This window comes from Calliphora vicina, chromosome 1 (assembly GCF_958450345.1).
Source record: "Calliphora vicina chromosome 1, idCalVici1.1, whole genome shotgun sequence".
NCBI lineage: Eukaryota > Metazoa > Arthropoda > Insecta > Diptera > Calliphoridae > Calliphora > Calliphora vicina.
Genome location: NC_088780.1, coordinates 46599111 through 46671199, shown reverse-complemented (window position 1 = coordinate 46671199; position 72089 = coordinate 46599111). Strand labels below are relative to the sequence as shown.

At 31.2% G+C, this 72089-nt stretch overlaps 1 protein-coding gene across 1 annotated transcript; it reads right to left on the bottom strand.

Moving 5' to 3' along the window:
• Positions 1-51185: 51185 nt before the first annotated feature.
• On the bottom strand, positions 51186-53171 carry LOC135963976 (uncharacterized). Its single transcript, XM_065516009.1, has one exon. It carries the CDS (start codon positions 53169-53171, stop codon positions 51186-51188), a length of 1986 nt encoding a protein of 661 aa, XP_065372081.1.
• Positions 53172-72089: the final 18918 nt, after the last annotated feature.

The window sequence follows — 72089 nt, the reverse complement described above, 5'->3', positions numbered from 1 at the left end:
TATGCATAGTGGTAGAAGTAGGTGATTTCAAATTACTTTTTATCCCATGTTTATTTGAAAAATTTAAATTATGTAATTTTTATATTTTTATAATTTTTTATATAACTTTACTGAACTATTTAGTGTTTCAATTCCAAAATTCATTACGTATACGTATTCGGGATGTTAATTTAATATTTATCATACGCCACACGGAACTACTAACAATCGTATACATATTAGATATAAATCATACGCACTGTGGTATTTATAAGCAAATAAAAAATCGGGAAAATTTTATATTTATTCAAAATTTTGTTTAAATATCTCAAAAACTAACTGATAAGATTTTTTGAAATTCGGCAAGATGAAAATACACAAGGGGGCTAACAAAATGGCGTATAAGTCATGCAGACAAAATCATTCTTGAAAAAGTCGTTAATTCTTCCGTGAGCCTTGTGCGATAAATTTTTACAAAAAGTTTGTACCTTTTGCTTTAACGAAGAAAATTCTTGTTTTGAAACATTATTTAAATCAATTTCACTGATAATAAAATTGTAAACAGCATCAGTTTTTTTCTTTTTATTTTTTCCAAAGATTATAAAGTTCGCTATAAAAAGTTCGCTGAAAAAAAATTATATAAAACCGAAAAATAACCAAAAATAAATTCAGAATTCTTTATTAACACTTATCATCAATGAAAAATACGGCACACTGTGGCTCATATCTCAATTTCATCGGCCAAAATTCCAACTTTTTGTTAACTCCGATTTCAAAAATTTTAATGCCACTCAATAGCAAATACATTGAACTAAGGTAGCCAAAAAATTAGATAAAAAAATTTATAAAAAATGAGATTTTTGTAAATTTGATCTGAAGTAAATTATCATTACTCGCAAACTATTATTGATAATTGGATGATTTTCTTTTTGTTATGTTGGTGAGATAATAGTCTTTAAGAACTGGTATGACTTGTCACTGCGCCTGTCACTTATACCTGATGTGTTATTAATTTTTTCTGAGGTACTATAATTTAGTCAAATTTTAATTACAGTGGAATAAAAGTGCTTAGGGTCAAAAGGGGTTAAACAAACTTTACTACCATTAGAAAGGCCAAAGTGTCCCCTTTTAGCCCATATATACTTGTTGACCTGCTTTGACCTGTTTGTTGAACACTTTTTTCATTTGAATGAAATTATTCCCAAATTTTTTTCTATTTTTATTTTACATGTTCATATGACTGGCGCAAAGTACAAGTCTCAATTTTGAAGATATTGTGATAGAATTTGGTACATAAATTTTTTTTTGCCCGAGAACGAAGCTTATTGAAACTGACTGAAATCGGTCCATTATTTCACATAACACCCATACAAATTTTCTCCCGAAATTATACTTTATCGGTCGTAAATGGCTAATTTATATAGGTATCTACACAAATTTTGTATAAACTTAAAAATACAGGTGTAAACATAATATTCAACATAAATAAACTTCATATGGACATAGATCACACAGCCTATCGGTCGGTCGGATCGGTCCATAATAAGTCATAGCTCCCATATAAGGAACGTATCCGAAAATCACTTTAACGAGCATAAATCTCTTAATAATGTTGGTATAAACATAAAATTCAACATAAATAACATTCATATAGACATAAATCACACGACGTAATTTCATGGTAATCGGTCAATAATTAGTCATAGCTCCCATATAATGCCCTCATCCGAAAATCTCTTTAACGAGCATAAATCTCTTAATAATGTTGGTATAAACCCAAAATTCAACAGAAATAACTTCCATACAGACATAAATAACACGACCTAATTTCACGGCGATAGGTCCATAATTAGTCATAGCTCCTATATAATGCCCTCTTCCGAAAATCATTCACGAAAATAAATTATAGTGTAGGGTATTATATGGTCGAGCTTGGCCGAACATACTTCCTTACTTGTTTTTATCTGCTGATAACTTTTTTAATAAGTATAGCTGTTTCAAAAAACAAAAAATTTGCATTTTCATACTAAATGCTACACAAAAATTAAAAGTTCAACTTTAACCCTAAATTGCTCAACAACTGCTGAACCGATTGTAATGAAATTAAAACTGTCAAACATCAAAAATTTCTAAAATACAGAGTTTTGGCCGATGGAAAACGATAATGGGCCACTGTGCGGCAGTCCACGCCAACATTATCAAGAGCTTCTGCGAAGTTTATATTTATGGAAAAAGCCACAAATTTGGGGATAAGTTAGAATTACATTTTGTTAACAAAAGCAATAACGTCCACCAAAATATTTTGGGTTTCTTTAATTACTTCCCCGTATTATGCAAGATTTCCTTCCATTTGTTTAATAACTGATAAAAAAACTTTATTTTTGGCCAAGATATCGGGTCAAATTACCTACTGTGAACCATGGTGGGAATTACCAAACACGTAGACTATTGAAACTGGCAAAAAATCGGCCCATTATTTAATAAATCGTTAATTTATTTATTGTAGATATCCACACAAATTTCTTCACAAATAAGTTCTCTATACAAATAAATCACACCAAAAAATTTGGAGTGGAGCGATTCATAGCTCCTATATAAAGAACACTTCCGAGAATTACACTAACGATAAAAAAATAAAAAAATATCCATAAATTGTGGTTAGCCGATGACAGCTGAAGAATTCATCTCCTCGGATTGCATCCATAAGGTTTATTTACGAATAATTAGTCGTTAGCCGACCGAGAGCCGATGCATTTATCTCGTCGGATTGTATTCATTCATGTAGTTAGCCGATTTATCTACTCGGATTGCATCCATAAGCTGTATTTACGAAGTTGTTGTTAGCCGACGAGAGCTGAAGAATTTATCTTCTCGGTTTGCTTCCATATACAGTATTTACAAATAATAAGCCGTTATCCGACCGGGAGCCCAAGCGTTTATCTCGTCGAAATCTCTATTAGAAGCTTCGCCCATTAACAAACATATTCCAAAGATCCAAGACAGCTCTGTGGTAAAGATTTCAGTTCTTTGAAGAACCTGGACAGACAAAACATACCCCGGCTGGAAACAAAAACTGCATCACAAACTATTTCCGAAAATCGCTCACGAAAATAATTTATTGAAATTTTAATTCATATACTCAGTGTATGTGTTCGGCCTTGACCGACTATACTTTCTTAATAGTTTTGTTTTTTGGAAAACCATCTTCACAAACATTGTCTATAATTGTTATGCCAACAAAAAAAATTGTCGCATATCTATTTTTATGTTTTCCTGGGAAAAGCTATCCTAAAATCTAATAAAATTATTAAAATTTATTGGCATTGCAGCTACTAAATAACTTACATTTATATACATACATATGTAGGTATGTATTCATATTTATACATTGATGCATTTATATTTAGTGCATTAATTTGTATTTAAAATCACATTTTGCTCAAGTTTTAGTAATAATAAAAAAATGTTAAGTATTAATTTTTTTTATTAAATAGACACTACTTAGTGCGTACATTAAACTAGTTTTTCATTTGCAAATTAAACTATTTTACGCTTTTGCATTTTACATCATACGAGATACGAAAACTGCGTATGCAAAGTTGTATGCTGTAGAGAGGGTGCATCCAAATGTTGTGTTTTATTTATCATTTAAACTGAAGGACCTGGATTATATTTTCAGCCATCCAAAAAAATGCTTTTATCCTCCATACATCATCTCCTTGATCTCTCCTCTTTTTGATTTTTAAAGAAAGTAGAACAACCCAGCAGTTCTAGGAGACTGTCACGAACTAGTGATTTTCATTAAGGGTGACAACTAGTTACATAACTGGCTACATAGCTAGATATTTTAACACATAAATGTCTGATAGCTGGCCCAAAGTAATCAACGCACTGGTCCAAAGTAATCAACGCACTGGCCCAAAGTAATCAACGCACTGCATAGTTAGTTACTTTACTAACTACCAAACTAATTACGGGTGATAATTGACCTCAAATAGCCAGTTAAAAAAGCATAACATAGACAGTCCAATGACCGATTGCTTGCAAACAAACCATCCTCCGAAAACACTGCAATAGATTACTTCTGATGGGTAAAATAACTAAGCGCAGTACAAAATAAACGTTTAAAGTAACTACACCGTAGGTTACTTAGAGACACTAAAGTGACAATTGACTTCACGCTAGGTTACATGGGATGTCAGTATACTTAAGTAAAAAGAAAAGAATTATATCAACACAATTGGTATAAAATCAGTTTGTACGATTTACTCACCAAAAAAGAGCAGTACAAAATAAAAGTTTGAAGTGACTACACTCCAGATTACTTAGAGACAAGTAATCTGCATTACAAAAAGCACATACGTGTCAAACGATCCAAAATATATCAATTGAATTCAGCCAAGTGATCAGAAATTACTGACAATTACTATCTATATGGGATACATATATTAATTGCTTAACTTCTGGAAATTTATTATAATGTCACCTAAAATGAAAAAGGCCAATCAACACATTTTTAAATTTGGCAGGAGAGACAAAAAACATAATAAAATTTAAAGTGTTGGGGTTATAAATATGATTTTCTTTCTTCAATAAAGTCATTATTTTTACAAATAGAAAGCTAAAAATTTGGTTGTTACGCCCTTATGCATTTCAGGTGACGATAAGTACTTGATATATGTATTTGTTTGAGTATTAATTCTCTTTAAAAAAAATTCCGAAAATCCTCTCATTTGATAGAACCCTATTTGTTGCAGTATTATGCGTGCTGTATTACTTCATATTTATAGCCCAGGTAATACTTGTTTGATTACGCTGTCTTTGGTGCTACTGTTGCCACTTAATACAGCTACACTTCCATTACCATAATGCGTTTATGTGAGTGAGTTTTAGCCAGGCATCTATTGATCTGGTTTTTCAAACTCACTCTCACAGTCATAATAAATAATATGCTTACATACATTTGAATTTGTTGTTATTGTTTTTTATGATATTTTTGACCTTGATCTAGAATTGTAATTTTTTCCTCCACTTAAATACTTGAGTACGAATGTGTGTGTGTATGAATGCGTGTGTTGTTTTATTTGAATGTATTTGTTTTGGAGTGACAATCAGGCCTGCCAGTATGCAAAATGTTGTTACATAAAATGTTTTGCGTGTTTTAATTGATAATATTTCAATGCGTTGACATTATTCATTTATAAACCGATCAATAAACAGAACTTTAAATATGATAATCGTTGGATAGAATGAATAGATTAGGCTCTGATTATCTATAGGTAAGGTTAGATTGTAACGACGCACAGTGGCGCCATTTGAGTTTTTCCATTGCAAAAATCATAACTTTTGAACCAAATGAGATAATCAAATCAACCTATGAAATGAGTGTTTAAAAAGGGTTATACGCCTTTAACGTGCCTACTTATAGTTTAGCAAAGTTGAAATTTGTGGAAAAATTAATTTTATGATAAATAAAATAAAATATTTTTCTAAAATTTTTGATTTTTTATGTTTGTTTTTAAAGACTTTTATGATTTGAAAATATTCCAGAAAAGATTTTTTTTGAAACCAACAGCTGATCATTTGTTGCATATACAATTTTTCGCATGATAAAACCATAATTTTTAGCAAATATGAACAGAGTACTAGGCTTTATAATATAAAGTTTATGCCATAAATTGACCAAAAATGTATGCAACACATTTTAGGAACCATATCTTTTTTCAAAATTGTACCTCTAACAAAAAATGGGACAAGGACGGGCATCTGGTAATTTTTTCATAACTTATTTTGAAAATATGGAAAATATAGAAATTTATATTTTTTTTTTTATTTTCCATCAAAGTGACAAAAAGGGATAGTTGCTAAATATCGATTTACATGGACAAATTATTATTTTCTTAATAAATAGGTCTATCAATTGAATCAAAATGAATGTCGACCCGTCATATAGTTTTAGATATACTGTATCTGAAAGCGGACCAAATTACCTAAAAATGAAAATCAGTCTACTTTGAAGAACTATATTTTCTTAACCAAAACTCTGATAGTAATAATAGTAGCATATTTGAAATCGTTAGACAATTTCCTACAAAATAGGTTTATTCAGTATTTTTTAGGGTCACAAATTTTTGATTTTTCAAAACTCACTTGTTCTACAGAAAGCCGGCACAATTAGCTTAATAATGGAGTTCCCTTGCAATATTTACCTTTACTATAGACCTACCATTGAAGCCAAAATTTAATTATATGAGAACCTACGATTGAAGCTAAAATTTAAATGTATGAAGACCTACGATTGAAGCTAAACTATAACTATATAAAGACCTGCGATTGATACTAAAATTTAACAATAAAAAGACTACATTAAGGTCAGCGATTGAAACTTTCGATTGAAAATAAAATTAAAATTATTCAAAATAAAATTAAATCAAATAAATTTTTAAATATTTCACTTTTTTCAGTGCGTCGCACAGTGAGAGACAACCTTATTTAGTGGAATTAAATTCGTATCTTCTAAACGCTTAGCCAAATTAATTTCATTTATATAGAGATATTGCATGCAAGGAGGTAAGCTAATAAAGTAATGCAAAATTGGTACTGCTACTTCAGTAGAATTAGCGGGAGAGGCTGCTAAACTACACTACATCGGAAGAAATTCTATACTATTTTCAATTGTGAGAAATTATTTTAATATATCTTTCAAAAAATTTTAATTTTATAAGTAATTTTATTTATAGCAAGTAAATATTTAAATCTGTAGATTTTGGACATTTACCCTATTGCATAGGTCGAAATATTCATATAAAATTAAACTTTTAGTTTTTTTTAGTTTTATTAATAAGTTTATTTTTAAAAAGGAATAACAATTATTAGATATGAAATGATTTTATTTAGTTATTATAAATAATTTAGTTATAATTAAACAATGAAATAAAGAGTAATTAAGCTAACTAACACATGTTACAATTTTTATTATGAGCTTTTTAAAATTTATTTAAACAAGTAAGAAAGTATGGTTGGTCAAGCCCGACCATATAATACCCTACACTAAGTAAAATAGCAAAAACATTTTTCTTTTAAAATTTCAATATTTTATATTTTTGAGTGATTTTCCGAAGTGGGCCTTATATGGGAGCTATGACCAATTGTGGACCGATCACCATGAAATTAGGTCGTGTTTTTTATGTCTATATGAAAGTTAGCTATATTGAATTTCGTATGTATACCAACATTTTTAAGCGATTTATGCACGTTAAAGTGATTTTCGGAAGCGGGTCTATATGGGAGCTATGACTAATTATGGGCCGATCGTGACAAAATTTGGTGACATGAATTTTGTATATATAAAACTTATTTGGAGCGGAATTTGTGGAGATACATATATAAATTAAACATTTATTACCGATAATGTCCAAATTCGGAAGGACATTTGTATGGGGGGCTAGGTGAAATAATGGACCGATTTCAGCTAGTTTCAATAGGCTTGGTCCTTGGGCCGAAAAAATAATATGTACCAAATTTGATAGAATTATCTTCAAAATTGCGACCTGCACTCTGCGCCCAAGGTTTACATGGACAGCCAGCCAGACGGACAGACGGACATCGTTTAAACGACTCAGAAATTGATTCTAAATCGATCGGTATACTTTAAGGTTTGTGTTAGACTAATATTTTTGGGCGTAATGGATCCAACAAAAGTTGCCTCTATTTCGATAACGGTTCCACTTTTTATAGCTTGCAGATGAAGTTCTGGACAGTGTGGATATAACAGGATCCGATGTAATTAGTAATCGGATAAAGAGGTCACGCATAGTTTTTTCTCTTGACATAAAACGCTTTGCAAATGTCATAGTTTTAATCTAAATAAAGCACTAGAGTATTTAAAAGGACTCATAATTTTATGTCAAATTTGATATATTTGTTTTTAGCAACTTGTAAGTATGTAGTTAGATTTACATAAATTTCATTTTTATATAATGTAATTACCAATAACACTTCTAATATACAATCTTAAAAAAAATAAAGAAAAATTTAGTACGAGATTTTACATCGTCCAAACGATAATAATTTCTTAAAAAAATTATATAAATTCACCTCACACTTTTTCGCAGCTAAATTTTTCACCATATGTAGTCTATAATGAAACTTTGAAATTTGTAAAACAATTAGGACTGCATCTCACAGCATTAGTAACCGGCAACCTTCCGAAAATTCAAAAAGTAAAAAAAAAATTCTATAAGAATATGGCCTTTGGTTATCACAAATAGCGGAAAATATATATTTATTTTTTCTGATTTACCAAGCCTCATATTTCATCTACATAATAAAAAGTTAAAACGCAACTTAAAGAAAACCTTATACTATCCTGCTTAATAACAACTTTGATAACAATTCTTCATAAAAAAATGTCTGAAAATTTTTTTACATTGAAATAGTTGTCAATACCAAACCACTGAAGTTATTAATAAATGTTAAATATTTTTAAGTACAGCAACAACTATAGATTGAAACTACATCACAATAAATCAAATATGCGAAAGTTTTTTATTTTTTATTTTGCGCCACTAAATTGTTTATTTCTCCCACAGTGCGTCGGCCTATTATACATATTTTGATTCCGATAAAATTAGAAAGGTGAAATACATAATGAACCACAATTGAAGCTCAAATTGAACTATATACTTAAAAATCTACTATTGAAGATACACAAAGACCTACGACTGAAGCTAGGTAGATCCAATATCTTTGAATTCGCACCTACCAAGCCCTGTCAACACAACCAGCAGAAACAGAAACTTCGTTGTCGTACATGTAGCCATAGTAGAAGCTATAGTATAAGCAGACCCATAATGTTTCCGTTATATATACGATTAATAGGATGGAAGCGTAACTACAACTAACCAGTCTGTTTTTTTTGTCTTGGATATGAGATATTGTTTTAGCTATTTCATTCATAACCTTATTCCCATTACTATTCACCCGATATTCATGAATCAAGATGTAGTGTAGACACTAGGTTTTATTGCAGACTTAGTAAAGACACATTCTCACCGTATAACCTGTAGTACCTCAATGATCCGAGTTCATTCCGCACCGGAATGACACGAGTTCATTCGGCCGGAACTCAGCAATCACTGCTGCTACAAAAACAACAACAACCATACAATAGTATAGTCTTGATTACCCTATAGCCATTTTGCTTTCCTCTAGTTAATATTATTGGTCCTTCCTATGACATTCTTCATTAATATACAGTGGTTGACAAAACAATGAAAACTTTTCCAAATATTTCATTTTAACATTTTTGTACTTTTTTATTTGTATACTTGTATTAACTTAATTTAACAAAAAACAAAGGACATAATTAATTAAATTCTAAAAATGAGAAAACAAAATTAAAAGATTTCTTTATTACGGCATTGACAAAACAATGGAAACTTAGGTATTATTTTAACAAATATGGTCTAAACTTTGCAATAACTCAATATTTTGTTGGGTATCCCTTATTTTTTATAACTGTACACATCGACGATGCATTGAACCAATTAAAAAGTCAATGGTCTCCTTTGAAATATTTTGCCCTTCCCTTATAACCGCCTCCGATAAATCTTCCTTCCTCGTGTAATTTTGGGTCCTTATTTTACGATCTACAATTTCCCATAGATTTTCTATGGGATTGAGATCTGGCGATTGGGCAGGATTGTAACCACTCGGTTACAACCCTAGAGGTGTGTATTGTATTTGGATTCGTCGGAAAAGAGGACAGTATTACATTTCTGTATCGAGCAGTTCAAATGATCCCTGGCAAATTGTAGACGAGCAGAACGGTTCTTTTTAGAAATGAGTGTTTTTTCACAGGACGATAGCAACCAAGACCAGCCTCATTTGCCCTGCGACTAACTGTTTTGGTACTTATTTCTCTCGATGAGTTATTTTTGGGAATTTCTTGAACTCTCTCGCTATTAAATTATCTTGTCTAGGAGTAGTCTTACGAGGTCTACCACCTAAATGTTGAGTTTTTACAGAACCGGTCTCACGAAATTTCTTTGCTGATTTATTTATTGAATATTTGTCACAGATACTTTTTTGTTTTAAACCAGCTTTAAAATCGTTAAGTATTTTATTTTTTAAGTCTTCACAAATCTTAACTTTAGCCATTTTCGTTAACTTTGAAAAAAGCAATTATGAGGAAAACTTAGAAAAATAAAAATTGTGAAAAATTACCAGAATTTAAAAATAAAATAAAATAACTGTAAACAGGATGCTTTTTATATCGTTCTTTTAAATATTATTTTCGTTTTACACTTCTTTCTTGCAGAAGTTTAAAAGTTTCCAATGTTTTGTCAGTAGCGAAATAGTGAATATTTTTAATTTTGTTCCCTTTTTTCAGAATATAATTAATTATGTTGTTTGTTTTTCAGTTAATTTATATAAATAAAACTATACAAGTAAAATACTAAAAAAAAAATTTTTATTTTAAAAAAATATTTTAAATTTTGGGCTACATATGGAATATTTGGAAAAGTTTCCATTGTTTTTTCAACCACTGTATGTATAGGTTTGACGATCGCTTGTTGATCAGCATTACAATATAATTTGGACTGTCTGAACAGATTCATACCAAGACAATAAAAATTAGAAAGCTATATTCAGATTTTAAATACCCTACTCCTCTATATAGGAAAATGTATACATTCCAATTAATTTGAAAATTATTTGCATACAAATTTAATTGAGGTTATATGACATTTTGTCTTTTCTTTTTTTCTATAAAACCAATTTGTCTGATCTTTAATACTAAACATCCTAAGACAGTTACAATTATTCTAAGTAAATCTAATTAATTTCAGTTGCATAATTTGGACGTGAGTGTGTTTTACACACACACACATCATTTCTCTTTTGTATTTATTAAAAAAAAATCATTTTATTTTAGTATTTATGTAATAAGTCAATGAATTCCTTTAAAGTTCATTAAATTTTTATATAGAAAATAGTTGAAATGGCAGTCATATCTGTAAGTGTTATATATGTAAATTAGATTTTTAATTGTAAAACATTTGTTATGAAAATTTTCTTACAGAAATATTCAAAACACATGTATGTCTGTAAGTATGTGAAAAAAAAAACTTAAATTAAATTGAATTAATAAATAAATAAAATGTTGCATGCAGTCATTGTAAATTGTTGATTTATTTCATTTATTTTTAAGTTGTGGTCAGCGTTTTCAATTTAAACACCAATTGGGACAATTTATGTCTGGAATTTATTCAACTTGAAGTAGTGGCCACAACTATGCGATCATTTTGGAAACGTAATTGAGAGTTTACAAAATAAAAATTGTTTAATGAATTTCAGTTTGAATGTGATTTAGAATTAACAAATCCTACCATATAAACACTTCTTTAGCAATAATCCACTATATAATTACATTTATTAGCAGTATGCCAGCATATATTGTGAATACTATTTACCGTTTACAATACCTATTATTTTATTTACAGCACATGTACATCATACAATCCCGATTTAACAAATCAGAGGTCATCAACATAATTCTTACAAATCTCTTTAATCTGTATGCTGCATGTCACTTTTTCGTTTAACATGGATCATTATTTGATGGTCAAAGTTTAACAAAATATCGGCAGAGCAAAAAAAAAACACATCACGTTAACATTTACAATTGACACCACGTATCAATGATAGTTAGTTAACACACGAAAATAGAAAAAAAAACATACTCTTACTCATGTGCCACAAAAACATTTTTTTCCCACACTAAGTGGAAGCAAATCGCATCGACTAAAATTCTAAACTAAGAGTTTATGGAGAAGAACTAAAACAAAAGAATACATTTGTGTGCCAAGCATAAATACTACAAGTACTAAATATTTATAGCCAATACTTACAAACATGTGTTTGAATTATAACCGTTAATAAACAAAATTATATGACCAATTATCATATGAAATTGGTGGAAGCCAATAAAACATTTAAGGTTGTGGTACACCCTACACTTCACTACAGATCAGGCCACGATCGCTTATATTACGATCCTTTGCATTGGATACGCCTTCTGCAATATTGAAAATTTAATTTTATATTCGTATTCTGCGATCAAAAATGCAATAGATTTATTTACTGAATGTAACATTAAGTGATAAATAACAAAACCTTTGACTCCTCTTTATATCGTTTTTTTAATTTTTACAATTTTGTTTCAGGACTAAAATCAGCAGTATGTGTGATAAAATGCTTTAACCCTATGACGGTAGGGTTCAATAGATTTATTTACTGAATATTACATTAAGTGATAAATAACAAAACCTTTGACTCCTCTTTATATCGTTTTTTTAAATTTTACAATTTTGTTTCAGAACTAAAATCAGCAGTATGTGTGATAATATGCTTTAACCCTATGACGGTAGGGTTCAAAGTAAAATGGTTGAATATTTGTTCTTATTTGTAAAAAAAAAATATACGAATTTTTTTTGTATTTATTGTCCCAATGAATTCCCTTAATTCTATTCATCGGTCACTGAATAGTCGAACAGGAACTTTTGAATCTTGCAACAAGCATTTCAGTATATTTGATAAAAAGTGTTTAAGCCCAGGCAGTTGGCAACCATTGGTCTCATAAACTGTTCATGACTCAATAGTCCCCTGAGATCCGATTTCTTAACCGTCAGCTTCTGGGATCCAGGTTATTCAGTTGGTACCTATAGTCCAGTCTTATTTGCAAAAGCGCAATTTTCCGACATTAAGGGTGAAGAACTGCTTGTCGATCCAAGTACCTATAAGGCTTGCTGGAGTAAATCAGTAAAAGCCCCTGTTTCTAAGTGAAGTTGTATTCTTTCCTGTCAAAGGAGGTGAGGAAATTAAACCATAAAGGATCTGCTTATGATCATCCCATTTGGTTTTTCTAATGTTTAGAAAAGGTGTTCCCTTTTCAACTTCTAATTCTATTAGGAATGTCAAATACCTATGATCCGAGAGAGAGTAATCATCTGAAACCTTCCACTTCCTAATAAGTTGCGAATGGCTTGCAATAACAAACGTAATGTGCAGAATCTCCTGCCTATTTGCAACCACGAAAGTATGTTCTGAACCTCGATTGACAATTACCAGATTAAAGTCTAATATGAAGTCTAGAATGTACTCACCTCGTTCGTTGACATCTGAGCTTCCCCAGATTGAGTGTTGAGCATTTGCATCAGCTCCGATTATCACCGGTTATCTGGTCTGATTCGTAGCACCCATCATATTTGATACCAGGTTGTTTGGTGGAGGTTCAAGCAGCTACCGTATCTTCATCGCTATAGTCATGTAAATATAACCTGTTCGTGACTTATTAATCTTCAGAGATCCGAGATCCCAAGTTGTTTGCTGCTGGGGTCCATGTTAGTATTATTTGCAAGCTACTAGAGCAATGTAAACAAATGAAACTCGCAATTTGCCAAACTCAGTTGTTTGATTGATTTCAATACAAAGCCAGTTACCAAACCAGCAGATGGTGATGTACTATTTAATGTCGATCAAAGTACATTCCGCCCTCGATGGCGTAAAAAGAGCAGAAGCCTTTGTGTCGGAGCAACAGTAGTGTACTTTCAACGTGACCCTGCCAGTACAAATATATGACGGGCAATAAATTCTGTGACAAAACAATACGCCGCGGCCTTTCGGAAGAACTTTTATTGAGACCAAGTTCTAATGTTTTTTAGAGCAATAACCTCAGAGTGGCACACGTTGGTCATGCAGGACCGGAGAGTGACTGAGGAGGTGCTTCAATGTCGCATCCGCTCCTTCGCCGATTAGGAGATTAAATGATTCGCCGACAGTCATATTTAGACCATATGGCACTTGTTGTCGGACAAGTAGTTTTCGCGCAATTATAGAGTCTACCATGGACTCATCATTTGACCGATGATAACGATATACCAACCAATTTCATCATGCAAGAATCCACAATGAAATACCCAGGGATATTTTTTGGTATCCTGGTATCCAGAAGAGTCAATCTTAAGGACAGGAGTTGGAATTTCAGTACGGCCTAATTGTCAATGTAAATCCGAATAAAATCAGTCAGTTCGCGGTAATACTCATGGCTTTTTAAACACACCACTGGTTAGTTACTTTTGAAGACAAACTCTTATCAGTCTGTGCTATATAAAATCCAACTAGCCATCACTGAAGATCTCAAATGTGTTCTCCTGGGGTGATTGTGTCCTTCTTTCCATGATCGACACATTAAAGACCCTATGGATTAAGGGTGGGAGTGCATTATTAATATTGTACGAGATCCCTACAGACATACCAATATGGTTACATGGCCGAAATTCATTCGGTTCCATACGCCAGTAATATCAAGTCTCATTGTAGCATTGCCCCATAGTTCAAAGTATCACTTTTTCCGTGCGAAATTAATAACTATTAAAGTATTCTACTGTTTGATACCAAAATTGGACCATAGGTAGAAATACTTATATTTTCAACAAATTTAAGAAAAGATTAACCCTTTGTCGACCATTAACCCATTAACAGGAGTAAAATGAAGTAAATTCGTTGCTTTTGATTAGAAAAACTTTATTTCTTATTACTTTTCAGTCAAATTAGTTGAATCAGTAATTAATTTTGTAACCACATTTGATTCAAAATATTAATTGAAGTCTCAGAAATTTGACATGCGCAAAGAAGAAGTTGTAGAGTTTAAGTCTTGAATTTTGACCGCATGGGTCCACCAGGGGTGTGGCCATGGGCCCCCATAGTAGGATACCTTGGGTATGTTCAATTTTTAAAACGATCCTATTTTTTCGTCTGTGTTTTCTATCACCTGCTTCGAATGTATTAATACCTTGTGTACTGTGGATGTATTGGTAACCAAAAATAGAAATCTGAAAGCATATATCACCATTAAGCCATATAGTGTTTTCATTTCGAAAATTTTTTTACTTTAAGTAATTGTAGACAAAATGGCGGACTTTTTCATCCAATAATTTCTTACAGTCCTTAGGAATAACAGGAGCACTAATTTTATCCACAATATATTTAATAATAGCATCATACTCTGTGTCTTTTCGGCGATCTTTTAGCCAAATTTCAAAAAGTTCATTTTTTTATAACACAGTAACCTAGAAAAAATTAAATTACTCAGAAAGCGCAAAAATGCGCAGTATGAAATAAAGTGAAATGAATTCACAACATTTCAATATATTTATTTATTTTTATTTCAAGTTTAACAAACGTTAACATTTTTTTAAAAGCTTCTATAAATTAAAGTTTTGTAATCAAAAGAAATTACTTTAAGGTTATGTTTAAAAATTTAAATTTTTAATATAAAGGGAAATAGTTTCCAAATATTTAGGAAAGACAAATTAAGTACTAAGACGTCTCGTTGTTTTCCATTTTAAAAATTATTTAAATTATTTACACACTTTCCACAATTAACGGTTAAAAGTAACAATATAATATTGATACTATTCACAAATTTTTAAAAATGTATCGAAACTTTGACTTTGAAGGCGTGCTGTCAAGCAGTATTTTGTATTTTAAAAAAACCAATTGCGAATTTGATTGAATTGGAGTTTTAATAACAGGTTGACAACAAAAAATAATGAATAATAACAACTTCGAAATTTTAATTTCGCACGGAAAAAGTGATACTTTGAACTATAGTGCATTGTAAGCAACGCGTTCTGCTATAAGGTCAATAGGAAGCCAATTAAAAAGTTATGTATAATCCATTTAAAGGATCTTCGGTAAGAGGATTTTCCAAGATCACTTCTCTGGTGGGAACCTTATATGTTTTAACAAACATGTCGAAAAGTCATTATGTATTTCTGGGTCTGACGCCTCAGGTTCTTCCTTTAGCCTTCCTTGACAATAAACATGTCTTAGATATTTTTTCGAATAAGTTTTCTGATTCCAGGATAGTTTTGAATCAAAAATACATCCCTGATGTATTTCGCTCTCTGATAGAGGAAATTTTGAGAAGAGTACAAGAATATATTTACACTATGTATGTGCCAATTCCATTCTTCGCATGATAGTGTCCTGATATATTCTAGACATCATCTGCAGCAGTCCTGTGACAATGATAAGTTTTGGCGGTATTCACAATAAGTCCACTCTTGTTGCTCCAGGAACAAAGTATCTGGAATGTTAATTCCATTATGTGTGTTCCAGTGTCCAGACACTGACGTGGAGACATCACTCACATACGCAACAATCTTGTTGCCCATCGACCTCCATGGAGTCTCGCCTAAAATAGTCCCACAATGTATTAATTATGATTAAAATTACGTTATTGAGAATGACTTTTCATACGCAAAAATCCTGTAACCCATCGACTCCCATAGGAGTCCCTCAATGTGTTAGGTTAGGTTATAAAGGCAGCCAGTATTAACCAGCTCACTTGGGTCTATGAATTGGTCCCTTTTTGATACCCTAAGGATCATGCTGAGGTCCTCAACAGGTCTTTCACATGTCAGAAATGGTTCAGTGCCGAACCAACCTGATGCATGAATGAACGAATCCATCCTCCTGACATCCAGAGTAGATAGATCCCCTAAGTCGTGCAAAAATGGACTACCTATTGTCGCATTCCGAGCCCCTGATAGAGCAGGGCAAAGACAGAGGAGATGTTCAACCGTTTCCTCCACGTCTTCATCACGTCTTCTATAGCAGTGTTCAGTCTCCTAGTATGCGCACCAACCAAGCAATGCCCAGCAATCACTGATATCAGAGCCCTCAATATGTTAATTATGATTAAAATTATGTTATTGAGAGTATTAAAATCTTCATTGAGAACAAACATTTAAGGTTTGTTCTCTCTTAAATTAAAAAGTTACCTTTGAATATTGATTTTGTTTGGTCAGGTTTTTTGTATTCTTATAAATTGATGCGATTCTAATATTTTGAATTAATGTAGAGCGCACTATTATCGGACACGTCCAACTATAACTCTCTAATTTTTTCCATTGTTTATTACTGTTTGTTGTTTATTTACAAGACTTAAATAAGCGTTAAGCATTTGATCATGCGAATATTAATTGGCATTAGTACGAGATACACTCAAACACACATACGCATTAGGGTATCCCAATGAACAGCGTCATTGCCAGCCAAATATTCAAAATCAAAATTTCGGCAAATTTTGTCCAAATAAATGGTGCATTCATTAATGCCAATTTTAATATCCAAAAGAAAAATCAGCATTTCATGATATCATTCAATATGTTCCAAAGAAAATTCCCCCATATTGAGATAAATTATTTGAACTGGAAATCATGTTTAAGTAAAATAAGAAAGTATTTAAAAAATCAAAGTTTATTCTAAATTGCTCTAAAATAATGATTTTAAAACTCTAATAGGGAACTAGAGATTCGATGAAAGCATTTCTAATTTTACTGATCGTAGGATAGGTATCTTTACCTACAAAGAATATTTCCAACGGGACACTCTAACGCACATGTTAGTGCGTACATTGATGCGAATGTATGCAAGTGTTAGAGTATCTATGTATTTAAGTTTAAATAAATGCACATGATGGTAAAATACTTGTACGCGTAGCTTTGTTTTTCCTTGAGATGACGATGAGGATGATGGTGCTGATGAGTTTGATTGTGATGCATTTGCGCCGTGTCTAGTATATTACGCTGGTTCATTCAATCGATGTTAAAGAGGATGGATGCCAGTGTTTAACTTCTTAAGATTTTTTTCTTCTTCAGTTATTCGCTTGCTATTGCTATTTATCAGTATGAGCATGATGTATGTTTGATGTTTGATTTTTCTTCGTTATTTTTTGTAATTTTCTATGTGCATTTTGCTCCTCTAGTAACACACAGCTGCGTGTTTTTATTAAATGTTTTTACATGCGTGTAAAAATGATTAAGAAAATGTAGAAGATGAAAAAGTTGAAAAAAAATTAAAGAATAGCTAACTTAAGTACATAAGTATTTCAGCATGAGTATGTATATTACGCATGCTAAGACAATCATTGAAGCTTTGTGATAATGTTGCTGCTGTCGAAGCCGATGTTGTTAGCCGTTCATCCTTTTATTTACTTTTAATAAAAACGTGTTAGCATTAGGCATTCAGTAAAAAAAGTCTAAACAACAGCAATAATAACAATATGTATAAAGGAAAATCATCAATACAACGGCTTAAAGCAGATAATGGCGGTTTTTTCTTGTTTATGTTTCGCCAACTGACAATAGAAACAGAAAAAGTGTGTGAGTGATTACAAGAGTGTTGCCGTTTAGTTCCTTGTAGATTAAGAGGAGCAGGCTACCTAAAATTATATTGGGACATTAAAATTTAATCAGATTTTTGACTTGCTTTAAATTTATTAGATAACACCCTGTAACAATTTTAATATTTTTTCCATATCCACTGAGAAAAAATATTGTTTTGCATGTTTACCACAACCATTTCAATATTTTTAAACGTTTTTAACAATACTATGGTCACTGTAATTATTTGTATGATTGCGGCAACCATAATATATTTAAGTTACCATTCACAAAGAAGAAAATAGTCATTTTAAATAGATAGTTTTAAAAATTGATATAACATAAATATATTGGCACCGAAATGAATATCAAATAAAAACTAAGAAGTTCAGCAGTTTAATAAAGTTATTCGTTTTCTGCCAGCATCAAAAATACGGATAATTTTTTTTATTTTGTTTAAAAAACACTCAAAAATTATAATTTCATAAAAGTTTTTAAAAATAATTTTTCGTAATTATATTTGAATCAAGTGGAAAACATATAACTTTATTAGAGTCCTGACCGGCGCTACGAACTGGTTCATTTATTTGGACATTAATTTCATTTTCAGAATTAGGAACTTATATCATAATGATTTAACTCACTAATCTATCTCTCTCTTTCTGGCCGAAAAGGTTTTCTGAACATATTTCAAAACATATCTGTAGTGAAATAAATCTTTACTGGGCGAGGCCGGTTTTTGATACACCTCAGAGGAGAAAAACTTTGCGCACAGCCAAAGATCGGCAATGTCAGAAGTATTTACTGAACGAAGCCGGGTTTTATACAACAAACAATTTAAAAATTAGGAACATAGTTAATTTTTGATTCGTTGGGATTTTATTTCATTTAGAGCATTTGGGGTTTTAATTCATAATGAGTTAAGTCCACAACTTACGGGTTTAAATTCATTTTCAAATTTGGGACCTAGTTCGTAGCGCCCTCCTAATTTTCCTAGATTTTGTTTAATACTCTGTTTGCTATCAAATATCTTAAACGAGGGTGCCTCTTTGAATGAAATACAGGTTTTTGAGCAAAAAATTATTATAGTTTTCAACATTGAGCTCTATGTACTTTGACCAACGTTTCTCCATTTTGTTTATACCTTCCAAAAGGTAAAAATAGGTATTTTTTGTGAGATAATTTCATCGTTGGAGTCAAATCTATTTCCGCCGAGACATTTCTTCAGGTTTGGAAACAAGATACAGACACTCATTGATAAATCCGAAGAATAGTATAAGGCGGGAAAGGAGCATTTAGTAGCCAAATTCATGGATTTTTGCCATGGAAACTGCACAAGTACCCTTGCATTGTCCATTTTCTTAGCCAAATGCAGTCGTTTATTTCAAAGCCATTGATTGTTTTACTCTTTTGAAGGTAGTATATGTGGATTATATCACGTGCATCCCAAAAAATGGCCGCTTCGACTTTATTGGCTGACAAAACAACCTTGGCCTTCTTTAGCTCCGATTTACCCACAAACCCACAGTTTTGACAGCTATTTGGTATCTGATGTGTTGCAGTGGATCCACGTTTCTTCCGCGGTTACGAAACGGAGCAAAAACTCGACCATATTGCGGTTGAAGAACACCAACCACTCCTGCGGAGTTGTCACACGATTGCGTTTGTGATCTATTATGAGCCAACGCGGCACCCATCTTTCGGAAAGCTTTCTCATACCCTAGTGATCATTTAAAATTTAAACCATTAAGCCATGTGTGATGTCTATGGCTTCCACAATCTCTCCCACTTTCAATCTCCTATCGGCCATGTGGCATATGTTCAAGAATAACACCGGACAAAAAACAAACAAAATTCCCCAAGAAGATTCTTGTGTTGCAAGCAGAGACCGAAAATGGTAAATTCTCATTCGCAGCCATTTAAAAATAATTTTTTGTGATACATCACTGAGAGAGTGATTTATTCCACAACATTTTAGGTTTGGGGTTGAGAGAAATAGAAAATAAACAAACCCAAATAATCTGGATGAGTGATTTATAATTTATTTTTTCGTAAAGGTCAGCTTGCGACTTTTATTTGCGAACATGATGCAAATCAACGCTTAAATATATAAAATTTATCAAAAGATTAATAACAAATTAAAAAAAAATATAATTACTGTTTCTTTACTTCATATTTATCATATTCTTTCCATAATTTGTTAAAAATTACTAACAATATGTTATTGTATGTAAATAAAATTTATTAAGAACAAGAAAAAATTAATTGTTTATCTCACACCAAACCATTAAAAAAACAACAAAAACTAATAAATCCTTTTATAACTGTTATTTTCAGTGATTTATGTTTATCACAAAAATATAAATCACAATTTGGGTTTTTTGGTATGTGGACGAGTTATTTTCGATCTCTGGTTGCAAGCCATTTGCAGTTGTTGCAAAAGAAGTCAATCTTTTTTGAGTGTCTATAAAAACGGCTTTACATCTCTTATTTGGCATCATGTCACTATGGAAAAAAGTCCCTTGAGTGGTATTCAAACAATAATATCAATTTTGTACCACGGGAGACAAATTCACCCAAACGCCCAGAACTTCGGCCTGTGGAAAAGTATTGCTCCAACAATGCCTATTAGGCGCTGGAGCAACACAAATTGTAATGAATTATTTGAAAAAATAAATTTAATAATAAATAAAAAAAAAAAATGGGAGGTTTTCCGGAACAACCGGATAAATTTATAAATACCGATTAATATTCCAATATTTTAATATTTAATGAATGTGTATAAATATGCATAATATGCATAAATTTACGTACTTTTGAGAATTTTTAAGTTAAATTTTTTTTTAACTTAAAGAAGTATACGTTTCGTTGGCTCACTCTTTATTTGTTACATTTATTTTATATAATTTTTTGGAAAATAGTTTATCCTTGCAAAATTTTAAGTTCATTTAAAAAGACACCTGACCCGATAAAGAAAAACTGAGTATGCAGTGTTACTACTTATGGCTTCTGCTTTCACTGATGTATCGTCATGTCTATGAGTGAAAATGACCGTAGCAAGGTGTAATCAAAAGACCAGGGGTCGATTCTGGTTCTGTGAAACGGTGAAATGAAAAGTTAAAGTTAAGTAAATAAAGTTTCTGATTCTCGTTTAGTGAAAAAATTATAAATAAATTCAAATGTTTTCATATGAAAAGAACAAGTGGAATAAAAATAATTGAAGAACGCGAATCGCAATTTGTGTAATTGTGAAATGATAATATGAAAAGTTCTTATGAAAACTAAAATGAAATATTTTTTTTCATTTCACAGTTTCACAGAACCACAATCGACCCACAGAAGTCTAGTTTCATTCGTAAGTCATATTTGGATTTGCAGGAGATGTTTCGTCTTAACTTGTTTAATAAAAGTTTAAAATTTATTTTAAATTACTTTTACTATTTCCAGAAGATACTGAAGGTCAAAGGTCACGACTATTTTTGGCATATACCACACTTGATATAAGACTCATGTGTATGCTTAGAAGAAATTCTAAACATTTATAAACAACTATTTTATACTTTAGAAAGTAATGGTTTTAAATGCAAGATCCGTCAAGGATCTGGCAACACTGGCTAACATACGGCAATACCCATATTTATACATGTTTGTGTATTTCCACCACATTAAACCAGTGAAATACACCGGCTGTCATACATGTGTGTGAACAAACAGTTATAAAATGTCGAAATGTTAAATGTACTTGTAAATATGTAATTTGTAATAAATACGCACACTTTTACAACTGTTTTTATTGTTAAATTACAGTTTTTCTTGCCGCTTAGGCTCTTTAGTTTGAAATTTTTCTCCGACATCAATTTATGAAATTTAATGATCGACACATTTTCTATCAATTTACTGGTTAACATACATTAAATGGTAATAAATAGATAATATGGCTATTGTTTTATATTTACATACATTTATTAGGTGTTATGAAACAAGCATTTTCTTTTTAAAGATCTAATAAAATGTACAAAATTTATTTTTATTTAGAGAGTTTTGAACAGTAATTTTAAGTTTATCGTCTCCATACTCCATATAGTGAATGATACTATGGGTCAAACTACCCACTATAGGGTGCCAACCGGACTAAACAAAATTGTTTTTAATCACCTCTACTGTGGAAGCATGCAATAAATTTAATCCTATGTCTTTTATCCATTCAAATGATGTCTCCATGGCTGTGTCAGGAAAATATCTGGACACTATCTCGCAAAGAATGAAGACTACAGTTTGGGCAGTCTATGGTTGGAGTATAATCAGTGGGTTTACTGTGAATACCGCGAAAACTGATCTTGAACTATTCTTCAAGATCTACATTTAAAGTAACTCTAGATTGGAAGTTGTCTTGGAATCAGAAGCAGATATTTATGGGTTTTCGACATACGAATGTATACTACTATTACTTTGGTTGATGATTCTCGGCATATATACCCACCGTGAATCCTTTGAAAGGATTCTGCCCTCTTTGACATTCTCCATTGGATTCCTGTTGACCTTATGGCCAGGATCGTTCCTCTCAATGCTATCATACGACTTGATTCTATTGCGAATGGAACCGGAGGAACAATGACTACTACTGTCAAGGTTAGGTCGTCTGTCTGACATTACCATAGTTATGGGTCCCTGCGCATAGCGACTACTATGGCAATGAACAGGAAGACGAGTTAACCAGAATGGGATCTACTTTGGATATTTCCATTGTTGTTTCAGAAGCCATTCCGCTGATGACTATTTAAAGTATTATCTTCAGACACTGTCTTACAAACGCTGCGAATAGATGGCGCACTTAGATACATGTAGGTTGTCGATGATGATAACCCATAATATAATGGTTATATCAAGGTGACTGGCTGTCTCCTTGGACTCCCCTTCAAAAAGAGTAAACGATTTTACACGTTGTCGGCGAATGTCTAGCCCTGAGTGTCAAGAGGCACAGATTCCTATGCAGTTTGGTAAGGTATCTGGGTCTAGACTTAATTAACTATTGAGATAAATCACGACTACAGGTTAGGTCTAATAACTTCAATATTTCAGCATACAGTAAATGACACTACATCTGACGATTGGTCATTAATTTTTTGAATGAGTTTACGGAAGTGGGTCTTCCATCAGCCGTTTTCTCTAGGCTTCATCATTGGGTCAAAAAAAATGTATGTGCCAAAATGGATCGAAATATCTTCCAAATTGACCTGTACTTTGCGCACAAGGTTTATATAGACAGCCAGCCAGCCAGACGGACGGATATCGTTTAATCGACCTGTAAATTCCCGGTGATCGAAAAAGTCTGGGATATTAGGAAACCTAATGTAGATGGAGGCTTTAATATTGTGCAGACATCAACGCGTGTATCTTTTAGACTACCAAACCAATGCAGTGTTGTTCAGATTAGAATTTTAGTCGTGGGTAAGGCTACGGATATTCGGATTTAAGCTGACAGTCAGGCTACCTTGACTGTCCACAAGACGCCGAGTTTGATTTTAAAATGACGGGTATCTCTAAACGAGATTATGAGTTGGATAATTATGGGTATTGCGACACCAAAATGTCAATGGAACTACATTGCGGAATTATTAGCCAAAATGTGAGGCTTCTTCTAAGATAGTTTGGGTTGCGTGAATGAATGAATCTCCAATATAATGACTTATGTCAGACAAAGACAGAATATTAACTCAATATTAGAAGATCTGGACACTCATAAATAATACATAAAACACTGATAATAAAAAAGTATCTACATAATACCTCAGTCCATTGAAATAATGAGATCACCTCCAAATTGCAGAAACATATGCTAGGAACATATAATAAAGTGATATTACTATATTCATTGATATTCGGCTCCAGTAAAACCACTTGGTAATAAAATTATTATATCGAGGATAATCAGCCGTTGCGCAGATAGCTACACAGAGAAAACAGATTCGTGATAGCAAGCGAATTTGTTGCCAATCGAATGATTCGGTTGCACACATAGAATTTTTCAGTTCTAATAACAGAAAGTCAGTTGATAAAGAAGAATTTCAGTTGAGGCAACCAAACTTTAGTTACGCCTTACAATGATTCGGTTGCACACATAGAATTTTTCAGTTCTAATAACAGAAAGTCAGTTGATAAAGAAGAAATTCAGTTGAATCTGTTTTCTATGTGTAGCTCTATACACAGAGAAAACAGATTCGTGATAGCAACCGAATTTGTAGCCAATCGAATGATTCTATCTTAGTGACTGAATTTTACAGTTGTGGCTACAATATTTTGTAAGGCGTAACTAACGTTTGTTTGCCTCAACTGAAATTCTTCTTTATCAACTGACTTTCTGTTATTAGAACTGAAAAATTCTATGTGTGCAACCGAATCATTCGATTGGCAACAAATTCGCTTGCTATCACGAATCTGTTTTCTCTGTGTAGCTATCTGCGCAACGGCTGATTATCCTCGATATAATAATTTTATTACCAAGTGGTTTTGCTGGAGCCGAATATCAATGAATATAGTAATATCACTTTATTATATGTTCCTAGCATATGTTTCTGCAATTTGGAGGTGATCTCATTATTTCAATGGACTGAGGTATTATGTAGATACATTTTTATTATCAGTGTTTTATGTATTATTTATGAGTGTCCAGATCTTCTAATATTGAATCATTCGATTGGCAACAAATTCGGTTGCTATTACGAATCTGTTTTCTCTGTGTAGAAGTTCTCAACGATAAGGATAATGGTCTTGTGAAAAACACACATTACCTGTCTGACCTCTCATAGTTATGGATCGTTTGTTAAGTATCGGTATAATTATGACTGCTCCAAAAGTATTCCGGGGAGACATTTGTATGGGGCTAGGTGAAATCATGGGCCAATATTGCCCATTATAAATTTCAAATAAACCTTATCAACAGAGAGTATTTGTGGATTCGTTTGGGCCCAATCGTGTATTCAAAAGACAGCAGGACGGACATACATAACTAGATCGTCTTAGAATCTTATGAGGACCCAGGATATATACACTTTATGGTCCTACGACCAATCGATATGTTACAAACGGAATGACAAAATCAATATACCTGCAACTTTTTTGATGGTGGGTTTAAAAAAAATATGCCAGAAAATAGGGAAAAATTAGAGTTATTTCTGAAATTTATCCTAAGTATTTTGTATGGAAAATTTTTGGGAAATTTTTCGTTATTAGGATTTTTTTCTTTGAACTATTTTGCGGGCATCCGATGTTTTATTGAAAATTTATGAGCCAATTGTAATTTTTTTTATTTGGGCAATTTTTTATTGGTCATGCAGCTGCGAATAATGTTCTTTTCATATTTGTTTATTTACTAAATCTACGAAATTTTTAATTAAAAAAAAAATCTACCAATTCTAGCAAATTGCATATATGTTTATTATTAATTAATTTTCTTACATAAAGAAGCAACTTAATCAAATGATTACAACACAATGCTGTTGGCAGGGCTGGTTATTTATTTGATTTTTCTGCAGCCATAAAAGTTTCGTCGAAAAAAACCCCAAAGGAATACTTGCCACTAATTAGTAACGTCTTTGTTGTGGCTTGTTGCATTTTTTCCTTTTAGCACTTCGCACAATTTTCCCACCAAATAACCGTTTTTGTAAAAATTAATTACCTGTTTGCCATTTGAAGAGCTGAAATATTTTGAATATTCACACTTTATAAACTGATGCAACACGAATATAAAAATATATTTTATTTTATTTTTTTTCTCTTCATGTCGAACGACAAATACATTCATTGTTGATGTGTTATTGTTGCTGCTGCTGCTGTTGCGCTTCTAACACGATTCATATAAAAAAGCCCAAATAAATAAGAAACTACACCAAAGGCTGCTCTTGTCAGCGAACGAACACTGTAAGTTTTAAGACCACAAACACTTACATACATCCATCCATAGATAATCACAGACAGACACACAAGATGGTCATTGCAACAAGCTCCCTTTTTGAGATGAAATGGACAAAACTAGAAACATGAAAATGTAAGGAAAAAAACTAACATATTTAAACACCAAAGACAACCAAAGTTACAGCAGCTAAAGCAAAATATTTCAAATATTTACAAACTACAACAGCAACAAACAAGACTAATAACAATAACAACAACAACACCAAACAGCAGCATCTGATAGAAAATTAAAAAAAAAATTAAGCGTAGTAGCATTAGCGCCTTTTAAGCTATACATGCTTACGGACTGACTGACTGACATCACTTGTCTTGGTCTTGGTCTGGTGTCTTGTCTTGAATCGATTCGATTTTATAAGAATTAACTTGACAATTGGGTTGGCTCATGTCGTTATCGTTATTTTTGCTGCTGTAATTTTAGTTGTTGTTGCTGTTGTTAGTATGTTTAGCTGCTTGTTTGTTGGTTTGATTGATCAATGAGCGATTGATCAACAAACCAACTTCAACTTAATGAAGATGATTAAAACACAAATATGTAGGTGCACACAAAATATTTTTGGAATTTTTATTTTAACGAGTTAAAGTAAACATTTAGAAGCTTTCAGCTTTGCGGTGGTCGAATCTTGAGCGCTTTATAGAAAAACTAGTTTTCGTACAAAAGAAATAAATAAAAATAGTCGCATTATTGGTCCATACATTTACAGTCAAAACCTAAGTCAATATCCTCACAGGCGTTGCGTATATTTAAATCTGGTCTTACAGTCGTCTGACATTTCCTCTGTAGCAATATGTATATATATAACTTTCAGGATCCATACCCAGTATATAGAAAACATGAATGTTTTTTTAATTCCTTATCGGAAATAGTAATTATTTATCCATTTATAGGCCAGGTCTCTCAAATTTTGTTTTTTATACCCTTTTTGAATGGCAAGGGTATATATAAGTTTGTCATTCCGTTTATAATTTCTACATTTTTTATTTGTGACCCCACAAAGTGTATTATATATTTTGGATCGTTATTGATAGCGGAGTCGATATATCCGTCTGTATGTTGAAATCAACTTTCCGTAGAATAAAAACATAACGGTACTTGTTAGCATATTCATTCAACTTGACAATAAAGTTGAAATTTGAGCAGTTTGGAAGACGGTCGCACAGTGGTATAGAAAAAAAATAGAGGAATATAAATCTGTAACTTCTAAACTCTTAGATCAATTTTAATGAAATTTGGCATGCGCAAATAGGAAATATTGTGAAGTTCAAGTTTTGAGCTTGAACCCAGGGGATCTCAAAGTAGGTCACCTCGGGTATGTTAAATTATTAAAACGATTATATTTCTTCGTTTGGGTTCCAATTTCATAAAAAGTTACACATAAAGAATCTCCTCGTCAAGCACTATCAAAAACCTTATCGTATCTATCAATTATCTCTTATAGGAGATATTCATATTTGAAAATTAAATTTTAAAAATTTTTATCCACCTTGCTCCAATTTTTTGATATCATAGGGTCCAAATATTTTTCGACTTTCTCCATTTTTATTTTATTAGACCAGTATGCCAGTAGAGCATAATGGTCTTCACTTGGTATCGAAAAGTGTGCAAAGATGATTGCTTAGGCTTTGTGTTTTGGACCATTCCACAAATTCAATCCCTAATTGCAATTATAAAATGCTATAAATAAGCAAATAAATGTGTACTTTCATCTAAATTTAATAATATTCTGATGTTTTATTCATTTTATAATTTCGAATCACCCATCAAGAACAGTGATTGGGATTATATGTCCCACGAAAAATGCTTATTGGGATTATATGTCTCAGGATAAAAGGATGATTACAGGATTTCTGAGGAATTTTTCAAAATCTTTCAAAATATGCAAAAATGTCTTTATGGGCAATCACACATCAAACCTCACCATATTTAGAAAGCAGCCTTCTATTTAAAGTAAAGTTCATTCAAAAAAGCTCATGTACTAAGCCCTAGGCATATTTCTATCATGAGCCAAAGAGAACTTGTCAAACAGTTAAATTAAGATATATTTTTAGAGGACAAATTTGGACAAGAGGGAGTTATATCTACAGTCTTGTGAAAATCTGTTCTATTCCTTCTCAATAGGAATGGTATCAGATAGTCACATATAGTGATGGTGTCCAGCTCCTTATTAAATTAAAATTGCTTCCAACGAAAATTGTGGAATCAGCTTCTGGTATACTACCATAAGCTAAAGAGAACAGTCCATTCGGCGATGACAAAGCTAATACTTTCAGAATTTAGAGCACCCGGTTATATGTTATTACTATGGAACATTCAAAAGAAACAAGAAAATAACATGGCGTAAGTTTTGTCTTAAACTCTCGTGAAAACCAACAGCCACCGTTTGCTATGGCTGTATTGTAGAGATATTGATAAAAGATGTAACTTATCTTCTACGGATATGCTCTGTTTGGATATATGATAGATCCACACTTTTAGAACCCGTTTTGGAAATTTTCTCTGATGACATTGGGCTACTGGAATCTTTCAGAAAAGCCAGCACCCGCAATGTTTTTCAATCGTAAATCCATTGATGCAGCAGTGAAGCGAATCCCCGAGCCTTATCGGAAGATAATGACAATTTTTATCTACGTAAAAAGTCTTGCACAGTCAATCTCAGTTCGTATCTCGTGAGGTGAATATGTTTACTCCATTTCAATTTAATATAGGTTTCATGACATGAAGGCATTCGTAGGAATTAAATGTTTCAGAAATGAACCAGACATCTCATTTAATGTATTATGAAGTAGGATTAATAAATGAGAGAGACAGCTAACAGCTGGCCTTCGGTTAAGTGTTGTATATCCAAAATAGGCTGCTCCTTATTGCTTCCAAAAAAGAACTATAATACATAATAGCTTCAGCAGAAGTTATTCGGACAGTTCTTTTCTGTTACCAAACCTTTATACTGAAATTCAAACTGGGAAAACATTTCATAAGCTTTTCTTATGGTCTGTACTGACTCAGTGATGTTTCGCTGACGAATTTAGTCAGATTTATCAATGATTCGATTTATCAATGATTCGTTTTTAGAGGAGCCACAGGTATCGTGACTTCGTTTAGTCTAGGGTAGTTAACTTTTTTTTTCCTATTTTTCAAGACAAATATAATTTTTGTATATATGTATCAAAGGATATTACAATGTACAATGACTAGCCTGGATACTTAACCTTGTTAGAAATATAATAATAAAAGAAAAATTGACATATATGGAACAAAGAAAATCTAAAGGATGTTCACCAGATGACAATACATCCACAAAAAGTTACTTTCTTGTATGGATCATTGGTTTTCTTCGAAAACAAGATTGTTGAGGACATCACCATCAACCTCAGATCACCATCACGAGGAGACTAAGGTTCTACCAGTCAAGGAATACAATGCCATTTTGACGCAATAGGGCTGACACCAGAGAAGTCATCCAAACTTTCACATCACACAGTTGGAGTCTTTCCCGACGCATGTTCGAGGAGAGCATACAAAGGAATGTGCAGGGTCCATTTGATAGCATTGATAGAGACGCCATAAACTCCGCGGTAGCAAGACATCGCGAAGATTCTGCCAAGTCGCTCTGCCACAACTAAGATCAGGTAGCAGCAAAATGGAGTCATAATGTCTTTTGGTCCCGTGTAGATCATGCAGTCCTCAACTTATGTCGTACTTCACTTTAACCAGATGATTTATGGAGTCATTCCGCCGAAGTAGTATAATTCCTTGGAATTAATCTATATGCAGAACCCCCCGATTAAATATTGAAAAATTGTTTATGTTGCAACAAAACAACCGATAGGGATCAATGTTAATGTTTTTGTTTCGAATTTAACGATATGGATACGGGTGACATATAGTTCCACGTGGCACCACAATGGACATTCTGCATAGACGATTTGTGAACAATGTGTGATTCCAACCCACTATAATTTTTCTTATGGGGTTATCTAAAGTCGCAAGTATATGACAGTAAGCTGCAAACGACATATTCTTTCAATTTGAAAATTTTAACATGGAATAAAACAAGAAAACTCTTTATTTGTATTAATAAAGTCACTGTAATTCACTTATTGGAAAAACCTTGGTATAATTTTTGCCAAAATTCTTAAAATATTAATAAAAATGTTTAAAATTTATTACAATAACTGATTTTTTCCAATCAATAAATATGCAAGTTTGATTGGTTTTATATTACTATTTAATACTTCACAATGTAATAATACATTTTTACTTATTGTCATAAATAAACACTTCAAAGTCTACAATTTATTAAAAATCTTTTACCATATCACCCAGTTTTGTAATTTTCTTGCACTTCATTTATATTCACCAGAGTCAATAGCGGCTAGTTTCATGTTGAAATTAGATGCGTTGGAATTAAACGTTATTAAATGTTTTATTTTTCTTTAGTTTTCCTAAACCAAAGCAGTTTCTTTGGCAGTTTATTTTCTATTAATGCATTTATGTGATTAAGTATTTGTTTTATTTTGCTACATAAATCGAACAAAACTAGGTATTTTACGCTGTGCGTATGTAAGTACAAGTTATTACATACATTACAACTTGTACATATTCATACTTACGTATCATTATAAATTATAACTCGATGTTTTTATCGCTAGCCTTTTTTTGCACAAGAAAAAACAAAACTCTGCAATGATTTATGGTTGGTGTAAATTAAGAAATTAAAACAGTTTTATGGTTGTTGCATACATATTGCAGCAGCATGCAACAAACCACATTAATATTGTTTAACTTGGTTTATTTACTGCAATAAAAATGCTTTTTAAGGTTAAATTTTCATTTAATTAGTTAAAATGCGTAAAAATTATGCATATTTAATAGTATGAGTGATATGGTATAATTAAATAATTAAAATTGTATTTAATTAAATGTTGTGGTTAATTTACATTATTAATTCGTTAAAAGATGCGTGGAAATCTTTTAACAATTTAAATTGTATAAATTGCTTTCAGTAAGCTTTTTCACAGCTGGACATCACACATAAAATCTTAAATTAAGTAATTAATTTTAAGATGTAATAAAATTTAGTTTAATTTATACAAATTTTATTCATAATATGTTGATGTTTTTTTTAAAATTTATCAAGATATGATTTAAATGTAATTAAAATTGATAAAACAAATTTACATATTTTCAAGTTTGTTGCTTAAGACTTTTGTTTTAATGTAAATTTTTTTAGACCCTTTCATGAAAAAAAGTTGAACAGGTTATGAATGAAATAAAAATGTCATTTCTAATATATTTGAGTTAAAACTAACTAATCCAAAGGACCAACGTTTATTTTTTAGTAGATTTAGATTTGCACTAGTTCCATGAAATAGTATTGAATATTCAACACTGTTACAACTAGGTATATTGATAAAAGCGTTAATTCATTGGATTTGAGTGAGTTTAATTGAATAAAATTTGGTATGTTTTTGTTGTTCTAGCTTTAACTATAATATTTGTAGTTTGGAATTTTAGTTATAAAGCTCAAGACCCAGTCCATAAATCCTCTGAACTTAATGAAGTAAAGTTGAATGGAAGTCATGGTTGGAAACGGCATAATCTAAAAGATAATCAAATTAGCATTCCCCTGTAGGCTATTCTCGTATTCACTTACTTTTTGTTTAGTTTATCCATAAAAACAAATAGTATTGATTGGTACAATTGGTTAAAACACTTGTTTCTCAAACGTTGTTCAGATAGGAATCCTTCCCTGTCATTTGTGTTATTACTTATTATTTTTTCAGTTGATATGTTGAGGTTTTTTACTGTTTTTAAATGGACCAAATCGCATAGAATTTCAAAATCATAAATAATTTTAATTTTCAGCTCTCCATCTTAATTTTACTGATGGTTTTCATAAAAAACTTGCCGCACTACAGATCCCAAATGTTCTCCATAGCATTAAGATCTGGTGAAGTGTGGCAAATGTGGCAATATAGTTATGATGTCTAGAAAATTGTTAATTATTTTCCTAAGAATAATTAGCCATAGGTTAAGAAAGGCATTTTTTTTTGCAATTTGCATATGAAATTTATAACAAAACAAGTAAGAAAGTATGGTCGGTCAAGCCCGACCATATAATACCCTACACTAAGTAAAAGAGCAAAAACATTTTTCTTTTAAAATTTCAATAATTTATATTTTTGAGTGATTTTCGGAAGTGGGCCTTATATGGGGGCTATGACCAATTATGGACCGATCACCATGAAATTAGGTCGTGTGATTTATGTCTATATGAAAGTTTACTATGTTGAATTTTGTGAGTATACCATAATTTGTAAGCGATTTATGCACGTTAAAGTGATTTTCGGAAGCGGGTCTATATGGGAGCTATGACTAATTATGGACCGATGATATCAAAATTTGGTAACACGAATTTTGTACATATACAACTTATTTGGAGCGCAATTTGTGGAGATACATTTATAAATTAAACATTTATGACCGATAAAGTCCAATATCTGATACAGGAAAATATAAGGGTGGTTGACCTTACTAGACTGGGTACTATCATACGTGTACCATCAGTTTGATATAGATCGGTAGGAATTAATAAGTAGTTAACAAATATAAGATTTCGTATCATAAATAGTTATAGGATAGCAAGAAAACTGTACACTACGGGAAAAACTGCAACTTAAAAACAAGAACGCGTCATATTAATTCAATAAAGTTAATTATAATAGAATACGATAAATCAATAATTTTCAAATTTAAATTAATATTTTTCCATATTGAAATAAAAAATTTCAACATAACTAGACTTTCGTTAATGTTTCTTAGTGATTCAATATGGTTTTTATTGATTTCAAGTTGTTTTTTCTCTGGGTGTACTAAACCTCAGATGACTTGAAGAAATAGCTGGATTCAACCATATAATGGATGTACTGCAACCATAACTTGATCATACCACCTAACATGTTTTTACATAACCATATTTTGGTTGATCTGAAAAAAATATGGTTGCAAGTTGACACATAATATTATTACTCATGATTATATTATGATTATCATTCGACAACATCCCTGAAATACAATCATAGCATAATGTTCGTTTATGGTCACCACAACCAAACTTTTTCTTTGCGTGTTACCTATGAGGCAATGAGATAGAGGGTATTATGAGTCTTATTGATTTTATTTGATTGATTTTAAACAATAAATTTTCTTTAAATAAATATAAACATTATCATTATTACATATTTTTAAAATCATGTTACAAACTTCAACTATTTGCTAACACAACTGCATACAAATTAATTTGCTTTTGCTGAAATAAGATGTTGATAATAAAAATTTAACCAAAGGAAAAATTGCTTTATTCCACTGTGTTGTTTGTGGTCAATTCCCTATTGAAACAAAATTCTAACAAGACCCCTCGAGATATTTTTTTCGCCTTTTGTCTTTATTGTTTTTATTTATTTATTTTTTTTTTCATAACATAAATCTAATTATTTAAAATTAGAGGAAAAAAAATTATACGAAAAAAACACCAGTTAAATGAAATAATAAAATATTACAAACAAAAAAATGGTTTGTTAACAACCTGTGGCGTAATTATTCAAAATGTCTTACGAAATCTACATGTTATTTTCATTTTATCTTTTGATTTCATAACAAATTTGCCAAAATACAATAAAAAAAAACAGAAATAAATAAATAAAAAAGAATGTGGCCACAATAACAGCAACAAGAAGTAAAATAAACCGAAATAAATTTTAACAATAAACAACTTTTTATTTATGTACATTTCCTTCTTTTACAGTTTAATGTAAACGTACCAGTACTTTAAGTGACAGCGTACTAAAAAAAAAGCACCAAATATTGTATATATATGAAAATAAAAACAACAAGTACAAAAGTTTAACATAATATCACCACCAACAAAGAGAGTGAATGAATGAATGAGTTAGAAAGAAAAAGCTATGGAGCGGGAGGAATGGATGGCGGCTGGTAGGGAGACGTGAAACAAAAACGTCATTTGAGTGATACATACAATGCCGGATGATTTATTGTTCATGGCAATCATGTATGGAAAATGTAACAAAAATCCTTATAAAGTTTACCAAAGACGGTACCGTATATAAACAAATTAAGGCATGACAACACAGTATGTATTCGAATACTCGTAATATAATACAAAAACTTATGTATGTACTTAAAAGAAAGAGCTGTAATGGAATTGATTCATTTATTTTAAACAATAACAATAGCATAAACAAAATAAATTAATTCTTCCTGTATGGTACCAAAATACCTAATAGATGGCCTATCCTTGATTAACTTTATGTGAATAAGTTAAATAATTTAAAATATTATTGAAAAACCGTTATGAGATAAAGTACCAAATTTCCATCATGACTAACCAAGTCAAGTTTAAAATTTCAAAATGCTCCAATTTGTTGGAGAGATGATAAAATGTTTATTCGAATAAATATCAGTATCATAATGGGAGTTGATAATAATTATATTTCAGTTTATATATGGGGATTCATGTCAAGTGAACCAACTTTTGACATATAATTTTTTTTTTTGCAAAATCGAACTGATTTTCCAAAATGGGCCTTTTTTAATTTTTTTTTTTCTCAAAAGAAGCTTAGGTTAAGGTTTTTTCCTCTGGGGTGTATCAAAAACTGTCTTCACTCAGAAAAGTTTTTTGCATTGCAGGCCTTCGGCCGGCAGCTAAGGTTTTCTCCTCTGGGGTGTATCAAAAACCGGCTTCGCTCAGAAAAGATTCTTTTTACATCGTCGGCATTTGTCAGGTTGCAACGATTTCTTAATCTGGTGCGAAATGAAAACCGGCTTTCTGATACAGCCCGAGGAGAAAACCTTAGCGTAAGGCCAAAGGCAGGCAATGAAAAAACTTTTCTGAGCGAAGCCAGTTTTTGATACACCCCAGAGGAGAAAACCTTAGCGACAGGCCGAAGGCCGGCACTGCAAAACAAATTTTGTGAGTGAAGCCAGTTTTTGACACATCCCAGAGGAGTAAAACTTTGCGCTACGCCATAGGCCCGCAATGCCAAAAATGTTTGATTAGCGAAGAATAATTTCACTTTTGCAGTTCCTTGTTTTGGATTACATAAATAAATTGCTTCGGATTGGGAATTATTTCATTTCTATTGGGATTTATTTCTATTTGGATTTATTTCATTGGGAGTTATTTCGCTTTTTTGGGACTAATATTTTAAAAATTATGCATGATTATTGGGCGTTATAAAAATTATCGGCGTGATTATTGGGAGTTATTTCATTTTATCTTTTGGTAGTTATTTCAAGTTTGGGAATTATTTCATTTTTGATGGTAATTATTTCATTAAAAGTTATTTCATTGAGAGTTATTTCATTTGGAAGCTGAAAAAAAGTTTTTGATTTCGAAAAAAAAAAAAATTAAAAAATTTTTTTTCGAAAGATTGAAGAAATAGCTATCTAAACTATTTGGGACGCATTTTGCTAAGAACAATAGGTAATAAGTTACATGGATAAGAAAACATACCTGTTTGGCCAAAATGTAAAATTTTGACCCCCTCTAACTCAGAGAGATCTTAACCGATCTTGTTGAAAAATTGTGTCTGAATTAATATCCAATAAAACTAAAACTAACTAAAACCACAATCGGATGACATCGATTTCAAAAGTTAGTTCACTTGACATTTCATGTCATTTCATTTCATGTCATATAGATAACTGTAATCCAATTAGATTTGTTTTTTATAAACATTTTAGATTAAACCTGAAATCGAGGACTCAACGGATCATGTCTTCATAAAACAAGTAAGAAAGTATTGTCTGTCAATCCCGTCCATATAATAACCTGCACTGAGTAAATGAGCAAAAACATTTTTTTCTTTTAAAATTTCAACAACTTATTTTCGTGAGTGATTTTCGGAAGTGGGCCTTATGTGGGAGCTATGAGCAATTATGGACCGATCACCTTGAAATTATGTCGTGTGATTTATTTCTATATGAAACACATTTTTATTAAATTACTAGTTGACGCCCGGTAGCATTTACTAATGTTAGTTCTTCAAGTTTCTCCAACCCACATACACCTGCCTGTTATTATTTATTTGCAAATAAAATATCTAAATTTGTACTGCATACTTTAAGAAGCTTTTTTATTAAAGTTGACTGGACTCAAAAAAAAAATTCCGAGTTTTACCCAGAATTTTTGATTTTTTTTTCTTTACAAACCATCTCCTAAAAATTTCGAATCGAATAACAAAAAAAATCAGCCAAATCGCTCCCATTTCATTTTTATATATATATATATTTGGATTTCAACATTTTTAAGAGATTTATGCTCCTTGATTTTGATTTTCCTTATATGAGAGTTATGACTAATTATGGAACAATCATCATAAAATTAGGTATATATATCTAGAAATTAAATATTTATGACCTATAAAGTGATATTTCGGTACGACATTTGTATGGAGGCTAGGTGAAATAATGTACCGATTTCAGGCAGATTCGAAAGTGTTCGTAATTGAGCAAAATTTTACCGAAGTGTCTTCGAAATTTCGATCTGCACTTTGCACACAAGGTTTACATGTACATTCAGTCAGACGGACGAACATCGTGTAATAAACTTAATGTGGGTGTTGTACTGGTATTTTTGGGCGTTATAAAGATCAACACAAATGCATAATACCTTCCCCACTATGGTGGTGTAGGGTATAAAAGGTTATTTTTGGTTTATTTCCTTCTGAAACTGATTTTATTCATAAATAATTCTTTTTTTCTTCAGAAATAAAAAAAAAATTCCGATTGCATTGTTTCAAATAACTGTTTAGTATACTTTTCAATTTAACTAGAGATATACCTAACTATACCTATAGTAGTATATATAGTATAACTACATGTATTTTTTTTCTTCTTTTTGGATAAATGTTCAATAAGCTTTTGGTTTTTTTATGGCACGTGATATCTTGTCGAAAAAAAATTAAGTTGTTGTTGTTTACATTTTGTATCTGACCATTTTTAAAATCGATAAAACAAACAAAACAACCACAGTACCCAAAACACAACTGACCAATTGAAGACGAAGAAATGTATTTCACTAATGAGTTTATTTTTTTTATTTATTTGTTTGTTTTGTTGTATTTTTTTTATTTATTTTTTTTAATTAAATTACAAGTAATTTCAAAATTGCTTAATAAACAGATGCCAATTGATATTGTTGTATTTTTGAATTCTTTATGGTTTTGCCTTCGATTGCTGCAACATTGTTTTAGTTTAGCTAATCCAATCAATGTACTGCAATACAATGTTGCTATAGGCGAAGGTATTATTTACGTTTTTTTAGTACTATTTATTGTATCTGTGGAAGATTTAGCGTGGGTTTTTTTTTTTTGAGGAAAAGTGTGAAAAAAGAAATTAATCACTTTTACTTTTAAATCACTTTCATTAGCAATACTGTACGGTTTTGTATAAGAGATGGGTACGTGACATAATTCATGTTTGTTTTCAAAGAGTGTATAGATAAATATCATTTGTTGGCTGGCAACATGCCAAATAAGGTCATCTAACATTACGTGAATGGTTCTTTCACTTGTTTTTAACAAAATTATTGCTTCGCAAAAAGGAACTACAAGAATAGCTTATATAAGTAAGTAGAAATATAATAAAATTAGAATATAATAATTCAAAACTGAATTTTATTTCAGATACATATAAATTTTAAAATATCTTTATTTTTCTTAATTTCGCATAATGAAACCACTAAATAAAAACAAAAGACATAAGACACGAACACTTTTAAATTGTAAAATTATTTCATTAAGCGCTTCCTATCTTTTAATTTTTTATTTAAAAAATTAAATAAAATAATATAAAATAAATAACAATTACATATCGTCCCCTTAATAAAACAATAGTGTATAAGCATATACACCATTATTTTTTATTGCATAATAAGAATCTACATACTGATCTACTGATTCTATATGTGGTAAAAATTTGGTGAAATTCTACTTCCACCTTCGTGAGAAGGGTATATACCAGAGACATAACTGTTATAAGAAATATCTAAAAAAAATTAGCCATAACTGTTATATTGTAGAAATAAACTTTTGTTTCTTTAAATAATAGTTATTCTCAATGAAAATAAGTTTTGCTTTTCAATAAGTGTTATTCATATGTGCTGTTTTTCTATTGCGAACGAGTGCTTTGAGTGGACGTTTTACATGTGTTTTCAAATTTTCACTCAAAGTACTCGTTCGCTATAGAAAAACATAACAATAATAAATATTTTTTTTCGTTGCTCATAACTTTTATTTTTGATTTTTATGTTTTTACGTTGCCTTATAAGAGTTAATCATAATAAATATTTTTTTACGTTGCCTAATAAGAGTTATTTATAATAAATATTTTTTTTCGTTACTCATAACTTTTATTTTCGACTTAACTTCATCTGAAGTATCTCCACTTCAACCAATATCCGATTTTCTAATTGACGAATCGACGAATCTAAATACGTCATCGTTGTTCGGAACATCAATTAGAGAACTTGAAGTGGATTTATCTTCAGAAGATGACAAAGGCAATACATCGCGTGAGTTATTAGCAGCTATAGCTGAAATAGAGAGCTTTAAACCTATGAGACTGGACGTAGAAGCCGATTTTTTGCAATATTAGGAAGAGAAAAAGGATACTTTTGCAATTTTTAAATAAATTGATTCATATTGTCTATGCACTGCCGGCTAAACGGCTTTCTATTGAAAGAGCATTTCCTGCTTTGCGTATTTTGTTGACTGAGAAAAGGTGCAACTTGGCGGACAATGCGTTTGCTAAAACATTGATTGTGAAACAAAATTCTTCATAATTAAAAACACACAATAAAAAATATCAATCTCATACCAAGCTTATTTTTTGCGACTTTAAAGGTTAAATTCAATGTATGTACTAATAAAATGCAATCAAGGTAGCGAAAGAAACTTCTTTTGAGTTATGAGCAACGAAAAAAATATATTCTTTAGAATAACTCTTATTAGGCAACTTAAAAACATAAAAATCAAAAAATAAAAGTTATGAGCAACGTAAAAAAATATATATTATGAATAACACTTATTTGAAAACGTAAAAAAATATAAATCAAAATAAAAGTTATGAGCAACGAAAAAAAATATTTATTATGAATAACTCTTATTTGAAAACGTAAAAATTATTCATTGATTTAGCCTAACTTTTTCAGTCTCAAAAAATTTAATAACAGTTATTTTTGGTCTTTGGTATATACATATAAGTTTGTCATTCCGTTTGTAATTTCCACAATATAATTTTCCGACCCTATAAAGTATATATATTCCGGTTCCTTATAGATAGCGGAGTCGATTAAGTCATGTCCGTCTGTCTGTAGAAATCAATTTTCTGAAGACCCCAGATATCTTCGGGATCCAAATCTTCAATAATTCTGCCCGACATGTTTTCGAGAAGTTTTCTATTTAAAATCAGCAAAATCGGTCCATAAATGGCTGAGATAAGAGCAAAAAACCAGGACAACCTCGATTTTTGACCTACAATGAACCTCAAAAGTGAGTATACACCAAAAATTATATGATTTTTTAAAGATAATGAAAATCCTAAAATTGATGTATCGATTAAAATTTCGAAGTTTCGGTTTGTTGGAGATGGGGTTGAATTATAGATACTGTTGTGAAAAAAAAGGTTCAAGTCGGACCATAATAATTTTCATGATCTTAAAAAAATCAAAAAATTCGCTGGTGTTTACTCACTTTTGAGGCTGTATGTATATCTGGATTACTAAACCTTTGCAACGACTATATAAGACCATAGTAAGTGGAACCTACAATTGGTCAAAATCGGAAAATATTTTTTAACCTGAATTTTTTTTTCACCAAAAACAAAACTAAAAACCAAAATTTTTTTTTTAAATTAAAAAAAATTAATTTAAAAATTCACAAAAAAAAAAAATAAAAAAATTCGAAAAAAATAAATTCCAAAAAATTAAAAAAACTGCTTTGGAAAAAAAAATAAATTTTGTTTAACCAAAAAATATTTGGTGAAGGGTATATTAGATTCGGCACAGCCGAATATAGCTCTCTTACTTGTTTTCTTTTTAAGTTATTTATAAAATTTCTAAGAAGATGTATAAGGAATTTTTACTTTTCAAAAAGCTAAATTTACATCAAATATTTGAAATAAAAAAAAAAAAATATTTTTGTACCAAGGGGACCAGGTTCATCCAAAAACGTTTATTTTTTATGTAAAATTCAACTCGATATCAGAATTTTATACTGATATACTAGAAAATGCTTTTGACAGAACGTTTTCATTTTATTCTGTGGCTTATCCCAATAAAATAAGTAATTTTTATTAAAACCACAAAATTGTTAAAGCTTTATTTCATTTATTTTTTTTTTTTTTTTATTTTTAACCATGATCAAGCATAATATGTTTCACAAATATTTACATTTTGAATTATGCATTCTGCCAATTTTGGGTTATATAGATCAACAACATCAATTTTAAAGTTCTGCAGTTACTTTGTTTTATTTTTGTCTGTGCCATCATCAACAAAAGAAAACATTGTAGAAACCGAAACAAATTTCAGTTCATATCTTAATGTTTAAAATGCATTAAGTTAATTTATGGTCATCTCATCACGTTAAAGGATTTATTTGTTTATTTGTGGCTTCCACAACTCCTAAAATCGTAAGCACGTGAAAAGTGAAATTTGTTTATTGTATTGTTGGTTTTCTGGTTTCTTAAATTGTAAACAAATTATGGGATTTGTTTGTAAAGGAATGTGCGAAAAAAGGGCTTAAATAAATTAACATTGGCTATGATGAATTTTAAAATGATGGTTAACTGCTTCATTAACAAAAAAAACTTATAACATTTAATGGCCTAATTAAGAAAAAAAAATTGGGAGAAATTTAAAAGTTATGGTTTTATAATTACACATGTAGTTAAATTCTGCCGAATGTTTGAGTTATAAGCTAAATGTCAGTGATATTGTGAAAGTAAATATTTTCAATTCACCATAGTTTAAGATTCTTTAAATGATTTCGATGGGGCTTGTAAATTCTTCAACAAGTAAGAAAAATATGGGAGCTAAGCAGAAGAAATCTATTGGATAGTTGTAGGAAGAAGGTTTGTTTACAGGCAATCGGTTATTGGACTGACTATTTCAGGTAAATATTAAAATAACTAGTTATGTAGCATTATGATCAAGTAACCAGTTAGATAGCCAATATGGTTACTGACCCTACGTAACCGGTATGTGAATCCAATGGGTTGACTACTTTGGACTAGCCATCAGACAGTCTCATTGTAAATCAAAAGGAGACGCACATGTTGAAATAAATAGCAACTTAGTTATTTATATAACTAGTGATAGGTAAAATTACTATTTCGGGACAGTCTCCTAGAACTGCAGGGATTTTAAACTACAAATTCACCAACATATAGGTTAGAATGGTTTATGTTCCTAATTGTAACATTCCCAGCCATCAACTCAAAACTAATTCCAATCAGAACACAACTAATTTAAAATAACTCTATATTAAATACATTTTTCCACATTACACAGCACTTTATTCACATACATATATTTCCCTTAATTCTATAAATTTGTTAAACAATTTTCATGGCATCAATTAAGGTTTGAAAACTGTGGACAATTTGAAATGTTATTAGCATAAATCTAAGGTAAATTTAAAGCCAGCGAAGAAAAACATGTTCATATTTGGCATATTAAATGGATTTTCTAAATATTTGCATATGACTCAGATAGAGATAAAGTGCCATATGATGTAAACTATTTTCCACAGTTTAACACTTAAACGAGTGAACTAGTTATTTCCTTATTAATAAACACCCACGGATAAAGCAAATATTTTATCACCAATAAATTGTAATAAATATTAGAGAAAAAAAAGATATATATATAAAAATAACTTAAATAATAAAATAAAAAACTGAAACCAAATGACAAAATAAATTCCATAAAGCATACAATGCTAAATAAATAGTAGACACCACTTTCAATATTCCGTTGCCAAAAGCAAACACCCCTCCCATTAAAGAGGTTTTCTTGGGGGAAAGGAGAGAGAGAGAGAGTGAGCATATGCAGGGGGGTTATAAAAATAATAGCACAATTATAACAACTATATATAAAACAAGTAAGAAAGTATGGTCGGTCAAGCCCGACCATATAATACCCTACACCAAGTAAATGACTAAAAATATTTTTCTTTTAAAATTTCAATAATTTATATTTTTGAGTGATTTTCGGAAGTGGGCCTTATATGGGAGCTATGACCAATTATGGACCGATCACCATAAAATTAGGTCGTGTGATTTATGTCTATATTAAAGTTAACTATGTTGAATTTTGTGTGTATACCAACATTTTTAAGCGATTTATGCACGTTAAAGTGATTTTTGGAAGCGGGTCTATATGGGAGCTATGACTAATTATGGACCGATCGTAACAAAATTTGGTGACATGAATTTTGTATATATAAAACTTATTTGGAGCGAAATTTGTGTAGATACATAGATAAATTAAACATTTATGACCGATAAAGTCCAATTTCGAGGGGACATTTGTATGGGGGATAGGTGAAATAATGGACTGATTTCAGCCAGTTTCAATAGGCTTGGTCCTTGGGCCGAAAAAGTAATATGTACCAAATTTGATCGAAATATCTTCAAAATTGCGACCTGTACTCTGCGCACAAGGTTTACATGGACAGCCAGCCAGCCAACCAGACGGACGGACGGACGGACGGACATCGTTTAATCGACTCAGAAAGTGATTCTAAGTCGATCGGTATACTTTAAGGTGGGTGTTAGACTAATATTTTTGGGCGTTACAAACATCTGCACAAACGCATAATACCCTCCCCACTATGGTGGTGTAGGGTATAAATACTTAGCAGCTAATATTGTCTGCAACATAAATCATTGACAAATAAATTAAAAGCAATAAATTTGCAATTAATTTTTAATTTGCAACCAATTTTGACAAGCTTTAAAAATCTGGTGGTAAACTATTGGCCAATTATTTTAAATAAATATGAAAACCTGACACCTTTGAATGATAATCAGCCAAAAAATATCGATACACAAACATTTATACATTGCGAACACTTGTATTATTACCATTACTGGTAGAAATTTTAATTTAAAACAAATTTATTGCGCAGTAAGGGGTGTGAGTTTAAGGGAATTACAGTAATAAAATAATAATATAGATATTTGGCAAACAATGTTGATATTTCATCCCTAATTGCCCACTACACGCAGAGAAAAAACATGAATCAGTATGGTTACAACACCATGGAGCTCCCATCATGGTTCTGAGAATTTTGGTTTGTGCCCTCTGTATGAGATCTACAATGGTATTGCTTGCCGTTACCCATTATTAGATTCCATGTGTCCCAATTGGTTTTAAAACTGCTTTATACAGAATGACTTTACAGTTAAGGCTAAACTTTGATTGATGGTGGATTAGCCAGTGTAAATAGAAGCTTTCCTTCAAAAATATTGCACTTTGAATGAGTCAGAACCAATAACTTGTGTTGAAAAAAATTTATACAAATTTTTTAGTATGAAAAAGTGCAATATTTTTGAAGGACGGAATTTTAAAGTGGCATATTTTTGAATCTAATTGAGATATTGACTTGAAATTTTTTTTGTTAGACCAAAAATTAACTTATCTAAACAAAAAAATATAACTGGGAAAAAATGTGGATCAAATTGTTCCTAATATTTGCAATCCTATTAAAATTTTGATAATCTCAATTTAGAATCTCAATAAATATGTAATATGTAATAAAAACTTTATTTATTAACAAAACTCAATGAAATTTTCAATGTATTTTAAAATTGTCATTCTAAATAACAAAATGTAAAAACACTTGTCAAACGGTCAAAGAGAATCTCGTAATTCCTAAAAATTGGAGCAAAAATCTCAAAAATGCTATTTTTTACAATTTTGACAATGGGGTCCACATTTCCTTCTGGGCTCGAAAAATACTTTGGGTATAAATAAGAAACACATAAAGGTTTCTAACAATGCTTCCCGTTTTTTGATCCCAGCTTTGAGATTTATGAACATGTGGTCCAAAAAAAATAAAAAAAATAGGTCACATTCCGAAGGGCGTAGGGGCGACATACTCGAAAAATAGGACATGTTTTTTATACCAAAATGTTCTTCGTAAAGATACCTTATAGAAAAATATAAAATTGTTATATGTTCTTAAAGAAAGTTTATTTTTAATAAAAAAAAATAATTAAGTCACCTTTCGCCCAAAAAGCAGTAAAAATCAACTATTTTTTTAATATTTAAATTAAAAGTCGTTTATTTTTGGATTAATAAATTACATTGCTCTGAAATCGTTTGTATATTATTTGTACTTTAATTGTTTAACCAACAAAAAAAATCGAGTCCATTTGGTCCAAAATTCCGACCTATATTTTTAAGAAAGGGAACCAAGGTATGGCTCAATTTTGAAATGCCTATAACTCGGAAATTATAAGAGATAAAGAGCACACGTTTTTTCAAGTCCTTGCCGAGAGCTTCCCAAAAATATAAAAAAAAAACTTTGAAATCGGATGGGAAACAGAAAAATTACAGGTGTTTAAAAATTTTACATGTCTACTTTGAACCCCCATAGTGCCGCCCCTGGATCATTTGTACGGCCCATTTTAATAACTTACTTGTAATGGACAGCCTATGCTTAGCAGCAGTTGGCCTGTTGTGATGCCAATCTCTTCTACATCTCCTCTTTTCGAGGAGGAGTATATTATTTTTCGGTATTAGAAATACACATTTTAGGTTTAGGAGGAATATGACACTTAGAGTGATCCAAGGCCGAAAAGATTAGAGACTTGAAGTCTCTGATACAATCGTTGATATCTTCAGTGTGGATATGGCTGCTGATGTATTTTCTATATTTCAACCAATCAGTCTGGAATAATGCAGCTTCCGTATGAGACGATTGATATTGGACGTAATATACTATGTATGATATTACTATTATACTATGATGCATTCAAATCAAATATTATTATTTTATTGAAAGTAGTAGCCATTGTTAGCTATAACCTTTTCTCATCATTCTGACAAGATATGGATTCCTAACCAAAAGAACTGCATACATATCTTTTGAAGCCAAGAACGATCGATCGAAACAAATAGTCGTCGAACGGGGCAAGTTCTGGACTATAAGGCGGGAGAGGAAAAACTTCCAAGCCATTTATTTCTGCAACATGTGACCGAAATTTGGCATGATGGAATATTACGGTGTCATGTCTAGACGCAATTCGCGTTTCAAACGAATCAGTTGCGTTCGGTACAGGTTCTCTGTGATGGTCTGGCCATATTTCAGCATCTCATAATAGATAGGACACTTTTAGTCGAGCTAAATACAGAGAATTACCATAGCGCGATGGATATTTGGCTTTGGTCGATTCGGCTGGTTGGCCGGGCTTCACATACGATCTCTTACGTTTCGGGTTATCGTAATGTATCCATTTTTTATCGCAAGTAATGATTGCAAAAATGATTTTCTTTTATAGCGTTCAAGCAGCATTTCGGATATGCAAAATCATCTTTCCCTGCTTTTGAATTTTTGAAATTTCTGATTGAGCAGATCCCAATGATTTAGCAAGCTCTTATTGAGTTTGACAACAATCTTCATGGAGTAATGCCCTCAATTCTTGGTCTTCAAACTTTCTTGGCTCGTCTGGGCGATCTTTGTCTTCACCATTTCTGAGATACGGCAAATATATTAAACTAATTAAATCACAATTATAAGCATTAAGTGCATTTAAATAAATATCTCTAACTTTAAAAAAAAAATATTATATCAATTTAAAATCTATATAACTACTTATACCATGTATGTATGAATGTATAAATGAACAAGTTTATAAATACTTGTGGTAAAGTACATTGAAAAATAGTTTATTTGTATGATTTTGATATACTAAGGTTGATTGGAAAGAGATTTCAAATTAACAAGTCTAAACGTAAGTTTAACATTAGACAGTTTTATCAAAACAAAATTTTCTGATTCAATAAAAAACGTGCAGAAATTTTATAATTGCAATAGGCGGCCAGTTCAATCACATCAGTTACCTGCATACAACTACAACTTTATACATATGTATATGGAGGTGTGTAAGTGTGAGACAGAGAATATATTTGGACTGGATTAATGTAAGCGTGCCGGTATTTATTGGTGTTGATATTATCTTGAAATTACAGATCTAAGTAGATCGATCTACATGTTTTTATTTTTAAAAAAAGAATTAGTTGAAGGTTTATTGAAATTAAAGCGAGAGAGAGGGAGAATGTTATTTAAATGAGAGTTGGTTTTAGTTGTATATAGAAATAGATAGTTAGTGAGATATAGAGAGTTGATCAGATGTACTAAATTAATGAAATAGCTAAATTCTTGTGTTTACAAAAATTGTTAATCAATTGATCAACAAATTTGTCATTCCATTTAGATGACATTATAAGGTGCTTAATTAATTTGACTTCATCTACCGTTTTACATTTACCAACAATCTACAAATTACACTGTACAACACAAACAAAATTACAAGGACCGACCAATACATTTTGATACAATGCTGCACATTGTATGGTAATGAAGTGGAATTGCCTACAGCTAAAAAAATTTAATTAATGAATACTTCCTATCCCAATTTGCTATCGAACGTAAAATAATAGAGATATTAGTGATTTTTAGTTAAATTTTAACTATTTTTTTTTTCATGTAAAATTTTTGGGGTACTTTAAAATAAAATTCTTAATAAATGCGAAAATAACTCTAGACTCTCTTTTGTTGTGTCTTATTTCTGACATTTTGGTTGAATTTTCCGTTTTGATGTATTCAGGGACTTATAGTAAAATTTCACGGATAATATTTTTGCGGAACATTTTAAACCCTTAAATCCCTGTTTTAATGGTGTTTTTTTAATGGTTTGCTCTTTTTTAAAAAGAAGGACAAAAAATACCCATGCCTTGAGGATTTAGAGGGTTAACATATTCTACAAAAATGTTCTCCGTAACATTTTACATAAATTTGCTGAACACATTTTATACCTAAAATGTAAAGATCACATGGTTTATTATGACGATTAAAAATAAGAATCTGCCAGAGTTGGGAAACCCCCTCAAATGAAATTCAGATGTAAACTTTCAAAACGCCGATAAACGAGTCTTTTTTTGTGTCTCCTCTATCAAAATTTATTGGTCGGACTTTGTAATTTTGGAAAAAAAATTGATTTTGTTGTGTTATTTAGCTGTAGAACAAAAATCAGAGTTCAGGATGAAACATTATTCGTGCACTTTGAGCAACATATTGTTTACATCATCGACCGTCGCTATTTTCGGTGACTACCTGATCCCCAAAGATCGTGTGATCAAATTTTCGTCGATGCTGTTCAATTTTTGAAAGCCAACATAACCTGCGAGATACCGATAGCAATGCTGAAAAAAGAGATCGAAAATTTAAACTTGCGAATAGACCTCATACAGAATAGACTCCGCCAAAATTTGAATGCAATTATCTTTATCAAGTAAGAGTTTATATTCGGATGTAGGGTCTATTATAGACCGATCCTCACACAAGTTGGTAGAAAGATTTAGGATTATATAAAACTTATTTATGTAAAATTTCATCACGATATTAATTACACTCTGCTACAAAATGACACTTTTTGTCAGAACTTGAAAAGCAACCTAATGAGGGTTGTAGGCCTAGATTAGGATATACTAAAACCGTTTTCAAAGATTTTGAAACACCCTCAAAATTTTGAGTTATTTTGAAAAAACTGTTTTAGGGTAGGTCGTAGTACTTTAGTACCACTAACTCACACATTTTTAGACCGATTTCGAAATTTTAAACAATTATGGATAGACAAAGAATTAAGCTTTCAGAAAATGTATATCAATAAAAATTGCGTAAGTTTTTAAAAAAGTTTCGCTTAATTTTTTATTTTTTTCGTAATTTTTCAAATTCAACAATAGTTAATTTAATTTTTTTCTATGAAAACCTATTCTTTTTTGCACAGTGTTTTAAAAACAACTTTATATGGAAAAAAATGAGATATTTGCAAAAGCTATTTAACTTTTTTGAAAAAAGTTCAAAAAATTTACCTTGTAAATTTAAATTTTTACAAATATTTTTTTTCTACAGTTTTTTGTTTTTTTATTTATATGCGCTGCACTGTGGGAGAAATCAACAATTTAGTGGCGCAAAATAAAAAAAAAACTTTCGCATATTTGATTTATTGTTATGTAGTTTCAATCTATAGTTGTTGCTGTACTTAAAAATATTTAACATTTATTAATAACTACAGTGGTTTGGTATTGACAACTATTTAAATGTAAAAAATATTTCAGAAATTTTTTTTATGAAGAATTGGTTTCAAAGTTGTTATTAAGCTGGATGGTACAAGGTTTTCTTTAAGTTGTATTTTTTACTTTTTTTATGTAGATGGAATATGAGACTTGGTAAATCAGAAAAATAAAAATATATTTTCCGCTATTTGTGATAACCAATGGTCATATTCTTATAGAATTTTATTTTTTTTACTTTTTGAATTTTCGGAAGGTTGCCAGTTACTAATGCTGTGAGATGCAGTCCTAATTTTTCTACCAATATCAAGGCCATATTACAGATTACATATGGTAAAAAATTTAGCTGCGAAAAAGTGCGAGGTGAATTTATATAATTTTTTTAAGAAATTATTTTCGTTGGGACGATGTAAAATCTCGTACTAAATTTGTTCCTTATTTTTTTAAGATTGTATATAAGAAGTGTTATTGGTAATTACATTATATAAAAATGAAATTTATGTAATTCTAACTACTTACAAGTTGCTAAAAACAAATGCCCATATACCAAATTTGCCTTAAAATTATGAGTCCTTTTAAATATGGTAGTGCTTTATTTAGATTAAAAATATAACATTTGCGTATTTCGCCTTTTATCCAATAAAAAAATACTGAAATATCATTGGATAAAAGACGAAATGCGCAAAATAGGATTTGATTTAAGACCTATCGTTATTGTTATTTGTTCTTATATAATGTACTCATGCAAGTATTTTAAGCTTTTTGGTGTCTAATAAAAATTAATTGCTAAATAAAAAATTTTCTTTCAATTATAAAGACATAATTATGTACGTTTCTTTCTTATAATTTTCGGGATTTTAGATTTCCCGAAAAATTCTTTACCAAATCCCGAACCCCGGGATTTTCAAAAATCAGTCCCGATTAGCATCTCTAGTTTCATCTGCAAGCTATAAAAAAGTGGAACCGTTATCGAAAGATGTTAGGCAACTTTTGTTGGATCCATTACTTCCTAGTGATTCATCAGACTCTGAATAATAAAAATTCACAAAATTCTAACAAGTGTTAGTTAGCTTAATTACTCTTTATTTCATTGTTTAATTATAACTAAATTATTTATAATAATGAAATAAAATCATTTCATAACTAATAATTGTTATTCGTTTTTAAAAATAAACTTATTAATAAAACTAAAAAAAGTTTAATTTTATATGAATATTTCGACCTATGCCGGCAATAGGGTAAATGTCCAAAATCTATAGATTTAAATAGTTACTTGCTATAAATAAAATTACTTATATATTTTAAATTTTTTGAAAGATATATTAAAATAATTTCTTACAATTGAAAATAGTATAGAATTTCCGAGGTAGTGTAGTTTAGCAGCCTCTCCCGCTCATTCTACTGAAGTAGCAGTACCCATTTTGCATTACTTTATTAGCTTACCTCCTTGCCTGCAATATTTCCATATAAATGAAATTAATTTGGCCAAGCGTTTAGAAGATACGAATTTAGGTCCACTAAATTAGGGTTTTCTCCCACTGTGCGCTGGGGGAGAAAATACTAAAAATGGTGTTAATTAAAAGTTGAATAACTATTACAATTTCCATCCGATTTGAATAATTAAAACCATGTTTTCTTAAGAACTAAATTTCCTATAAATGTTGGTATAAAGTTTTATAAGCTTTCATATCAAAATAAGCAATGAAAAGCGACTAAAATCAAAAAAGTTGATAAATTTGACTTTTCTTTTAGATATTCTTAAAAACAATACTTGTAACTTACAAATGTATCAAAAATGCACGTCATTTTAAAGTGTAATCAGTTTTCTCTCGAAACCCGTTCAAAAATTTTAAATCGGACAAAAACTGACTAAAGTACAGGTCGATAAGTCGACGAAAATCACTGAAAACGGTTTTTTAGAATAACTTCTGAATTTCAGGGTGTTTCTGAAATTTTTAGAGACAAATTGTAGTGTACTCAACAAGACCTATAACCCAGCACCGTGTAATTATAAAACAATTATGAATGTCCAATTCATTTTCTGAGGAGGGCCTTGTATGGAGACTAGGGAAAAATATTTCCCGAATTTCGCCTGTATAATTCCAGAGTACTTAGAACTAATTCGTGCAACATTTTATAAGGATTGCAGAATTATCAACATATTTATGATTGCTCAAACAGTATTTTGTGGAGACATATAGGTAAAATCATGGACTCATATTGTCCATTTTCGATACCAAACAAACTTTATTAACAGAGAGAAAATGTTAGCCAGTTAGCGCCATGTGTTTTTAACAGACAGACAGATGGACGGACATAGATACGATCTAGCTATGTCTGTCCATCAGATGTCCGTCCATCTGTCTGTCTGTAGAAATACGAAACTGCGCAATCGAAAGTAGCTAGCTGGCTAACATTTTTTCTAAGTTGATGTGTTACAAACGGAGTGACAAAATCAATATACACCCTTCTCTTTTTTGATGGTGGGTATACAAAGTAAATGTCATAGATTGTTCTTTCGGCATTCAATTACATTTTAAGAGTTTTATTTAAAATTAAAAAACCTCTAAAGAAATCGTCCTTCTTTGTCACATCCGAATATAGTACTTCTACTTCTTTACATCCCAATACGATATACAAAAATTTCCACAATAAAAATGCCCACACTTGCCACTAACAAAATACAAAAACCCACAAAAATTATCTTCAAATCAGCTACAGCAATTGGCATCAACTGACGCGGTTCAGTAATATCGGTAAAGGACATCCGGCCCAATAAAACCATTTCATTAAAACTCGACTCAAACCAATGGAAAAACAAACCAGACGAATATGCCTTTAAAGTCAACAATTGTAAAGGTTCTCGAAAAACCGAATGCATGGGTAAAATGAAATAAAAATGAAGATAACGGCTGAAACATAAATCGGTGGTATAGCGAAACAGTTGACGAGAGAATAGTTCCTGCTGAGCCGCAAAAACAGGCCAACTGGAGGAGGTAATAACATAAGCATTGCTGGTATTTAAAGTATTGCGTATGCGCACAAATTCATCGTAAGAGTCCAGTATATGAAAGAGTCGAGGATATTGTAGATAACTAGAAGGATAGATGAAACCATACTCCCGCTGAGAAATGAATAGTTTAATGCCAGAATTCTCTAGATCGGCAAAACTTCTTATGGGAGGTGTTTTGGGTGGACTAGTCATAAAGCTGCCCAAAAATACACCATAGAGAGTGACCACCACAAGACCGGCAAAGAATAGTAAAATAAATATGTAAACCACAAAATAGTCGAGTTTTTGTTCATTAAATGGAAAGCCCTGTCCCAAAACTGCTCTAAATGCCTTGTCATTGATTAAAATATCCGATACAGAAATACGATAAGAGGAGGAAATTCGTTTAAAAACCATAATTAATAGAAAAGTGCAAAATATAAAGAGTATTAAAAGGTTGCTTAGAAAATAAGGATTTAAAACAGCTAAAAATATTTCGGCCAATGATATTTCGGCTTCCACGGGCAACATTACACACCAGTTGGCTATTTCGAAGGGATAGGAAAATTCCGACCAGTCGGTGTCATTAATAGGACCAGTCAATGAAGCGGGTATATCCAATGTATGATTGCGTGTTAATTTCAAAATATCGGAATAGAATATGGGAACACCTTCCTTAACTTCGTGGGCCAACATCAGCGAGGCATTAAGTCCCTTGGCAAAGTAGCGCACAAAATGACCCACATAACCACAAATTTGCTGTTGTCCTTGGCTATCGTTATACACCATCGATCTGGGTTCTATTTGATCGGGTAGAGTAGACATTTTATAACCCTTTAAATTAATTAATTGATTGGGAAATATTTGCTTCTCCTTATGCCAGCTGTGTTTTGTCATTTTAAATTTAGGAAACTTTTCATATGTAAAATAAACTGTATCGTTGTGGGGAAATTGATAAGAAATGATCATAATATTTATGATTTGTTCCATGTGACAGTATTTTAAAATCTTTTCAATATTTTGCAAATTTTCACCTTCATGTCTGCTAAAATCCATGCGGAATATGACACGATTTTTACGTAAGTATAAGAGATTTTTGCTAAGAGCACGTAATAAATGATTCTGTATAACCTTTGTAATGACCTGTCGCTGTGGCAATGTTGGAAGAGGTGGTATACAAATAATCGTTACAAATTCACTGTTGAATTTCTTGTGGAGCATGTAGTCGGCCTGCTGGGATTGCAAAAGTAGTACGGGTATTAAAGCATGATGCTGCCGCTGCTGTAGATTCTCCAAGTGATGCTGGAAATATTCCACATAATATTTAAGATTTACGCAATAGTCATGTTGTTGCCAGGTAGAAGTTGTTGCAGTTGCTGCTGTTGTTGCATATTGCCAATTTGTCAATATAACAATTGTTGTAAAACTTTGCTCTTGGCTTACATATTTCAAAAATTGTACAAATGCTTCATCATCAATATTGCGGTGGCCGTTGATGCTGTTGTTGCCTTTAGTTTGTATAGCTGTAGATGGTAATAATTTCAAATTTATATTTGTTGCTGTTGCCACAACATTTGCTCCAATTATTATAAATAGTTGAAAATTTAACATGTTGCCCGTTAGCTGTGGTAGCAACAATTTTATGCAATTGCCTTAGAGTTACGAATACATGCCACAATATACATACATACATACAACCATGTATGTTGCGTGTTGCTACTTTTTGTTATATTTATATACGAGTAACAATGCTAAACAACAGTTGGAAACGTTTTCTTTTCTTGTTAGCTGGCTTTGTTAGTTGTTCTTGAATTTGTTACTAAAATATTTTTATTTTCACTTAATTTCTTAATTTTATTAGATTTGCTTTGAATTGTGCACTGAAAGCGGCTTTAGCCAACTAATTCAAAAATTTAACCATACTTCCACATTTTATATGGAAATAAATTTGCTAGATTGATGCAAAATATCAATTACACTGTGCTGCAGATTGGGAAGAATTCGTCATTTCATTTTGGTTTCAGTTGAGGTGTGAAAGTATTACATAAAGATAATGATATTCATACATTTCGTTTTTTGTATAAAGGGGTTAAAGGTCATAAATTTAAAACTATAAAATAATCACAGACTAAAAACGAAAAATTTTGATAATAATTCAAGCCTTTCAACATTCTTAGATATTGCCACACCGGCCCTTACATTAGGGACTGTAAAATGGGTTATCAGTTATCATTAATACGTATCGCATTAACCCTGAACCATGGATCACTGCAGTGCCAAGTTGTAATTTTTCAGTTTTATCAAAAATTTGTAAATAATACCCTGGTAGTTAATAATGGATGATTCATTTAGACGGTTTTTTCATTTGTTTTTTTTCCAAAGATCAATTATTTATAGTGGCATATCATCATCATATTTTCATTCAGTATTGTTTGACAATTCATCATGGAAAGACTCACACCACAACAATGTACAGTGGGTTCAATAGCAGAAAAGAGGTACTAAATCTGAATCTTATAAACTACCGTTTCGATTGCAAAATTATGTATGATCGAATCGTATAGGAGGGAACCTTTGTACAGTCTGCATATTATTATTTTTTTACAGCTTGTATAGAAAAACTCCAAATGAATCACCCTTTATTTGTTTGACTGAAGAAATCTGTGGCAATAACTCAATTTCGGTTTAAAAACGTCTCGCTGGTGAACAGAGTTTGCAGACCAGTCATCTTGTTTAGATATTCTTGTTTAGATATAATGATACTATATATTTCTTCTGCGTACGTTCATGATTTAGTTCATTTGAACCTTCGAGACTTAAAGCCGACTTAGCAAAGGTGTATTTGATGTAGATATCAAGGAGAGGTATGTCCAGCACCGTCTTCTGACTTGCCTGATGAGTGAAACTCATGGAAATAGTAATTGCAAGATAGTCTAGACTCTGTACCTTGTACAGATTATAGAGATGACCAGCATTGGTAAGGTTTTCCCAAAGGCCTTTCGACTCTCTATATTACGTTTCCCCGACAGCTAGGTATTTGTATTCCCTCGAAAATTCCAGAATCGCACCATCTAAATGTGCTGGTCGAAATTCCTGGATTTTCTGCTAAAAAGTAACAATTTGGTCTCGCCAGATTAACCATCAAACCGTTTTCATGATTATATGAGATCACAAGAGCAGATTCCATGAGATCTCTTATTGTTGGAAGAAATATTTTTTTAAACTTCAATATATGCGACTATCTTAGTTTCTGAAAGGAGTTTATTTTCTGCGAAAATGGATATAAAACTCCTCCTTGTCACTATATACCTTGTTCTACTCACGCTCGAATTATAATTACTGGCTCTGATCTTCATCATATTTTCTTTGATTTATTTATCTATTTAATTAAATCTATGGATATAATTCTTACATATTTGGTCAATTCACAAAGGGTCTTATTGTCATATCATCATAATGTACTAATATTCCACAATGGTTTAAAAATGTTGTTATTGCATCTAAAGAGACCTTGTGAATTGACCAATTGAGTGTTAAATTATAAAATTGTTCTTAATGTAAAGAATGTTAAATGTTTAAATTTAAAATAATATTACATTTTATAACATCAATATTTAAAGTGAAATCTATAAAGTTAAACATTTCATTAAACTAACATAACATAATTTCCTAAACGGATCTGGCATTTCGTAGTTTTTTCAAAAAGTTTTAAAATAAAGTGGGTTATTGAATCATAATGAGCTTTGAGGCACATTTATTGATAACTTATTTAAAAGAAAATCGGATAACACATTTCCATTTTAAAGATTTACAAGAAATGTAACATTAAGCATAATTCTTCGGCTTTTTAATATTGGCAGTCGAATCAAAACAAGTCGTGATGAATAAGATGGAAGGTCAGAATAGCCACGATATACATCTCTTAAACAAAAGAGTAAAAATTGTTTCAAGACAGATTCGATGAGATCAATGTAAGTGATGTAAATAATCATTTAGTGATGAAAGTATTATTAAATTATTTTGCCCATCGTTTGATAAAATGTAAGACAATATAGGCACTGTTGAATCCTCAGTTTATTCCGGATTTGAAGATGGCGTAGAACTTATACTTCTTATGAAGTTGATACTTCTTTTTAACAATTTATTGAGTACAATTGCTCTTTGAAACTTTCGGGTGAATTTCATGTCGGGGATCTTCCTCTCTAGCTCCTACTCTCTTAATATTTCAAAAGGTAAATTCTGGAATCTATTCCTTGTCCACAAATTGTTCAGAGTATTAACTTCCAATAAAAATATCTGCTCATTTTGGGCTGAGTCAGTGCCCTATGTCTAAACAAACCCTCAGATGAACTTACACTCCTCTTCTGATAACCTCAACAAATGTTAAACTCACCGCCTGCCCTTGAACGCCTCGTCCAAATTTCTATTACACATCGACTTCCTCTGGAACAAAATTTTGTGCATGTGATTCGGATTTAATGCATCTTCTGCGCAAATAAAATAAATAAGGGTTTCTTTATTGCCATAATACTTAATGGTAGAAATCAATTTTCCTTAATTAAAATATTTTCGGATATTTGAAGTTCGAAAAATGATTTGTTGGGTTCAGAAGTGGTTATTTTGACATGGAAGACAAAGATCACCCAGGCCAAGCAAACAAGTTTGAAGACCAAGAATTGGAGGTATGACGATTGTTGTAAAACTCAACAAGAGCTTGCAAAAACATTGGAAGCTACACAAGCAGCAATTTAAAAACTTTTGCGAACAGCAGGATTCAAAAGCAGGGATATTTTTGCACCGAATCATTACTTGAGATGAAAAATGGATCCTTTACAATAACCCGAAGCGTAAGAGATCATATATGAAGCCCAGCTAAACAGCCGAATCGACACCAAAGCCAAATATCCATGGCGCTAAGGTAATGCTCTGTATTTGGTGGGTGCTGTCTACTATGAGCTGCTTAAATCAGGACAGACCCTGTACGAACACAACTGATTAGTTTAAAACGAACATTGGTCGAAGAACGCCCAGATATGAAACCGTAATATTCCATCAAGAAAACGCTCGACCACATGTTACAATACCTGTTAAAAAGTATTTCAAATGAATGGGTTAGGAAGTTTTGCCTCACCCGCTTTATACTCCAGACCATGCACCGTCCGACTACTATTTGTTTCGATCGATGCAGAACGCTCTCTCTAGGATACGCTTTACTTCAGAATAGAGTATCCAAAATTGGCTTAATTCGTTCTTGGCCTCAAAAGATGAGCAGTTCTTTTGGCTCGGAATCTACATGTTGTCAGAAAGATGGGAAAAGTTCAAAGTCATACACTCAATAGTTTGGATTATATAAAGTGTACCAACATTAAATTTGTCTGCATTTTGTAGCACTGTGTTATTGAAATGAATCAATTACTTATACATTGTATGCACCAACTCTAAATAATGAAATCATTAAGTATTTGATAACCCCGGTGGGAAGAGTTTATTGATTTATAAAATAAACTACAAATAAATTGAATTATGTATCATTAATGTAGCATAAACTTAATGTCTGTCCCCTTAAACAAATTTCAAATATTTAACTAACTTTTAATGCTACATTCCAAATGTTTCTAATTTGCAGCCAACGACAACAAATTATTCTTTAATAACAACATTAAACAAATACCACTTTCATAAGCTGCAATTACGTTAGAAAAAAATCCCACTCACTTTGTCATAAATTGCTCAAATTCCTGTTATTACCATCTTCTAAATACTTTAGAAATTCTTAAAAAGTTATCACTGGCAGAGACAAAAACATGTTAATGGAATTTGATATTAAATAAAATTGTATAGTGTCAATAAAACATCAGTGGTTTCAATCTAAATTTCACTTAAACTATTAAATTAATCCTTTCTCGAAATCTCAAGTGCCTGCCTGCCACCCATTCATTATGTTGCAAAATGTAGTTTTTTCCCATACGAGCAAATGTGAATCAAAAATACTTACAAAATATTACACAGTGCACCACATATGTATGTACTCGTATTATACAGTACACACAAAAAGTAAAACGTACATAAGTGACAAATGACTAACATTAATTGCCAATAACCATAATAACACCATTGATGGGTTTCTTAACCAACTAAGACGGTTAACAAATGCTACAATTAGAAATTTAACAATTTTCCGCTGCATGTTGCAGTTTGCTGTTGCTGTTTCTTACAAAACAACTGCCACAACTGTATGGCCTCAATGCGTAGGTAAATTATGGACGTACGACATGATTGAAGGAGATGTGAACAGGCACTAGTTAAAGACAACAACAACAGCAAATACATCAAATGAGTTATTAACCACGCAGCAACAACATATTTAAATCAATTTACCAATAAGCAATTTGCAACATCGACATCGTCACAACATACTAACTCTCGTGGTACATTGAAGAAAATAATAATGATGCCGGGGATGAAGAAAAATATCTTTAAATACACTGTGAATGTGAAAAAAGAAAAACACTATAAGAAGTTGAAAGAATAATGTTTAAAGTTATGTATTTATGTATGTTGGTCGTATACATTAGGATGCAGCGTGCAGCCTTTGCACTACATGGAAGATGACTGACTGGAATGATGTTAGTAAACACTTTGAATTGAGGTGACCAGGTTGTATACTCTTTAAGAAGTTATTGAGAGTTAACTGTGAAGTGATATTTAGGTTGAAAAATATTTAATAGGTTGAATTCTTATTATTTTTTAAATTTTATGACACATAAAGCAAACCTTATTTTGCAGTCATCAAAAGTTGGAAATCTCGTATATTTTTATGTAAAAACAGCTATGTTTAGGATCAAATAACTTTGGAACGGGTCATTCGATTTTAGCAAACGTAATGTCATTTGAAAGAATTCAGTTTCATCTTTACAAATAATTTATGAAAAGTACATATCTACTTAGCAAAAGTACCTCCAAAATCGGAAAATGTCCTTTATCATTCGATATATCAAAACGGATCTTTTTCTGTTTTTAATTTTTTAACACAAAACAAACAACTGAATTATAATTATTGTGTAAAAATTACAAATCAGGATTTCAATGGATTCAAAATTTGTAATTTTTATAAAATAACTTACACAATTTTCTAAGAAATGTAATACATTTTAGTATATTTATAGTCTAGTTAGATAATTAGATAGTGAAATAAAAATGTATTCTTTCTGAAATCTGATAAATATTTAACCTACTCTGTATTCTTTGAAATTATGAAATCCATTTTGCAATTCTACCTTTGGGATCTTAAAAAACTTAGTCTAAATTCAAAATTTCGATAAAATATAGCTTAAATCTCTTAAGACGTTCCTTAAGAATTGTAATTCTATAAAGGATGATCAAACTTTCACTGATCCGATTGATAAAGCTAACCTTTTGGCTTAATTATTATCAACCACTGCTCGAACTCGAAAGAGTATTATTGACTTTGTCAAATAAATGTTTTCGAGCTCGTGCTGTCAACGTAAATAATTCTCTTGGGCCAGAGAGCACTTGTCTTGAGGCAGTGCTCTTCGATGCTATATATTTATATCGTGCCGGTTAATTTCCTGTTTGTTGAAAGGTTTGTTTACTTCAAAAGGGAGAGGAAACAACCCTGAAAATTATCACTCAATAGCAATTTGTTCTGCACTTTCCAAAGTTGTGGAGACTATGGTAAACTACCAACTTGTTAAATATTTGGAGTCCAATAAGTTACTTCGCGACCGCCAGTATGCCATTCGTATAAGACGACCTACAAGAGCCTTGCTCTCCTTCCTATCGGAAAAGTGGTGTCGTTCCATTCACCGTTTTGGCGAAAGTAAAGTGGTGGCTCTAGATATTTTCAAGTCATTCGATAGGAACTGGTATGGTGAGCTTTTATCAAAACTTATTGCTTTTGGTATGTGTAATAACTTCTGCCGATTTATATCGAGCTTTTTCAGAGATCGCACTATACGAGATGTTGAAGGGGTACCGCAAGGCTCCATTTTTTCTCCTACTCTATTCCTTACTTTTCCTAAATGTCCTCTACGTCAAATTTCCAATCCTATCTTTTATTTTGCAGATGACAGCATCTGAAACGGGATAGGAAGTACTTCATCTGATTTCCTCACTATTTACTAGGGTGATCGATTCTTACACATTTTATAGAAACCGGTATTCGGTTTCTTCGAAAATTGCAATTTAATATAAAGCGGTTTCGGTTTTTTAATAATAACCGGTTAAACTGTTTTTTTGGAAAAATAATAAAGTGCATAGAAATAAGAAGAAAAAAAGTTTTATTTATTAAAAAATTAGTTATTAAAACAAAAACAGTTCATGGAAAAACATAACAGAAAAAAGAGAACATATAATCATGATATAGAATAAACATGTATTCTAATAACAAAAAACAAGTCTTTAATTCTAATCTTCGGGTCAAATTTGACACATTTTGAAATTAAAATTGATTTTTTTCTAAACTTGAGTGGTTGATATTTTATGAATTTTATTTAATTGGAAATGTCAATCTTATTTAATTTCCACGTTATGTTTTTAGAAAAATAAATTGGCAAAAAAATATCTATAAAGTTTTTGCACTCAAGTTCTTTGGATCATATTTGACCTGGAGCAAAAATCTTGAATTTTTGTTACGCACAATTAAGTTAAATGTTTTCAGAGCTTTGGTAGCATACCTGCTTAATGTTCAGCACTTGTATGAAAAGTACGATTCTATGGTTAGATACCAAAGCGATGTTTTTCTTATCCTTTGAGTCTTCGGGTCAAATTTGACCCATTTTGAAATTAAATTGAATTTTTTCAAAAAGTGAGTGGTTGATATTTTAAGATTTTTATTTAAAATCGTTAACGTCAGTAAATTTGAACCCCTTATGAAAGTTAAAATAATCTGTTAGGAATAAAAGTTTAAATGCTTTGGAGTATATCGGTTTTTTTTAAGTTAAGGTTTTTAATACACTAAAACTCATAAAAACACACCTTAAAAAAACCGGCTATTCGAGGAAAAAAAACCGGTTTCTTTGATATTCGAAATGTGAGCTTTTCAAAAAAACCGAAACCGACTTACCCAAAAAAACCGGTTTTTAAAAACCGGGCCGATCACCCTCCTATTTACATCTCCTATATTCAACCAAAAATTTATTATAACTCTAGTTTATTTTGGAATTTCTCGATCGCGTATAGGAGAGGGCGAAGGTGATTTTTGGTGACAGTAGGCCATCCAATTCTAATGATTTTTAGGAGCACCGCACAGTGGAAAATTTTGGTCATTTTCGGATAAAAAATCTGTAACTTTTGAATGGAGGAGGATTTTTGTAAGACTTTTTTTTGAAGATTTAAGCTTTAATATGTATTTTTAATCATAATTCCGGCTCAGTTGCAATTTCAAATCGACAAAATCGGCCCATAAATAACTGAGATATAAGGAAAAAAACGGGACAACCTCGATTTTTGATCTACATATATCTGGATTAATAAGTCATTAATATAGACAATATGGATATCTAATGATAGATATTTCAAAGTCCACTGCAACGATGGATATAAGGCTATAGTAAGTTGGACCTACAATGGGTCAAAATCGGGAAAAATATTTTTTAAACCGAATTATTTTTCAATTTAAAAAACAATTTAAAAAAAATTTAAAACAATTTTAATATTGTTTAAATAAAAATGTTTAAAAAAAAATATTTTTATGTATAATTTGGTGAAGGGTATATAAGATTCGACACAGTCGAAAATAGCTCTTTTACTTGTTTTCTATCAAAACAGTGTTTTAAAGATAATTTTATACAGATAAAAATGAGGCATTACTTGTTAAAATCCGTTTATATTTGCAAAAGTTATTAAACTTTTTCGAAAAAATGTCGAAAAAATTAAATTATAAACTTGTCCCTGATACCCGCGGATTTTTTTGCAATATACGTTTTTCATCAAGAACTCATTCTATAGGTAAAATTCGTTATTTAGCCATTCTGGTCGCCTATGGAACAAACAGCTGTCACCTTCAATATAGGAAAATAAAATCTAATGCCCATAAACACTACTCCCTCTTTCCTCCATTGCATAACCCAATTTCCTAATCTCTGTTTTGTATACCTTGTTTCTAGGAAGCAAAGAGTTTTTCGGTTTAACCTCCATAAAAATTCGAAAATTCCACATTTTCTCAATATTAAAAATCGATTATTTTTAGATTCGTAAGAGATGTTGTTTTGAAACTTATTTATTGTTACGCAAGCATTTACAATTATTACATGCCTGAGGAGCACTATTTTAATAGGATTTGGTTCCGTAGAAAAAAATCTAATACTTCTATGTGAAATTTCATGTCAATCGGATAAGTCTGTTAGAAATTACAGATTTATTTTTTTTTTATTCAGTAGTTATTTAAGCCTTAGGGCCAATAAACCAGTACAATATGAATGGCATACAATTCAAATCTTATATCTAGATGTTCCTTTCTTTTTACAATTTTCAATGATTTTAGAAAATATTTTTCAATTAATCTGAAAGAAAAAGAGAAAAATTAATTTATTTCAAAACCCCTTGAATTGTACAAATGTTAAGAGTAAATGAAAACAAAAAATATAAAAAATAAAATGGGTATTTACAGATAGCAATCAAAATTTAAATTATATCCTACATATTTTCATAAACAATTTTTTTAAAATTTTTTAATAGAATGCGAAAATTTTCTCTCTGAATAAGGAATTATAGAGTTCCATATTGATAATGAGTGATACCGCGGAGGTACTAATACATTGGTCCTTGTAGAGTTACCAAATTGAAATTTTGCTCTCAAATACGGAGGACATTCTGTCCTTATAACTTTATAAAGTTGAGTTAATAGTCTTAAATTTAAAAAACCCTTAAAGTTACATCCAACAAGTGATATAACATAAGATGTCGTCCGTGCTCTAGATGTCAACCGTGAATCTAGAAGAAGATATCTAGGTAAAGTCATGCAGGATGCAACGTAATGGTATGGGGGTTGTTTTTCTGCTGCTGGAGAGGCCCCACTGATTTTCAGAAACTTTGGGGGCCCATAAAAAAAAATCGGTCACCAAAATGGACAAACTGAGTACAGGGTTTTACTACACTTTGGTAGTAGAGTCGAACCTATATAGTCATGATCGTGTGTTTTTTCCACTGTTGCACTGTGTAATTAACAGGCTGAAAATATTAGTTTTGGTTACGATAATCTCAAATCTCATTAATGCAAAAATTTCAATAAACCTCATAACTGGTCACCTTGATTTCATCTAATATTTTATTTTTAACGCATCTACGAATGCAGGAATGTATGTACTCGCATCGCTTGTATGTCGCCACTATACAACTGAACATTAAGGCTTCCAGAGAATCAAAGAATGAAGCACTCCACTAATATACATATGTATGTATGTATGCAAGTACAAGTTAGTATAAATGTAATATTGTAGTATTTAGTTGGTTTATACTCGTAGTATTTTTGTGGCAGTTTCTGATGTAGTAAATACATACATTGTACACGATCCGTGCAAATAATTTACGTTTATGTGTAATTTTTGATTTAATAGACACCAAGTGTGTCTATTCGTATGTCGATGCATGCATGTATGTTGTTATATATTGTATGTGATTCTGTGAAGGATGAAAACGAAGATTCTCCACACGTATATTTTACACAAATTTAACAGTGTAAATTTAATGTTAGTTTGTGGTACAAAAATCACAGCACACCACAAACACTACATTTTCACAGGTAATATTGCTGCTGAAGATGAGGACGATGATGATAATTATTATGATTGGAATATGGTTGTTTACATTATAAATGGAGAATGGAAATTTTACTAAATCGATTTCAAGTGAAATTCAATTCATGTGATTGAACTGCATTTACATTACATGTAAATGTAATTTGAAATTTTTAAACAAATATTACAAACATAAGTTCCACAAAAGGTCATCAAATGCCCTTCATTCCATTAAGGTATGGATCATAGGTCGAACATAGAGAATGTATCAAAAACACTATAAGATGAGACCAATACACCAACCATCCAAATGAACAAGATTAACCAAATTTTAATAAATCCACCAATATTTTAATGATAATTAATTTAACATCCTTTTGTGGAGGCACCCATATATTTTTATTTAATAAACCGTTTACTTGTACCTATTTGAAACATGTTCATATAAAACGGCGCCTGTTCTTCTACATCTCATCACATGCTAAAAATTGCTTGTACTTTTTTTATAAATTTTTCCTTTGAAACCCAATTGATGTCTAGTGCGATGTCGTGTGCATGCACTTGCATGTATAATTTCAAAAGATTTCTATTATATTAAAAATTTACAACAATTTTTGTAAAGCAATTTTTTTTTTTAATTTTTTTTTTTTCTATAAATTCAAATATTTTTTAGACGTTTTTAAAGCTTATCAGCAGAGACCATAATAGTCATACATAGACTCATGTGTATGTAAGTATTGTATTCGTAAATATCTACGTATTTAAGTTTTACCGAGTCGGCTTCTTTGTAGACGTTTACAGTTGCACATCCAAACATTTGTGCACACAAACAAGCAACTTACAACAAAATATCACATCACTAGAAATACACAATTCTCACTCATGCTTCACGGGATAGATTTAGTTAGACAGACGTTTAACCTATAAGTTGCTGTTGTTGTTCACTTTAAGCCGGAAATCGTTCATGTTTTATTAGCACCCTACATTGAAGGACATGTTGTTGTGGAGAAATTACTCATTGTGTTTTGTTTGTTAATAGAGAACTTACTGAAATATTTTTAGAAGCTATTATATTTCTGTCACAGGGGGTAATAATATCTTAATGGTGGAATGGATTAAGTCTATATTGTGGGTTCTTTCTTGAATCCTGGTATTATTAAGCCCTCCTTTTGTTACGTGTTTGAATTATAGAAAACTTAAAAGCTGCCAAAAGTTGTTTCCTTAATGCTTAAACTCACATCCTTGCCACTTTTCCTTATGTCTTAAAGCTGTAAAATTTTTAAGAAATTTCGACACTCACGAAGACAACGAGACTAGTTGATAGTATGTACAGTGGGGCAGAATCAAAATTTTTTGGAAATAAATCTAATACAATTTCTAATAAAATTTGACGTTTCCGTAGCCAAGGAGTATTCGAGTATAAGTTATTCAAATGGACCCTACAAATGCTCCAGGGACGGCGCTATTGGAACTCAAAGTAGGGTACATTCGATATGTAAAATTTTTAAGCACTTGCCATCCGATTTCAAAGATTTTTATATTCCGCTAGGTCTTGAAAAAACATGCTTGCTTGTGCTATTTATCTCTTATAATTTCCAATTTTTTTAAAAATATAGTAGTAGTCCATTTGGTTCAAAACCAAAAGGAAACGAATTTTTTGTTAGTTAGAAAACTAAATTACCAATAATATGAAAAAGATTTCTGAGCAATATCAATGATGTTCTGTTAGTTGTATTTACGGAACACATTTTAGTATAAAAAAAACATGTAATATTTTTCGAATATGTCGGCCCTACGCCCCGCGAACTTTTACCTATTTTTTATCAAATTTCCAAATTTTGGACACATGTTCTAAAATTCCAAAGCTGGGATCAGAAAACGGAAAGCAGCTTTGGAAACCATGATGTGTTCCCTATTTATTTCCAAAGTATTTCCCCAGCCCCGAAAGAAATGTGGACGCTATGGACAAAATTGTAAAAAATATAATTTTTGGGATTCTCGCTCCAATTTTTAGGAATTGCGGGATTCCTTTTGACCTTTTGACAAGTATTTTTACACTTTGTTATTTAAAATGATTCAAAAAAGGCAATATTTTTGAAGGACGGAGTTTTAAAGTGGCATATTTTTGAATCAAATTTTATCTCGATCGGATGAACTAGCCTTTTAGAAATGCCAATGTGCAGAGCACTGAACCTTGTATAGGACTGCGACCGGCAGTATGGCTTTCATACAGGACGCTCTACAGGAGACTTGCTAGCCTTCCTATCGGAAAAATGGTGTTGTTCCATACACCGTTTTGGCGAAAGTAAAGTGGTGGCTATATATATTTCCAAGGCGTTCGATAGAGTGTGGCATGGTGTGCTTTTATCAAAACTTATTGCTTTGGTGTCGGTAATAATTTCTCACGATTTATATCGAGCTTTCTCAGAGATCGCACTATACGTGTTTTTATAGATGGAATCTCATCAAACGAGTTCAAGATCAATTCGGGGGTACTGCAAGGTTCTGTCCTTTCTAATACTTTATTTCTTATCTTTCTAAACGACCTTCTACGTAAAAATTCCAACCATATTTTACAGATGACAGCAACATTTGCCATTCAAATTCATTGAATTATAGAGCAAGCCTGCCGGAGATTGGGATAATGAGGCAACACACGAATGGCACGCTTAACCAAGATCTCGTGAAAATCTCTGAATGGGGTTGTGCGAATAGAGTATCGGCCGGAACAGATTATTTTGCTCCATCTGTTTTTATGGGTGGTGTAAGTATTAAGGAATGTTATAGGTATGAATATTCAGTGCGATGTCCGCTGGACAAAACTAATTTTTCAAGTGTCACCACTTATATCCGACCCAAAATGGAATAAAACTCTCATGTTTGGGCCGTTGCTTCGAAGTCTATTTTGGAGTTATTCGGCCGCGAACAGGAGACGGCGAAGGTGCTTATCGGTGACAGTAGGGTATCCAGCTCTATTGACTCACTGGAACATCGTCGCAATGTGGGTTGTGTTCTACTGATACTACAATGGTATTTGTTCTGCTGAAAGTAGTGAACTTGTTCCCGAAACCCTTAGTTTTTTACGCAACACACGTTCTTCGGTAAGGGCTCATCAATTCGTTGTCGACTGGGCAGTGGATCGCACAACACATTACAGGGAAAATTCTTTATTTAGCACAATGATAACCTGGATTCCCCAGCTTTAAGAAAAGTAAACGAATTGAAGGATGAAACTTAACAAGGTCCCTATCATCTGTTTATATACCGTGATGTCAATGCATATCACACAATATCGGAAAGTACTCGTACTAGGCTAGGTTATATCATGTTGTAAAATCGTTCAAAGGAGACTGGATGGATAAGGTTTTTTTGGATTTCCGGCACTCGGCCTTGCTCTAGGGTTTTCTCCTCTTGGATATATCAAAAAACAGTTTCGCTCAGTAAAGAGTTTTTGCAACTACTTATAACTACTTTTACAGTGACGAGCATTGGAAAAACTAGCGGGTCTATATATTTGTTTCATCATTTCTGAATGACCTTTCCATTTTAAATTCCGAAAAATACAAATTTCTAAGAATCTTAATTTGTACCGCTTTTCAAAGTCGACCAATACTTGAAGAAACTTCACAAAATTTCACACTTCTTAAGGCCAGCATGTTAAAGTGATTTGTTTTAAAATATTTAATTATTTCAACAGCAACAATCAATTACCACCACCAAAGTTGTCCATATTAAATTTCTTTAGTCTGTGTTTTCAACTTTGTTATTCCTCCATTTTGATCCTCAACTAGTCTGGGGATATGTGCAATGAATGTATGGATTAAATACAAATTTATGGCTTGTGAAAAAGAATTGAGTGTAAATTTAATATAATTCATCCTGTGTGGGCTTTACTGAAATATTTATTAGCGTTTTTTTTGTTTATTTCCTACCATCAGGGCGTTTTTCATTTGGAAAATTGCTGCAATAACTTTTGGCAATATTTATGTAGACAATCTTAATGATGGGTAATATATATTTATTTGTACATAAAATGTAATATTCATATGTGTGTTATTTGTAAAATCATAGAAGTAAATATAATTTTATGGAGAAAAAATATGTAATGCGACTGAATTAAAAGGAACTTTCATCCCAGCGACCGTGGTATCTATCTCCCATCATTTTTAAATCTTGATAGAAACTTTCTCCTTGTTCATTGTTATACGATCCAAGATATTCTTATATTTTCATATTATATAAGTGATTTTTAAAGCTAATTAAAAGGACTATAACTAATTCCTCGAAATTTTCAGCCTTCTGCGTTCCTAAGAAATTTTTTTCACAACGGCAACAAAAGATTTCCAAGCTGCTGCTTCATATCGGTAAACATTAAACAGAAATAAATTTCAAGTAGATTTAGTGACTATGGGTTCATATATACATATTGCTCCTATATAAAGCTTTTTATTATATTTTTTTATTGCTCCTATATAAGGCTTTTTATTATATCCACCACCACAAATGGTGAATGAGGGTATATATATATCAGTTTGTCATTCATCTGATACATATTTAAAGTTTCTCCAAAAAATAGTTTTTTTCCTACAAAATGTTTCATTTACAAAACTGGAAGTTATTTAAGATTATTCACTAATGAACATTGTTCAATTAAAACGAACTAATTCATTTATCGTTTGAAAGCCACTGGAGGTTGCTGATGAGTTATCAAAAGTCTAAAATATATCCAACATCTCTTAAAAATATTTATTTTACATTTTATTAATTTTCATCTAAAAATAATTAAGTAGTTTCCAAAATATTAAATGCTTTGAATACTACATTTCATTACCTTTCCATTGATATATAAAACATTATATCTTATTCATTATTATACTTTAAAATAATGCATGCAAATCACACACCTTGTAAAAAGATCTCTATTATGTTATTCAAGTCAAAGACAGCTTACTATGCGCTTCTCATTTTTTCATGTACCATATGTACTTTAGTTTATTGCTGTTTTTTTTCGCTTGCTCGTGATTTTTCGTTGCCTTATTTGAATGACTTTGTGCGCGTTCACAGAGTCCATGATAAAGATATTTCATGACAAAAATTAATTTTGCCAAAAAAATTTTTTACTAAAAAATTGATTTTTCATTAGAAAATTTATTTTTTTATCATAGCTTGCATAAAAAGGTCATTTCCGAAAATAACTTATTTTGTATATCCCTATCGGGTGAAATTTCGACATGCATAATTCCCATGTACATAAAAATCGCTGTAGTGAAGATCGGCCCATAATTGATTACAGCTCCCATATAAAGACCACTTCCGGAAAACACATTACCCTCTACAAATATTTTAAATATAAATTGTATAAAAATCAATATATTGTATCCGAAAGTCATACTACTGGATTTTGTGAATTTCGGTCCATATTTGACCATAGCACCCATATTAAGTCCATTTCCGATAATCACATTAAAACCCAAAAACTCTTGTAAATAACGTTATTGAGATATAATTCAAGCAATTTAGACCTCAAATACATAGAAGTCTCGTTAAAATATTTAATGACGGTCGGTCCATTATAGGTTATATTTCCCACATAAAGCTACGTTTCCGCATACACCGTAATCCGCACCGAAAACGAAATTTCATACATTTGTACCGAAAAAAAGTGCGTTTCAGAAATCGGCAACGGAAATTGGGTACGAAACGGCACCGATCGTTTGGGGCCGGAACGAAAACAACTTCAAGTAGTTTGTTTTCGGTGCTGCAGGAACGAAATTATTTTGATTATTTTTTTATTTCAAATTTAAAGAAAATCAAAATGAATAAAAAAAACAAATTTTCTTTATTGGTAGAGGACAAAGTATAACAAGTAGTCCGACTCTTTGACAGCAGTACCCATAGCGAAACATAGAGCGGAAACTAGAACAAAAAACTCAAAATAATCACTCATACGAGTGTTGTTTTTGTTTTCACATAGTTTTTTCTACTAATACATTCTCACCACATAGGTTTCTGACAACTGACTTAGGTCTTTGACAGGAGAGTTTCCGCTCTATGTCTATTCTCTATGGCAGTACCTAACTCTAAACATGTGTTAGTAACAAAAATGTATATGTGTTGGTGCCTTTTTATTTTTCACCAGACATATAAAAATGTTTAAATTTCAATTTATTTAAATTTTGTTCTATTTTCAATACCAAAAATTTAAACTCTGTTCTATAAATTAAATTCTACCACAAATAAAATTAAGTGTCAAAAATTTATAAAAAATAATTTTTTTCATTTGAGCAAAATTAACGTGTTTCGGAAATAAAAGTGTGCTGTAAATTGTTAAAAAAAATCATAAAATAGTGAATAGAAGTGTAATAAAGTGGTTCGATCTGTATTTAGTCGGAAAATCAAAGGTAAATTTTAAGTATTTTGATGTGTTAATTTCTCTCACAAGTATGTTGAATTCACATATCACAAGTACGTGTGAAGAGAGTAATTATTGTACCCTATGCATATAAACATTCATATCGGTAAAAAAAATTTAATAGAAATAATTTTCAAGTATATTTTAGGTGACTATGGGTTCATAATTATATATAGCTCCTATATAAGGCTCATATCCGGAAAATGCATTGAAGGCAAAAACATTTTTCTTTTAAAATTTCAATAATTTATATTTTTGAGTGATTTTCGGAAATGGGCCTTATATGGGGGCTATGACCAATTATGGACCGATCACCATGAGATTAGGTCATGTGATTTATGTCTATATTAAAGTTAAGTATGTTGAATTTTGTGTGTGTACCAACATTTTTAAGCGATTTATGCACATTAAAGTGATTTTCGGAAGCGGGTCTATATGGGAGCTATGACTAATTATGGACCGATCGTAACAAAATTTGGTGACATGAATTTTGTGTATATAAAACTTATTTGGAGCTGAATTTGTTGAGATACATATATAAATTAAACATTTATGACCGATAAAGTCCAATTTCGGGAGGACATTTGTATGGGGGCTAGGTGAAATAGTGGACCGATTTCAGCCAGTTTCAATAGGCTTGGTCCTTGAGCCAAAAAAAACAATATGTACCAAATTTCATCGAAATATCTTCAAAATTGCGACCTGTACTCTGCGCACAAGGTTTACATGGACAGCCAGCCGACCAGACGAACGGAAGGACATCGTTTAATCGACTCAGAAAGTGATTCTAAGTCGATCGGCATACTTTAAGGTGGCTGTTAGACTAATATTTTTGGGCGTTACAAACATCTGCAGAGACGCATTATACCCTCCCCACTATGGTGGTGTAGGGTATAATTAAACATTTATGACCGATAAAATCCAATTTCGGGAGGACATTTGTATGGGGGATAGGTGAAATAATGGACCGATTTCAGCCAGTTTCAATAGGCTTGGTCCTTGGACCGATAAAACTATATGTACCAAATTTTATCGAAATATCTTCAAAATTGCGACCTGTACTTTGCGCACAAGGTTTACATGGACAGACAACCAGTCAGCCAGACGGACGACGGACATCGTTTCATCGAATCAGAAAGTGATTATAAGTCGATGGTATACTTTAAGGTGGGTGTTAGACTAATATTTTTGGGCGTTACAAACATTTGCAAAAACGCATTATACCCTCCCCACTATGGTGGTGTAGGGTATAAAAATGTTGAGCCAATCTGGTAATGTTAAGTATAGATTGTTAAATAAATTGTTAATAAGATCTTTTTACTCCTATTATAATATTATAGACTTCGTTGGAAATAGTACGAATATGCAGTTATTTTAATTATAAATTTGCTAAATTAGATAATATTTTATACATTTGAAATAAAATATCAATGCTGCACATAATAATTATGTAATTATTATATTAAAGTAAAATATATTTTGCGTAAACTAGTTTTTCTAACAATGTAAAAAATATTACTAGTTATATTAACATTATACCAATCCTCATAATCGGAGTCCCAATAACAAACACTAAATATGGATATTAGAGTGTTTATATTTATGTAATTTCTATAATTTCCATCATATTTAGATGGAGAGTATTTATGATTTGGCATAGCCGAATATAGTACTCTAAGTTGTTTTTTTTTATTTGTTGACCTGTATTATCTTAAATGCAATACCTATGTAGAAAAATGTTATAAATGCTAAAAAAAAACTACCAAATATATATAGCTATAAAACTCACATAAATAACACTAGCAATTTTAATATCAATCCAAATATCAATTATGATTAACATACTTGTATTTAGTAACCAAATGTATAGCATAAATATTTAAATGTCTTCTAACCAAAAACTTATTCAAATATAATTTCACACAAACATTAAAGGTTGCAGCATTTAAAAAAAAGAACCCTTTGAAATCTATGATGTTTTCAATTTTTATATCTATCCCCATCATATCTCATATTTGAACTATAAAATAATTAAGTACTTTATGCTTTTTAATGCATTTTTTATATGTTTATAGCAACAAAAAAGTAAACCTAAATATATTTTATTATGAATTTATTATAAATTGCATATGAATATGATGATTTTTTTGTTAAGTTATGAATAATTTACATACAGTGTGCCATCGCCAAAATCGTGATACATTAGGATGCCTTTAAATATTTGTTTACAAAATTTAATTGAACACGATTCTATCAACAAAGTACCTACAGTAGGTACACCAAAAAAAAGAAAAAAAAAGCCCTACAAAAATTCAAAGAAAATCTTGTGCAATTTCATATTTATATTGGGAAAATAAAGTA

What these genes read in the sequence shown, in the direction of transcription:
- LOC135963976 (XM_065516009.1), bottom strand. Translation starts at nt 53,171, where the DNA reads ATGTTAAATTTTCAACTATTTATAATAATTGGAGCAAATGTTGTGGCA.